Source organism: Phlebotomus argentipes, unplaced genomic scaffold (assembly GCF_947086385.1).
Source record: "Phlebotomus argentipes unplaced genomic scaffold, Phlebotomus argentipes genome assembly contig_5, whole genome shotgun sequence".
NCBI lineage: Eukaryota > Metazoa > Arthropoda > Insecta > Diptera > Psychodidae > Phlebotomus > Phlebotomus argentipes.
Window position 1 is genome coordinate 10,548,135 of NW_026776165.1, and position 72,089 is coordinate 10,620,223.

Here is a 72,089-nt window from a genome sequence, read left to right on the forward strand (position 1 = left end):
CCTACAATCGCAGTTCCTGAGACTGACGTCGCGATTAGCGAGCAAATCACCGGGAAAATGCTCATATTTCTGCCTCCAAGAAGATAATCGTCGACTGTCGAAGCGGTTTTACGGGATTTGAAGGCATAATAAAGTCCGATCGCGGCGGAAACAAAGAAAACAATCACGAAGAAGGAATAGTCCAAGAGAGTAAATCGACCTTTGTCCAAAACTGCCATGATCTTGATTCTCTCAACTTTTCAGACGCACTGTCAAGAAGCGACTGAAAAGCAACTCTTGAAGTCTTCATGAATATAAAACTGCTTTTTATCTTATTTTATGCAGGCGATAACCTTGTGTGAGTTAAAAAATATACATATTTACACTGTACTTTTGAAGCTCTTTACACAAAAAGAAATGAGAAGAAGTGTAAAATTAAACTACTCATAAAAGATAAAGTACAAAAAGATTGTGTGCAATAAATGTTAAGAGTTGTTTAGAGTGCAGCTTATAGAAAAAAGGGAGAGCGGGACAATTTAGTACGCAAAATAGGTGTATCCGGCCTGGATTGTCCCATTGGTTGGATTGTCCAATGATTGTCCCATGATTGTCCCATGATTGTCCCATGGATTGTCCTAATCTTCTTTTGTGGCTGAAAACCATCCGTGAACACATCTCGGAACGGGACTCGAGGTGATAAATTCACATCTCGCGATCTCTTCAAGATTCCGTGCGTTCAGAATCAAGAGTCCAACGCGATTCTCTTGGTCTGAACCCCAAAGAAGCACGGAAAGCAGCACTCCGTCGTCTTCTGACGTGGGATTTGGGGCTTCCAGGAAGACAGGCTCTCCGGGAAAGCAGTGCTCCTCGCTCCAAGTCGTCCTTGTTTTGCTGTGAACATCAACTTTGATGATCTGCGAGTGAGAAAGAGGAGAAATTCGGGGTTAAATCACCATTGCCAGGTGATTTTGGGTGAAACTCACCATTCCAGGGCACGCAAAGTCCGAACTGAGAGCGTAGAAGTAGCGATAAGGCTTTCCGGAGTGTCTCAAGTAATTGATTTGAGGCAAATCGCACGCCAAGTCTGTGAGTTTCTCCGGAATGCAGAGGTTTTTTTCGTCCTCAGTGTTCAATGGCAGGACAAATCTCTGCGGAATTGATTGGAAGCTTTTGGAATAGTTGGGATTTGTCTGCATATTCCTGATGTTCTCCATCAGCATTGCATTGATAATGTCTGCATTCTCATAGCAACAGATATCAATGATAATCTGACTGTCTTCCTCAAATGCATTGATCATGTGGAAGAAGAAAAATGCCTCAGCACAGAAGGTTTGCACGAGATTTCCCGTCGTCCGAGATAACACGTGAAATCTGGTGGTTTTGTCTCCATTCCAGCACAAAGTGTCAATCAGAGGATCATCATTCCATATCGCCTTGCTCATCTGTGTCACGGGCATGAAGAGTGGCTGCTCGACGAGGACGAAGAAGTTCTCTGTCATGCCGAAGGTGTGCATATAGCAAGGATTGAGCATGCTAGAAACGGGCATCGAGGCCACAATCTTTCCACTTTTCACACCATTTTCGCTGCGCGGAAAGCCGATGATGCAGTATTTGGGGCCGAATTTCGTCACAGCCGTTCCCAGATTGAAAGCACTGCCATTTTGACGGACATGAGGATGCGAAGTGTGATGAACAATGCCGAATTGTTGGCTCAAATTGATCCTCTCTTTGGTTTCCAGTGTCTCAACATCGATATTGAACATAATTGGTGACTCGGTAAAGGCGAAAAACTCATCACCAAATGGATAAATTGAGATCATTGCATTGTCAGACATTCCTTCGCCGTTGAAAATCGCGGAAATCTTCTCGAAGATCGATTTGCAGGGATCTCGAGTGGATTTCGTGCCGAATTCCGTCACAACAATGCGATTGGCAGCGGAATTTTCCTTGAAGCAATTCGTGCGAATGAATCGACACTGATAAGTCACTTTCCCGTCAGCAATTGCGAATCTGTGCAAAAGTGCTGATTTATCGAATAAATGATTGAACTTGTCCGGACCGAAGTGTCCTTTTCCTGGGCCATTTCTCAGGAGACTCCCTTTGATCCACTCCGGAATTGTGCCACTGACTTTCCCATCAATTGCCTGAAGGATTTCCTCTTCGCACGATCGCAACCAAACGCTGGAGTCACAATTTGGATACACTTTGGCACTCATTTTGGCACAATCGACTTGTCACTGTGAAAATCCGCGTGCGACTGATAGCAAAGGTGGGTCAATTGGCTAATTTAGTGACTAAACGCGCGCAACACTTCGCGATCGACAACTTTCTATGAATGTTGTGGTTTTCCCTATCATTTGAGTTCACGTTGACCGTGGAATCGTCGATCTGTTGCTCAAGCATTCATTTGAATGATTAATTTCCATTGATGATATATCATTATCAATTTGCGCTTTGTTTTTTTCTTCAGAGCAAATCATTTTATAAAGAATGATAATCGCCAATTGTTATCTTGCAGATTATACCATTATTGTGGTCAATATCAGATTAAAAGGCAGTAAAAGGAAAGAACATACAATGTAATAATGCCAATCTTAACCCTTCATTTCTGGGCTCCTTACTTTAGATTACATTAATAATTGATTAAATGGAGATGTTAAAGGTTGTATTTTGAGAAATATCAACAAACAAAACCCACAAATATTCACATATATCGATTTATAGCATTTATTTGCTCAATTTGGGCAAATTTAACACAATTTGAGCTTTTGTACATATTTCGAAGGTGTGTTTTCACAGATAAATGAAAATTGCGAGCAAAATTACTTTATTTACTTACCCAGAAAATTGTTCCTCGTGAAGAAAACGCCAAGAAGTTTAATTTCAGCATCAAAGAATTCTTAAAAGTTGCACTTCAAGTATCATATGAATGGCTCAAGTCAGGAAGAAGAAATACTTCTAAGAATAACTGGCAATTTTGAACAATTTGTACTCTTTATGGAGGAAAAGTATAGTTAAAATGAACAGTCTAAGCGCATTATCGAACTATAATTTTTGTCATGTTGAAGTGAAATAAGCGATCGACACTTATCAATACGAATTATGTTCAATTTCCTTTTGTCAACATAATTTTAGGAGAAAAAATGGGATTGATATAGACTTATTAGTCCTTAGGCTAATGATTTTTATCATAAAATCGTGTTGAAAAGAAAGAAAATTGCACGAAATTTGTATCGATAAGTATGTAAGTAAAGCAATAATTTACCAACATTTCAATGTAGTAATAATAATATTTTTTTTAAGGTTAAAATGCATCATTTGGAATTCATGTTTCTGGATTAAATGACGAGAAATCATAATTTTGAATAAACTATAAGATAATTTAAGGTTTTATGTGCAACTTTCCATCGCTTTGTTGTCGCACTAAAACGGTTAAACAATCAAATTCACATTATTGCTTAATTTTCCGCGGTTTTCATTGACAAACCCTTAAATAACACTCCTGGGCGATTGCACTGTGCAACCCTTTTGCAATATAACTCCAGTATTTGCTGGCAAAATGAGAACAAAAAGGGGGAGAAACATGAAAATGGAATGGCATTAATAATTACAGCAAAACGCTACACCCATTTTCAACTGCGCTCTCCGCATGATGAGTGGAATTTGCACCGCGACCCGGGCAAAAAGTTACATTTGCAGAGCCATTGGGAGCCCGGGCGCCGCCCAGAGGCCCCCGCCCGCCGCCAAATTGCAGTTATTAATGACCTTTGTGGCTATTTTCCGCTCCTCTCGCGGCCGGAATCAATTTGCTCGTATGTCGAGTGACATGCATTTTTGAATGCAAGCGCGCGCTGAGTTATTTACCATCGACCGAGGCGGAGTATTGTCGGGCACATTAAGTCATAATTGATCGTGTGTTTGGATAATTGATTCAGCTCCAGTTTTCACCCATCGGAAGTTCATAACACTTTTGCGCGCGAAATTGTCCGCGAAGACTTACCTTTTAAATCGCAGAAGCGAAACTGCAAAATCGATTGACTTCTTTTTTATTTCAAATCCCTGCATTTTGATACATTTTCAATTAACTTTTTACATTCAACATTGTCTATTTCTATTTTTTTTCTGAATGCGTCATGTCAATTTTTCTCCGTCACTTTATATATTTTGAATATTACGGGGGATGCGCGCAATTTTTTGTTCGTCACCATCCAGTGACGAACGGAAGGGAGAGAGAAAAGTGGACAAAAAGTGTCTGGAAATTTCAATTGTATTTTTCCACTATTATAATATTCATTTTTTTTTCCTTTCGTATATCTATATAATGTAGAGGTTAATAAAATCGAGGGTATTATAAAATTGAGCCATTTAGATTTTTTTATTCCTTTTTTTTTGGTTAAAAATGCATGATTTTTTTATACACAACTTTTTACACATGACACCAATTTCTGTCTTTATATTCCTCACATTTTTTTTTTTTGATTATGGAATGATTGAAGTAAATTTTTCATCAGTTTTATTGTTACAGAGACAATCTTTTCTCATTGTTAATACAAAACATTCTGCATCTAAATTTTTATTCTTTACCTACAATATTCTGAGTTATTTACAAATGTCTAGCAATTGTGTATATTCACCTCAAAATTTATTGTTTCAGCGGGCTGAGAATCACCGCGTTCATTTACTTGTGTCAGAAGCGTGTGGTGTAATTCGAGCTGCCATCATCTGGCGATGGCGATGAAATTGCCGATGATCTATCTAAGGTGGTTGTCTTGAGCATCTCCCCCTCTTGACACCCTCTCCGGGTGGGATTTATCTGCAAAGATCAGGAAAGTGACGTGGTCAGTGTAACGAAAAGGCGGGGCGTCCGAATGGGCGTGGTTTCTCCCAACTTATTGCTCATATTTCACTCTGTTTCTTGCTTATCCGTCTTCGATTAGTGATTTACGATAAATCTTTAATACATATTACTCAATAATTTTGGGAAATACGGAAGGCGTGGCATCAGAATGGGCGTGGCTTCTGCACATTTCGTATACGATTTTTAAACAAAACACAATCAAATTTGGCAATTCTTGTTCCTCGTATCTTTGTATAGCTTTTCACTTGGGTTTTCTTCCTGGAAGACCACAGAAATTGTATTTGAATTGCTATCAGAAGGCGTGACATTGATAGGGGCGTGGTCTCCGTGCAATTTGCACAGAAATTCAGAGGATAATTTTCTATGCTTGATCCTTTACTCAATTTTTCCGTCTTTCCTACTTGATATTTCCCATAAATTCACACAACCGATACCCTTCACGTGGCAAGGGAGGAGCTATCCCCCAAGGAAATACGTGTATACACAGTCTCGAGACGAGCAGGTGAGCGCCAGCGACACGTGGTGGCTCACCTTCGTTGGGCGCTAAACTCAATTTGCGCAAATATTGGGGCGAAAGATTGGCGGTGGGTGTGAGCATGTGCTATTTACATTAGAGGTGGCTTGCGAACGGGGTCAAATCATGGGTCAAATATGCAAGTAAATTTGATGTCTGGGCCGGATGGAATTTGCGGGCGGGCGGAGGGAAAGATGTGTCAGTGAACTTACCGCATTATTTGAGCATAGCCCATCTGTCATGTTGTTTGTTGTCACGAGTGTTTTATTCGCAAAGGGCGCCGGAGGTGGAAACGTTGTCATTTGTGATGGATGAGACATGACCGTTGTGGGCGGCAGCCGGGAAATTGTATTTGTGCCACCGCCAAACACGCCACGATGGCTGTAGCTCGGATTTCTGGCCAAATCAATCTGCAAAATCAACTTCGATTACTCATTTCTCATCTGCCAAACTAATGATACTCTGGGAAATTTTCCGCTGGACCAACGCAAATTTTGTGACACTCGCACAGATTTATATCGCTGAGGCACAGTTTCAAATTCGCTCTCATCAATTGATGAGTTGAAGATGTATGAAGGGTAGTTTCCACCCTCTAATTTAAAGCTTCATATCTCTGGTGTTTGTGAACCAATTTTGATGATCTTTGCTGCAAATGAAAGCTAATTTGATTCCCTACAAATCTTATTATTACACATTTTTTCCTTAGACAATCGCTTGTAGCGTCAGAGATGTTTGTAACAGATTCTGGTAAAAATGAGAATCAATTCAGAGTGTTTATGATTTTCGTCAAATATCTTCAAAAACAATAAGCCTACGAATTTCTGTGTAATAAGAAAAATTGGAGAGAATAAAAATATCTTTCATTTGCACTGAACATTGTCAAAATCGGCCCACAAACAGTAAAGATATATGAGCCTACTCTTCTCGCGTGCGGCAAGTTGAATCTGCACAGATGAGTTAATCTGATTTGCGGCCGAAGAGGCGGAATGGCGTGAAATTGAATTAATTAGCCAACCTGAGCGTAAATCGTCGGCTCCTGATGGCGCTTGAAGTCCATCTGGCGCGGCCTGCCCAGCGTGGCGGTGGTGTAGGGCTGTCGCTTGGGGCCCACGAGGGACAGGTCGGCGTACGTGAGGTCGCTCTGCAGCGACGAGATGCCCTGCTGTGCCATGCTCGTGACCACGGGCCGGAGTGTGCTGTAGCTCGTGGGCGGCAGGAAGTTCTGCCCGGGCAGCGCCTGGTAGGTCACCATGCGCTCGTAGCTGCCCAGGGAGTTGAGCCCGTTTTGCTCCGCCAGCGCCGCCGTCGCGTACAGCCGCGGATGGACGTTATTGATCCACTCGAAGCCCTTCTCCTCGTCGTCCCGGTCTGTCAGCGACGGCTGAGGACCTGCGGGAGAGAGAGAGTGAAGCCCCAGGATGCTCACCAATAGTCAAACTGGAGACTTTATGCACTTTGATAATGTGTATCTTTTCTTTGTGCGCTGCCAACAGGCGGAAAATGGCACTGTAACAGTTTCAGTTAAGAGATCAAAGGCATGCCTTTGCTCAATGCCCAGGGGCTTATCAGTGGGGAACTGCTATCACGCATCTTCCGGCGATTGACACAAATGAACACAAGACACTAGATCAAATTTGTGCAATTTAAAGTCTTTAAAGTCATATTTTACATTAAAAATATTTAGGGATTCGTAAGAACATGGATTAATCCCTTACCTTGGGGTATAATGTCGGGATTCTTTTCCATGCTTTCCAGGCTGTCTCGCAGTGAATCCCGCCCCGCATCGAGTCCGTCCATCTGGGAGGGATGCGTGGAGTTCCTCATGGTTGTTGTGGTTGTCGAGAGGCTGGGCGCCAGATGACTGGTGCAATTGTTGTGATCTCTGCCGCTGGAGCCTCGCAATCGCACGATGAACACAATCACGAAGGCAATGAACACGAGGCCGCCAACGACGCCCAGCAGAATGGCCAGGAAGGGCTTCATGTCCTCAATGACAGGCGCTCCCAGAGCCAAGTCGGTCTGCTTCTCCGGATTCTTGAGCGTGTACGCATTCACGCGTGTCGATTTGCTCGTCCCTTTGGCATTTGTGGCGGCGAAGAGCAGGATGAACTCAATGCCAGACTGCAAGCCGCGAATCTCGAAGTACGGAATTGTACTGAAATTGTCCAGAGAGAGAGAGAGAATCCTCATGCAAAAGATCCCAGTTTACGACTTCAATTTCCATTCCACTCTCAGCCAAAACGACCTATTAGCAGTGTGCAATAAAGTGCTTTTATATGGAAAAGAATCACCCACTGTGAGTTGTGGCGCGTGTAACAAGAGAAAAAAAAGCAACAATAGGGCCAATATTTCAGGGTTTAATTTAAAATATCAACCGTCGCAAGTGCGCTGCAAAAATTGTTTTCCCCTCATTTCAGGCCCACCATCATTGCCCCAATGATGAATCCAATGATTCACTTTACAGCCAACAACAGGACGGAATTCGATGCCCTCGAACTGGCGCTGTGCGATTTTCCCAGCACATTTCCACTCAGTGTAAACAAGGTTTTTTTTCTGGTGTTTCCCGTGTTGAGAGTGCGAGAGAAAATAATGAGAAAGAATGGCGATGGAAAAGTCACAAAGTGGAAGGATGTACGCATATTTTGTAATTGAAATTGGAATTCTAATTTACTTTAGGTCCAAATAAAGGGTCGTGAAAAAGTTTCTCAGTCATGTGGGTGTTTTTTTTTTTTGGGGGGAGAAAAGTTACCGAGACTTTGTTGTCGTCACCAGTTGACGAGCTTCTGATGAGTAAACTTCAGCGAAGAAGCTCTGCTGCAGGCCGCCGTTGAAACCCTCGATGCACTCCACTTGGATCATGTCGTACGTTATGTTGAGCACCGTGCAATTGCTGGGCGGATCCGGAGGACCTGCGAGTGCGTGGAGAGAGAGTAACAACCCGGAGAGTCTTGCAAATTGCTTTACTTTTAACATGGAGTCATTATGGGAAAAAGTTCCGCACGTTGTTTAAAAGCATATCATGTCGAAAGAGCAGTGCAAATTGAGATGAAAAATTAGAATTTTCTGAGAGAATTTTGTATTTTGTTCTCACATTCCTAATCAGGATAAGGATTTTCTCAAGGATTCTGCTCTTCATTTGCAGCAAAGATCGTGGAAATCAGGTTAGAGGAGCACGAGATATTGCAGAAAATACACTTGAAGCTCCGCCCAGCGACAAGCCACGCCTCTTTTGATACACACGGCAAAAATTATACCTTCGAAAGAGGAAATATGCTGTAATTTTCACGACTACATAATCGTTCTTGAACAATCTATTTGAAATTGCTATTTTACACTTCATAAAGTCCTGTGAACAGGATTTGGGCCGCAGGAAATTGAACAAAAGCGATAAAACGAATGCTAAAAGACACAAAAAGCAAATTGACAAGCCCAAATCAAGGCGTGTTTGTGGTGTAAATGTCTTCTAAACACGCCAAATTCATCATTCAATGAGATTTTCCAGCCATTATTATAGTTATACCATAGATTTAGAGCAAAATAAGGAAATACCAAAACGTCTTAGATGTTCTAAACTAATTTTCTCTACTGTAAGTGAATAATATACAATAATTTGCAAGTTTAGTATTTAGTTTCTCAAAGGAAATAAAATTTGAATGTGTTTTTTCTGCATCTTTTTTTGCCCAGTTTACGCAAAATGCTTCTGTTTTGTGTTTCACTTTCCACGTGGATAGTCTCAATTCCATGAATGTAATCCATGAAAATCTGCAAATTTGCCATGCAATAAAGTTGTTTAATTGAAAACCCGTAAGCAATTGAGTGCTTTTGCCATTCACGTGAGAATTATTGATGAGAATTGACTTGCAAATTGGATCACGTGTTGGAAGTTTCACGAAAGCCTGATGGCCAACAAGTGAAGCGCGGCGTCTTTTTAATTAATGAAAACGACTCTGTGGACTCAGCTCATTAAAAATTTACAAAAACAACATCGCTTCATAGATTAAAAACATCTCATTCCGCCCATTTCGCCATCTCGGCGAGTTCACCTTTTCCTGGGCGACAGGAATTGAGTGTCCTTGTGTGGGTTGGGGGTAATTTTGGGGGTGGTTGGATAAAGTTGCTTTTTTGCCGGGTGTTTTTTCGTCTTGAGGTTTTTGGGACGAAAATGAGAGCGGAATAAATTCAGCAATTCGGCGTCATGTGAAGTGTCAATAGCGAAATTGTTAATGAATAATTAAGAACGCTTTTTGAGACTCTCGGGACATTTTGTACTGCTTTTCCGTCACTCTTCTGACTAATCCAAGGGGAAGATAATATGGCTAAATTCTGTACACCACTTTCTGACATTTCCACAATTTTTTATGGAGAATATTCGACACTTCTTAGGACTTCAAACTTCATGGATTGTTTATAGCAAGTCTGATAACATGGAATCTAACTAAAAACTTTAAAATTCACGTTTTCATACGGTATTTTGTGATTTTCTTATTAATTTCTAACTGAAAATCGATACAGTGAATTTAAAAAATAATTAAGGTTATGTTTGCCTTGAAAATTTCTTCCTAAATTCACAATTTTCATTAAGTAAAAATACGCAATTCTACCAATAAAGTGAAAATACTTTCAGTTTAAGCACTATTTCTTTTTAGATGTTATTCAGTCTTAAATCAGTCACATAACCTAGAAAAAATCTCAAAATTACGACTTGAATATAAATCAATTACTGAGAGTAAAATAATTAACGGAAAATCAATACTGTGAACTGAATAATGCATAAATTGGAACATTTCAGCTTCCTAAAACTCCTTCTAATCTGTACACCACTTCTCACCATATTATCTCCCCCTTGAGCTAATCATATGTCGAATTTACCTGCTGGAATGATGTGGAAGATACAGGGATCCGTTTGGGCGCCAATCTCATTGCTGCCCCAGCACAAAAGGGTCCCGTAATCCTGCCAAAGGAGTCGCACTTGAGTCAATTGTCCCTCTCACGGGTCCTCAGACGCTCACTTGCCCACCTGACCCGCTCTCACTCCCCGTCCTGGGCGTCCATCTGACCCATTTTAATTAGCATTCCATTTAGCCGAGGGTCGAATGGAATGAAATTGCGATACAATGAAGTCTACGCATTGAATGCACGAGAAATAATACCATGAATGTGAATTTTTAAAGCCAACTGCTAGAGAGTTTATTGATTAGAGAAAGTAATCTTGTGGGCAAACTTTCTTTTTACCAAGAAAGTGCCTTAATACATTTCTGAGAAGCTTGTTTTGCAGCAAAATGCTCTTGAAGAGAGAAATTTTCTGCGAGATTTTCAAGGGTTTTTACCCCTTTTTTTTCAACTTAAAAGGAAGCTTTTGAAGTATTTTTCAGTTCAACATCACTGGGAGATTATTTTAAAGCCATATATTTAGAATTGTTAGAAATTTTATCGAAAAACCAGCAAATCGAGCGATTTACTGGGTGAAAAACTTGCCAATGGAATTTCATCTCCACAAGTTTGTCACGTTTCGCAGTCAATGTTGAAGTATACTTTTGATTACTCTTACTTTAAGAGATCTCTGGCGGCTATTCGACATTGGATTTCTTGGGTTTCCTGTTTGTGATTCGCCTCATAAATAATATCCCTGAATAATATTCAATAAATCCTTATTAAAATTCCGGAGAGAGATATTTTTTGCCGGGCTCCGCGCGCCTCTCACGGTCGTCCGGATATTGTGGGGCGCGCAAAAGGGGTTGTAAAATTATGATAATCACGTGATAAATATTCAGGCATCCGAAAAATGCTTTTCGGCTTAAAAATAACCCGTGTTCGGAATGGTAATTATGCTGCCGAGCTATTTTTGACATTCCAACCCACCGAAATGTGATGTGATCGCATATAATGGGGACTGAAGAATGTGTCACGCCGGTTGCAAGATGTGTGGCGGAATGTCCTGGCCGAGGAGCGATTAGTTCGCCTCTGTGAACAATGGCAAGAGGATGCAATGAAGTGTGAGTGGGAATCCTCGAAATTCAATGGAGGAGAGTGAATTTATGTTTGCCTGTGCAGCACAATTAAATTTGCAGGAAGCATGAAATCTGTCTCTCAATTTCCTCAAGTCCCTCAGGAATCAGGAGAGTGCGAGCGTCTGAGGGGGTGATTTAGATTAAGGGTTGCAGACATAATTACATGTTCTGTTCGTGGCAAATAGTGGGCGACACTCCTGGCATGATCGAATGCGATAACGGATGTCGGAATGTCCAGGAAGTCGAATTGGGTGCTGTTGAATTTCCATGTGAAATGCACGTTGTCCGGATTTGCCTCCACTTCGCAGGGCACCTTCACCAGCTCACTCCGCGCCGCACTGAAGCTCTCCTGCTGTCCCGGCCGGCAAATTGGCGGAACTGACGACACACCAAGTTCGCCGATTAATCAAAGACCGCCACCCAAAGATTTCCTCGCATCCCAAAGAGGCCATTCGTGCCACAGAAACACTCACAGAGCCTCGTGCTCGCCAATTAGTGTGCAAATTGATGCAAAATATTGCATTTAGTTCAGCATTAGTTTCATGATGGCGTTCTTGATTCTCAGCAATGATTGTTAATAGAATTAAATCATGAAATTGTGGAAGAATTTGCAATGAGATGTTTTTAAAAATTAAAATTGTATTCGATTTTAAATTTTAAGTAATTGTTTTTAATCAAAAAAAAAATGAAACGATTCCCATTAAAGCTGACAAACATGTTAATGTTTAACATTCCAAATGAATAATGAAAAAAAAAACAATCGTTGCAATTCACGATGAAACAGTTTGTAAATGAGTTTTAAGCGACTCCACATTGTGTATGGGAAGGAAAATAATGAAATTTGCTTAAATTGATAAAATACACGTAAATAAATAGTAAATCTGGTGATAAAAAGAATTTAATACGAACGTCTTTCATGTCCTTTCTTGAAAATTCAACCCAAAGTCACAGATTTATCGATTTTTGTAAATTATTCTGCAGTTTCTGACCTGTAGATCGTTTTAAAATAACACATTCAGGCGGCAAAGATTTTCAAAAAACAGAAATGATGAATTTTTGTGTGACTCAGATTAGCAAAGAACTCTGTTAAATTAAAGTAAAACAATTTTAACACTCCTCGTGTGTGTAGGAATCGCTGCATTTATTGTATTTTCCTTTGAAAACTGATTTGAAAGTGGAATTTACGTTGAAAGATTGAGAATATGATTGAAAAGTGAAGTAAAGAAGGTAATAATTGACTGATTTTGATACAAACATTCATAGAAAACTTATCTGTCTTGAAGGAATTGGTCAAGACTTATTGAGAATCACAGCGAAGCCGAAGAGAGTCTCTCAAGTGTGGCATGATTGGCCCCTCGCAATCCCGTTAGACTTACATTTGATGTCAAGGGTCACGGGGTTACTTTCGCCGTCGCCTTCGCTGTTGCTGCCGACGCAAGTATAAATTCCGCCACGGGCGCGGCTGACGTTCTGCAGGACGAGACTCTGGTTGGCCACGACGATGCCCTCGGCAACATTGTTGTCCAATATCTTGGCCTGCAATTAGAGGGCTTTCAGAGCGTCTTGCGGTGGGGAAGAATTTCGGGGGAAGGAGGCGAAATATTAAACATGACCGGGGAGATTAAAAGATGAAAAGCTTTCAGAAGGGACGAGCTTTCCAGCCATGCAGAAGGATTGCTTGTGATAATCCAACATTGATGTAGCAATAATTTTCATTAAAACTTTTTCCTTGTTTGAATTGTGTGCAAAAGTTGGGAGAAAAGTTACTTTAACACAATTCAATTGAGTAAAATTCTATGTCGCAACAATTCAATGTTTTGACACTCGCTGAGAATACATAGAAAAAGCACATACATATGTGTGCAACGAGTGGAGCTTTTGCGAATAAACATTCTGGAAGTTACGCCAGCAAGTTCCACCCTTAAGAGAATTATCTCATACACGAACTTATTCTGTAATTAAGTACACTGTGTGTGCTTTACAAAATAAGCACATACATTATGTAATTTATCTAATAGTAATTTTAGCAGCCAGAGCGGAAAACTTTCCATATGGACGGAAAGTTTAAGGTAAAGAATGGGGATTTTCTCCTGGAGAACGCGCACACTTGTCATAATTTTGAGTGGAAAGCTGCTTAGGGATTTTCCATGAGAATCATATAATGTGCTATTGTGGAAAGAAAAGGGTTATTTATGCAAACATTCTGTTTTGTGACATTTTTAACATCTTTGAAATCACTCAGACTGAAGTGTGTCTCACTCTGCAACTCATGAAAAACCTTCTTTGCGCAATACGATATCAAGTGAGATGCAAAACATTTGCGACACAGCATTCGATACATCAACAATAAGGAGATAAAATCTGTCAACAATGTTCTTAAACCCTTTCAAAAATTCCGAAAATAACCTCGGTGAAAGACAATTTGGAAGATTGTGACTTAAGAAATGAAGTTGGAAATTATTTTGCTGCTGAACAAATAGGAAAATTAGTGTCAAAAACTCAGTTCTTCCTTATTTTATCAAGTTGAAAACAAATTGGCAATTTTATTTGCAGATTCTGTTGCATTCTCAGTTGATTTTCTTGTAGTAATTAGCTTCAATTTACTGTTATGGCTATTTAAGGCTGAGGAACTCTTAATATAAGAGTAAAAATGTAAAAATCTGAACCGTTTCTTAAAGTGCAAATATTGCTAATTATTTTTGTGATTGTTTCAGTTGATTTTAAAGGCATTTTTGGATTTTTTTTTGACTGAAATATGACAAAGTTATTAGTAAAATTTGAAATATTACTTTCAAAAGTCGATTTTTAATATTCTTCTAGTGCATTTTATCCAAATGAGTACTAAAAATCAACTTTTCGTCCAAGTTTTCTACTGAAAGAATTTAAAGATATGACAAATATTATATTCATTTACAGTCTAAGAATATTTTCGGCAAATCTTAAAAAAAGATACGATAAAAAATCAATTTTTCATACTTTACGCCGCAAAACATTGAAATATTTTTTAATTATACTTTTTAAAGTTCTTGAAATGAACGTTTTATGATATAAAAAAAAAACACATTTTCGTGGTTATGTTTGACAAATTGATCAGCTGATAAATATTGTAGAATGATTGCACTAAATATTCCACTTCTGAGCGGAAACATGCTCCCCTTCGTGCTTATCTCTCTCTCTCTCTCTTTATAGAGTGCGAAAGGGTCATAACATAGCTTGCATTGCATTTGAATGGATGATGCGCCAAAATGAGTAAAGCTATCGTGCATGTGTAATTAATGCGAAGCATCAGAGCACTCAGCGTCTCATCTGCTGAATAAAAATTCCTTTCCACCCTCTGATTGCCACTTAATGGGAAATAATACTCCCTCCAGACGCGGGAAAGTCATTAAAATCTCTCCACTGCGGAGTGCAGTTCTTTCCGCCGCTGCCGAATGGCTGGAAGGGGATGGGATTTTGTGGTTGGAATCATTGGAAGCTGTGCTGTGACTTACATTGTGTCTCCAGCTGACACGATACACCCACGGGTTGGATTTAATGTTGCACTCGAAGTAGACGTCAGCTCCCTCGCGAATCGGTGTTGCGTTCAAGTTTGTCCCGTATTCCAGCTTAACAATGGGAATATCTATTCAAAATACAATTATGTACTTAGGAAATTGTTCTCTCGCAGCGATATCTGGGGCAATTCTGAACACTATTCGCATGGGAAGTGTTCGTACATGGGTGAATATGTATTTAAAATGTTTCAGGCTCTGCCTCTCTCTCTCTCTCTGTGCCAGAGCTAAAACCATAGACGGTGGGATTTTCTTAAAATAAGGATGAAATAGTTTTCTCCATCTTTTCCCACCATAGCTGTACAATCTAAGAATATAAATCACACTTAAATACAAATTTATCGTCACAAGCAACACATTTATACTTTAGTTTCATAGTCGTTCACACACTTTGCCTCTATATCGCCACCCTCCGTCCTCCGCACTCCGATCCATTGATATATTTTTTAAATGTGAAAGAAGATACAACAATAAAGTGGAAGAAGCACGTTCTGCCATGAGATAATAAATGCTTATAAACAGGGGGTGGCGAGAAATAGTGCGAAAAAGCAAGTTTCGGAGTATTTTGAAACATTCGCTTTTATTATTCAACGCTGCAAACACAATTTTTAATATGTTTTCCACTGTTTTTCTCTCTCTGCAGGGAGAAATGGGGCAGTGTTGTTTGTTGTGTTACTAAAATTGTGCCAAATTGAAACACTATTACGAGTTACTGAGGATTTAGGGTCGAGATAAGTCTTTTCATTCATCAAAAAAGTAATTGAAAGGCGGATTTTTAGGGAATTAAACAGTCTTATCGTATAAAAGAAAGATCGAATTGAATATTTGACGGCTATTTAACAATTCCACGATGTAATTTGTGGTGAATAAAAGGGTAAATCAATACTGCCCCACAGTGGGGCAGAGTTGTGATATTTCCAGAATATTTTCATTCTCCTTTAGAGACAAAACCATTAGTGTAAATGCAAAAGGTAAGGCGTTTTCTAAAGATCAACAGACGAGGAAACAATCCTTACGTTGGAACATAATTTTCAAAACAACACTGCCCCACTTTTCCCTATTGTCTTCTTTACTTCGTCCAAAATATTTCCACTCTGTTGGTATTGAGAAAGTGGGTCACAATTGTCAAAATTCGGTGTGTGTGTTATCTTTGAATTCAACGCCCTCAGAAAATGGACGTTCTGAAAGAGTCTCTCTTGCTCAAGAGAGGAAAAATCTAATGTTATATGTATATAATCACTTGTCAATAAAAATTCAATAAACGCAATTTGCATGGAAGTAGGAAAAAATTCAGCGAAGCGGAAATAAAATTTTCGACAATTCCTCCCTCAATTGTGTGTGGTTTTCTCACAACTTCTGCCACACTCTTGTGCTGAAAAATATCTTACTCGCCCCCGTCATGAACATTAACGAGGAAGGACTCTCAATTCCACATAGGTTCCCTTTTTTCCAGCGCCTCCCTCCGCCCCAACAGCACCGATAGGGTGGGTTGTAGGCTTGCTTTTTGCGTGAAAAGTGCCGAAACGGGGAGGCAAAAAGAAAAAAAAGTTGAAACTCATTCAGTGAATGTTTCAGTGCTACATTTTCCAACTCTCGAATTACCATGATGTGTATGAAAGGGGGCTGTGAAATATTGATATATTCCCTAACTGTTTAAACACAACCGAAATTTGGGAGTATTAATGCGGAGGCAGGAAAGAATGGTGAGTTCCTCTCGTGTGATTATAATGTGAATTAATTTTCAATTTAGACAAATGGTGAGAGATTTAAAATTCCGAGCGCAGCTCAGCCAGATAATCTCTGCCGAAATTCACCCGCGCACTTTCGCAATTGATTGGGAGAAATTAGAGAAAGCACTCACGATAGATGTCCAATTTCCAGCCATGCTCGATGCCAGACTCCATAATCAGAGGCTGCTCAGCGCGACACGAGAGATACTTGCCGCCATCATCGATGGTGGGCGTGAAGCTCAAGATGGACGTTGTGATATTGCCGTCCGGAGTTGTCTGCAATGAAGATTATTCACGTACTTTGGAAGATTTTTGTGCGGAAAAGCTCGAAGGATTCAGCTCGGCAAGGCTTTCATGCATTTCGAAAGGCTTGAGCGCGTTCAAATTTGCGCGAACTAGCGTTTGGGGATTTTTATCAAATTCGTTTGTATCTAAGTTTATATCACAGCAATTAGTCACTTACGAGCTCTGTTGCATGCTTAATCGACCCCTTTAAGGCATGTTTCATGTGATAAACGAAATCAATTTCACACAGAGAGAATGGCTTTGACCATCGCCATTATCGTTATAATCACTGAAGATCCGCATCTTAGTTTATAATGGAATTTAACCGCCCCTTTCTGGCGCTCAGATAAATTGCATTACTCCGTGCCAAATCTAATATGAATTATGCACTTTCCAGCGTAATCAGATTAGAAATCTGTAAGCCCCGATTGAGATCGTCGTCACTTTGGGTTGCATGCCGGAACTCGCTTGATTTGCGCTCGTCATTCTCTGGGATAATTCTATTTGCCCAACGATTCACACTTTATCGACTCTGGCGCCGTTTATTCGGGGTGCATTTTGAAACAATGCAAGACAGTGCAAAGCGTCAATCTCAATGGGATTTGCGCCCACAGTTTGCACTGCACCACACACTCTACAAATTTGCACATATAATACTCAACTCTCACATTTCCATGATGGAAAGTGGCAATAGATGCGTGGGATTAATATTGAAATTATTGGGCAGAGCGTTGACAGTTTTTCAGGAGTTCTCAAATTTACACTCCAAATGGTATCGATATCAAATGCTGAAATATTCAGTGAATGCTAAACCGGAGGCACAGATTATCATTGCAGTGTCAATGTGATGAATAAATACTGTGAAAGTTGTGAGGATTATAGAGACATTTGATGAATTCTGAATAAGATGAATTTCAGTCATTGGAAAGATAAATAAACAGTGAATGGAAATTTAAAACCACATTAAAAGAGGATCAATTCAATTTTACAGTCATATCTGATTTTTTTTTATTAATTTTAATGGGAAACAATTCTCAGTCACACACAGATACAGTAGCGAAAATTAGGTTAGGACACTTATGAAATTTAGGCCATTTTTCCTTTTGGTGCTAAAAATTCGATATTTCTTTCAATTTTCGAGACAACTACCTTAAGACAAAAAATAATGAGAATTTAATGATCTTTCAAAAGGCGTTGAGATCATGACGATATCTCAATTCGGGGCTGAGATATTGCAAAATGCAGAAAGATGTGCGTATAAGGATAGGGAAAATTAAGTTAGGACACTGCCTATTTTTCTCTAAATCCTTGTTATAATCATAAAACTGCCTCGGATAATCACATTAACTCATGAGTTTGGAGTGTCTAGAAAACATTTTCATCATAGAGCGCTTTGATTTGGACTTTTCAAATTGCTTTTGTATGTTTTAAGCTATCATTTAACGTTTTTTATGCATTTCTTAATTTCTTACCCACAACCGCGGCCCAAATCCTGTTCACAGGTTTTTTCTGAAGTGTAGAATAGGAGCCCAAGTCAATCGTCCAAGAACAATCATGTAGCCGTGAAAATTACAGCATTTTGCTCTTTAGAAAGGGTAATTTTTTAGTCAATGCCTTATTATAGGGTTCAGAAAATCGGTAATTTCTTATTGATGCATGGCAGGAAAATGGCTCTAATTGCGTTTGAATATTGTCTAGCATACAAGGGTTCCATAATGTGGTGAATGGTGCCCATGCCATGCCACAAAATCTAGTATTGTGGCGATTATTGCATGAAAAGATATTCCAAATAACTTAAATTCATTGATCAATCAAAATTGTCCAGAAATTTCATCCAACGATGCGCAATACGAACTTTACACAAAACCCAGGATAACTAATGTGTCATATAAGGCACGCATAGAAGCAAAGTTTTCAGTACTTCATTGATTAGTCCTTAATTTAGTGAAACATGTTAAAGTTTAATATTCGAAATGAATAAGGAAAAAAGCATTTGCTATTCATACTAAAACAATGTTTTAGAATTTTAAGCAATGCCACAATGTGTTAGTGAGAAAAAATGGTGAAATTTGCGTAAATTATTAAAATTCAAGTAAATATTTAGTAAATCTACGATAAAAAGAATTTACTGCAAACATCTTTCATGTTTATGCCTTAAAATGACAGTCACAATGACGGATTGATCCATTATTGCAAGATATTTGTAGATTTAGATCTATTATTCTGCTTTTTACACATTCAATGAAACAACTTCTACAGGTTGTGTTAATATTAACACATTCAGGCGAATGAAAATGATTTAATCTGCTTTATATAATTAATTTAAAAGGTTGCATAGTTGAGAAATTAAGAAAAATTAATAAATAAATTTTAAATAAATGTATTTTTATCAAATTTTCCATAAAAATAAATGATAGAACTCTTGAAGTTCCATAGTAATTTTTTTATATTTCAATTTTAGAATTCATATCTTATAAAAGTTCCATTTGTAGAAATATAAGACAAAAATTGCAAAGTTGCATAAAGCTGTCGATTTTTATAACGACTAACTTTATTCATTGATTGAGTGGAAATGCTCGATTAGTCATAAAAACGAGTGATATTTCTGCCATGGAAAACATCTAATAAATCTCCAGCAACTGAGCTGGAGAAAATCTCGCGAGATCTGTCAGCACGCGGGATTTGCCAGTGATGCAAAAATTGCAACATTGAGCAAAAAAGACGGGCAAAACTCGAAGAGTCTAAAGCTTGATTTACTGATGCCTGTGTTGCAGTGTTGAAAATCGATTTCTCTCTGATGCACAACATGGATTATGTGGCTTTGAGATGGGGAGATTCATTTCCGGCATTGAGCTGAGATTTTCTGCCCGATTGACATCCATCCGATCCTCTCCGGCAACACTTGCAATCTCATTTCAATGCTCCTTTCCCACTGGAGTGCATCACGAAATGAGGATGACAGAGGGAGATTATTTGCAATTCACACTCTGTTTTCTTTTTTGTTCTACTGGCGAATACAATAAAACTGGCGGAGCTTTAGGATCTCTCTCTTAGTGTGTAATGTCGTGTGTGGAAAACACGTAATAGATTGGAGATTGAGGAATTGCGGAACACCAAGTTTCACCCTTTCTGTGGCACAAGCGATATTGTTTCAAAAACTAAAACTTTTCGTGCTCTATCACATGTTTCGCGTGGAAGATCAACAGAATTTTTCAATTACTTCCCCGATGTTTTCCCAATACCTCACCAATTCTCCGCGTGCAGCGCCATGAAAGTGCAGAGAGGAAAATATGGGACAAGTTTGGATTGCAATGTGCTCGAGTGTATGGAGAGACAGGGTGAAAAAAAAAATAGATAGAAGTACAAACGATAGTTTGCTCTGCAACATGACTATTGCCGGTGTTACACGGCGACTGGGGCAAAAAGCAAGTGGGGTGTGAGGGTGGAAACAGATACTTCCGGTGGCATTCTCTTCCGTGTGCGATGTAATGAACACTACAAATTTTGGAGAATGAGCTTTTGTTGGGGAGACGCTTCCAATGATGACGGAGCTTCATAAAAGCGGAACGAACAACCACTTCACACACATAATGGGTGAGGAAAGATATCCTTTCTCGCCCATTTTCACCCCACAGTCATACATGGAGTATGTTTTCATTCTCACACACACTCTACGCAATAGATTTCCCATCTGATGGTCCCACGAGTGAGATTTTCTGGGGGGTTTTGACGCACAAAGGGCGACTCAATGCTGTGTTGCGTGCAATTTCTCAAAAGAGTGTGCAGGAATTCTTTGAATTCGCCCATTAGAGTGCCATGGAAGTCCTGCAATAATTGCTCTATCACTCACAATACGGCGCATTGTCATGCTGCGGTGCAGCAAGTGTGGCGCAGAGCAGCCACTGACGAGCCCTCTTTGCCATCCAACCTGAATGCCTGGCATCTCACAATAGTGTTAAGCAATAACAATGGATGAGATTGGGGTGTGTGCATGTAAGAGCCAGAAACCGGAGCTGAGTCCCCCACAGCTTTGCTCTATTATATGAAATTAATAATTACTAATTCTCTGGTATTCCTCATCGGCATACTCCCTTTCCACCATGTTATTGTCGGCGCCGGCTTCGCTCCCGCCACCTCGCACCACAGCTCGAATGTGTTATCTGCCGATAATGGTCGATTCTCACCTACCAACTTCACCCGCAACGGCCGCACTGGAATGAGAAGAACAGAAGCGAGTATTTAGCAAAACAATACATATATTTCGCAGGCACGAAAGGAGCACCTCAGCGGTGACAGTACGCAGAAGAGACGGCGTTTTTCCGGGTTAATGAATTGCAATTTAAAATTAATGAAAATGGTGCGAGAGAATGAGAAAAAAGGACGCAATATTGTTAATTAGTCAACTTTTCATAGTATAAAAATTCCATCAAACTCTATCGTATGTATTTTAATTGCTTGCATACGATGTTTTTTTTTCATGACATTTTTCCCATAATTGATATTTTTCATCATTTAGCTAGATAATGGATTTAAGCACGAGCGCTAAAAGTTTTGTCTGCGCTTCGAAAGAGTGTAATTTGAGGTTACTTCATAAGAAATTATCCTCAAAGCTCTCTGACGCTTATTTTCTTAAAGGCTTCTCACTATAAGATCTTTTTTAATGCTTTAAAATTGCTCTCTCTGTGATTTTTACCATTCACACTTCCCGGTTTTGGCTTCCTGATCAGCAGAAGCATTCCGGTTTTAGCTTCTCGGTTCTTATTCTTAGACTTTAGATCGTAAAATCTAGATTTTGTGCGAGTGAACGCGAAAGTTGGATTGGCGCGGGATTCTGTTTTGCACTAATAATTAACTTTGAAACTAAATTCTGGAAGAAATGTGCTCATTAGGGAAATATTTAATCGTTTTAGGCGAATTCTGTCATATCTTCTTCTAAGATTCATTAGAAATTGTTTCCTAAAGTCTTAAGTGTTGAATGGACGTTGCAATTCGATGAAGTCAGAGAAGATTGGACAAGTGGGAAGTTATTCTTCTGCGCATATTCATAATGTGCAGAATTAACACTTAAGATTTGCCATCGTCATGAGTTTATGGGAGTTGGTTTTCTGGATGGCGAAATTGCTGCGATGGTCTCAATGGGAAATTGATGATGTGAATGGCGAGAGTGGAACATTTATCGAATATTTCTGCGATCAATCTCCATTTATTCCACATGGTGACAATATTAGAGCGCCTAAGTTGCTCTCGGGTTCTCCCGATAAACCCCAGAGTCACACAAGAAAGGCCGAGAGTGAATGCAAATTGAATTGAGCTGCGAGTTTTGCTTGAGAATCAAAAGTGTCGCAAAAAAAAGTTTCCTTTCTGCCATTCCAGAGAGAGAAAAAGCGAGGAAAAAATCCAGTTTTCGGACAGTGTGAAGAAACTTTTGTGTACTTTGATTTATTCTAATTGCCGAATGATTCCAACATGAGAGAGAAGTTTCCGTTGAATGAAAAACAAAAAAAAATGGGTGAATGCAAATGATCGTTTATATTTGAATTCCGGAGCTGGTGAAAAATTGCGTGTCTCGGGCGGGAAAGTGAGCAAATCTCACAAGAGTGAAAGAGCATCTTGAAGACTGTCAAATCCATCAATCTGTCACACAATGAATATTCCGTGGAAGTGTTCTGCGAGGAGTAAAATTGTCGATGTTAGAGAAGATATTCAATTGAAAACAATTTTTCACCCAACCAATGGTGGAAATCAGATTTTCCGAGATGCAATTTTTGGCGCCCCCCACAAACCAATTTTCTTCCCCTTCAGCAGCAACACTTGCTGGCAATATTTTTCATACATAAATTCCATTTCTGTGGTCTAGCGACTGACATTCTATTAGGCATTCATGTGAAAAATTCAATCTGGCGATTAAGCACATTTCGTCTCTCGTCACGATGAATTATTCACCACAGGAGTGTCTGGGAAAACTGTCATGTCTGACGCTTTCCGGGGCGTCAAAGGGCGCACAAGAGGCTCCAATTCACCTTTGGCGAGTGAAGTGGTGCTTGGGATAAATTAATTTTCGATTAGATGCGACTTGTCGCAAGAATGTCGTGTGCTTTTTTTCCCGGCCGGAGAAAAAAAAAAGGTGGGAAAGGGAGGAAATGAAATATCTCGAATTACAGAAAATTGCCACAGAAAAATTGGTTTCTCCGTCGCTCCTTTAATACAAATATATGATGTACTTATTTCGCTGACGTTTCGCACTCCCTCATTTTTGCACCCGCCCAGAATGTATCTTTCCTTAAAATGAAATTCACTGCCGCAATGTCGCAGGATCCCTGCCACCCCAACCCCTCGGCATAGGCGCGAATGTGCCCCACGCCCACATATTTCACCGTCAAGTACACTAGGGGCGGCGGAGGAAATGGTTTTATTTGTGCCCTTGACACTGATCACCCAGTCTCACGCTGAGCGATCTAAATCCCTATAAATTTCCAATATTTCCCACTTCTTTTCCACACACTTCCGCCGCTGGAAGACACTCAATCGGATGCGGAAGTGTGGAGGATAATCCTGGCATGAGAAACTCTCCATGAGACTGCAAGATCAAGTTCATATGGACATAAACAAGGCTCAACATCCGGAAATGTTGTGGAATCACTTGAAACTTAATTGTCCTGTGTGTGTGTGTGTTTTTTTGTCGGTTTGAAGAGCTTTTGCTCATTCAAATCTAAACAGAAACAAAGAGATTTCAAAAAAGCTAAATTTATTATCTTGAATTTGTGTGTTCATAAACATTGACAGTGAGTAAATATGTTGAAATTTGTTGGCAAAGTATATTAAAAAACCAATTAAGATTTATTACGCATCCATAAGCAAGACTTCGTCGTTCTCTTCATGCGAATCAGCAGAAAAATATCGTGAAATCTCTTATTGCTCTTTGAGAAATCTGAGAATGCATAAGCGCAAGGGGGAGATAATACAGTCAGAAGCGGCGTACAGCTCAGAGAACTTTCTGGGCAATTTTGACTGAGAATCACTAATTTTAAGACCATTGGTAAGTTTTGAAGATCTCTTAGTGACGTTTTGGAATGGAAACTTAAGAGATTCATTATAATTCAAATTACAATTTTCATCTTCTAGAAGTGTCAGGCAAATTATGAAGTGTTTGGAAGTGGTGTACAGATTTAAAGCATAATATCTCCTCCTTGAATAAACATTCTTTCGGCAGACAAAATCTATAATCTCAACTTTTTGAATATGCAACAATCTATTGCTGATTGTATACGTGAAATTTTACTGGATATTTTTCCTTGAATTCTGTGCAAATTTGTCCTCAAAAATGTGATACAAACGGAAACAATCTATCTGAGAATCCCAGGATTACTCGCTGACTATCATACATGTCAAATCGTTTGCTTCCCATTTGATGCGGAAATCAGTGAGTGTTTGTGCAAAGGCGCCTCGCAAGCATTGACCGATGAATTGGTCGGAAGTGTATGAGGATTTTTTGCGCTCCTTTCTTCATGCCCAGAGCGAACAATTCCATACCACTGCATCTCAATCCCCGGAGCTTGCGAGGAAGGAAGCCCACAAAGCGCGCGAATCGAATCATTGTCGATGCTGCAACTGTGCAGTCGATGTCAATTTTTCTCCACACTTGCGACACTTTTTCCTCGCCCGCATTTTCACTCAATGCCAGCCGCAATTCAAGCATGTTCGGCACGATAGCGGCTGGCCTCCGACGAGCTTATTTGCAAGGGATTGACATCGACCACATGTGCCAGGCTCTCTCGCCATGTGGATAAACAGATGCTTATGCTGGAGTGTTGAGGGATTTTCCTGGTGAAGTTTCAGCGGACAGCGGATGTTGGGCGCGAAGGAAAGGCATTACGAATGCATATTTGTGACGATAGCGAGATCTCGCGAGACGATTCACCCCCTCGGGGGTGATTCTCCTGCAAATTGGCCCCTGAATAATGCACAGGGGCGCAGCTTGGGTACGTCTGGGCGGCAGAGCGTGAGAAATCAATAGTGACACCACATCAAGAGGTGAAACCACGTGACGCTCTGAGTTAATCCGGTGATCTTTCCACTTGGATTAGTTTATTGTAATCAATGAATATAGAAAGTATGCAAATGAGCGCCCCATTGAGTGGCGGAGGCGCATTACTTTCGATAGATTAACTGTGCAGTTTGGCTCCTCGAATGTGTGTGCGGCCGCAGAGCCACAACATCATCCAGTGCGCAAGTGAATTTATTTGAAAATTATGTTAGCAATTCCCGCATAATCAGAATTCGCAAATTTGCATACACCCCCAGTGTTACAAGACTTATGAGTATGCTCGGGGATGACGTTGGCTTGTGTGTGACATTTTTCCACTCACACACACACGCGCGCGCCCGAAGAGCTGGAGGAGAAAATGGGATAAATGAGATGGAGAGTGTGGGTTCGTGGGGAGGCGAAAGTCAGAAATGGAAAAATCAATACACTATGTATACTCTTTGGTGGTTTTCAACCTCTCCAAAGTCTCACATTCGCTGCGCATTTCTCAAACTTGCAGATGAATTCGTGGTTTCTCATCTAGCGCCACGAGAGCGCCAAATAGTTCAGTGGGAAGATGCTATTGAAATTAGGTGCAGACAGAGGCAACCACCAGCGGAAGTACCCGAGATTGAGGGTTTATTGAATACATAATCACCTGGATGGAGAAGCTAAAACTATCACGATTTGACAGAGATTGAAATCGACTTTGAGTCTATCATTATTCAATTGTCAAAAGAAACGTTAAATTGATTATATTAATGGTGAAAACACAGCATTTGTAATTTGTAATTTGTCCGCGATCATCTCTTTCTTCCCCTCGCGTTTCGTGTATTTTCCTTCCTACTTTGTCAGCGTCTGACTCTGACATGTCGAGACAGCCACTGTGCGAGTAGGAAGGAAAATACACGAAACGCGAGGGGAAGAAAGAGATGATCGTGGACAAATTACAAATTACAAATGCTGTGTTTTCACCATAAAAAACAAAATTACAGAAAAATATACAAATTGTTGTGTAATTTAGCTGTTATAAACTTTCTTTAACATTGTAATGTAGGGAAAGGCGGAGCAGAATTGCTCAGATGTTAATTCTAACATCCAATTCTTTATCCAGGCCATGAAGAGCTTAAAAATTAAATCATTGCGAAAATCAAAGATCTCTAAAGGCTATATTAGCACGGATATTAAAGTCTCCTTCACTACGAGTGGGGCAGCTTTGCACAGCACATGTTTCGAACAGAAAATTGAACTTATTTTACGGATTTTCAATCACATTCCGTGTATTGCGACAATAATGCTTATAAGCGTGATGTTTTTCATTTATTTCGTGGTGTTCTTACAAGTTTTTTGAAAAAAAATAGAATTTTTCGTCAAATGTGTCTCTGCTAATGTGTCTCTACTAGGAACTCAACGAGAATTCTAAAATTTTCTCTCTATTAGATAATCTATTAGCCATGAAAAAATGTTTTATAGTTATTTAAAGGCTTTCTTTATCATTGCTTTTGTATTTCAAAATACCCCAAAATGGGGCATTTTTGTAAAAAAAAAAAAACGCCCTTATATGAGAAATCCTTGGATTTACCGACCCTGAAATAAAGCGACCCCGTGAAGCTCATTAACAAGAAGATTCAAAAGGCTGAATAGAATTTCCCTCCAATGTTTTATCTTTCTGAAAAATGCATCGAAAGGTTATACTAGGATTTCTGTACCAAATTGATCCGCTTTTCGCTATTATTTATTCTGAGTTCAAACTTTGAAAAGGGTTAGAAGAGTTTCAATTTCCATTTAATTTGTGGGTGTAAAGTTAACATTTCATCTTCCAAAATTAACGAAATTTCTACGATAAATTAAATTTTTGAGGGGATTTTGAGGATTGAGCTTTAAAACTTACAGTTCAAATCCAGCGTAACTGATGAGCTGATGGGCGTCGTGACGTTATTGTTGGACGCCTGGCATGTTAACACCATGTGAAGATGACTTCTCTGCAATTTCTCCAGCTGCAGCACATTCTTAACGCGCTTATCGGACAACATCACCGAGTGGCTCTTCAACAGGGTGTTCTCGTGCCACCAGGACACATTTGGCAGCGGCCGACCTGCGAAGACACGAGAAAGTAGAGCAATTTCTTCAGCATATTGAGATGAAAAACCCTTCCATGGCAACATTCCGTCATTGCCGGGGAGGAATTTCTGCTGCTGTCCGACAAACAAGAGCGGAAGAGAATTACAAGGGAGTGCGCATTAATTTAATTTAGTATGGCTAATTAAACGAAATGCGAAATAAATTACTCTCTCATGGGAATATAATTTTTCCCCAACCACCAAATGTTCACTTTTTCCTCCCGCACACATTTTCCTCATCTTCCAAGTGAATGCACATCAGCCCCAAATTGTACTGGACGAAATTAATTGTCTCATGGCAAATTGGCTACTTTTTGCCTGATTTCACGCGCGCAAAATGCATTTGTATGAAATATTCCCACGCTGAAATTATACGCCACACTGCAATTCACTCGCGATGGTGTGACTTTAATTTTTATCACATCAATTCTTCTGTATATCGCGAAATGTACTCAAAACGCATCCAGATAGCATCGCATCGAAATATGGGAATGTTCCTGTCAATGAAAAATTTCTATACAAAACCCAGAGAATCACTATTATTTGTCGAACAATTGTATCAAATTCACAAAAGCACTGGCGTTAAAGCTATTGAAAGGATTATTGTATGGTCTGTGATGCCACGGAGAAGACATTGACACAAGGGGGAGACAATACAGTGAGAAGTGGTGTACAACTCAGCGGAAGTCTTGGGAAGTGAAAGTGTTCAAAAGCTTCCAATATTCCTTTCCTGAAAGCTTCCTTTACTGACAAATCGTTCCGATTCTGTCGATATCTTTTGATTTTCACGTAGAAACAATCAAACTGATCATTTTTTATAGGTTATGTGAAGAATTTCGGACAAATTTAGTGAATAATTCGCACTCTAGCTCAAGATTTCTTATGCTCAAGCCGGAAAGATTTTATATTAACAGCAGAATTCAGAGTTTGCATGCAAAAAACATTGATATTCTTTGTTAAGTTCAAACATAACCTCAAATATTGGTACTTAGACTTGAAGAATGTTTATTTTTGGATACTTTCTGGACGATTTTGACTCTAAATAAACAATTTGAGTTCATCTGCTAATCATAAGAGAGAATTTTGTGATCTAGAAAGCTTCCAAACCGAATTTTTAAAGATTTTCTAGTGATATTTTGAGGTTATGGTCGGAAAGATATCGGAAAAAAGCGGTTTTAAGTGCATTCTTAGAGCAATTTTGAATGCAAACTTAAGGAAATGATCATAATTTGGGAATTTGTGTGACAAAAACTTAAAAATTCAACTGCTAGAAGTGTTTGGAAATGGTGTACAGATGTAAGGTACATTATCTTCCCTTGCATTGATATAGTTTATTCTTCAATATGAGAAATGTGCCTGATGAAGATGAAATTCGGTGCAATTCTAAGAATTCAATTCTTATAACTTTCTTTCAATTTCAATCGGCTTAATGCTGTATTTTCTCAGCAAAAGTCTCTCTTTTGCCATCAATAAACTTGACTTATTCATTGTGGAAGCACTTTGTGTGTCTTCAAGTCGCAAAATTGCAGTGCCAAAGCGAAATAAATGCTCTTCTGGGGGTGCTTAAGAAAATAAATACGCTTCTCTTAACTCAGTTCAAGGATAATTTCTTGGTGAATTATTGCACCACAAAGGCAGCTCAATTTCATTTGAATATCGCTCTCTCTCTCTCTCTCTTCGAAATGCCAAAATTACCATTTAACATCGCAAACGTGGGCAGATTGAATCCCATTTGGTTGGTCACCAAAATTTCAAATACGGATTTCATGCGAAGCAAAAAAAAAAGCCGCTTCGCATGAAATTATTTACGTGCATTTGGTTTTAGACAAAGTTAGAAGCAATTTTTGCTGAATGAGAAATCCGATTCGTGTCCCATTTTTTCCACCAATCTTCCATGTGAAAAGCGCTTTCGCATGTTTTCACACGCAAGTGAATCCAGAATCACTGCAGGGCAACAGATTCCAATGTGAAATATTGATTGGAAATTGGAGGAGCACTTTTCAATCATGCCATGCAAATGATGGGGCGCAAAAGCTTTCCACGCTTTTCACTCGAGTCGTTGGGATTTCTGCACACAACTCGTTAGAATTACCATGAGAAAAGCAGATAAGCTAATTGGGTGGAGTGTTGAGTTGCATCAGTGGAAAAATAGTGTGAATAGCATGAATAGCAGGTATGAAAAATTAGTGTTTCTGTTTTCCATTACATTTGCTGAAGTTTTAATGAAATTCACACAAAAAAGGAGGTTTTATAAGAGGTAATTTCTGGGGAAAATTTCTTTTCTGATGAATTTCATAGTTGTTAAGCAGTTGATAAATAGTTATGAGACACGCCCACTTTGATGCCCCGCCCATTTTCCTATTATCCGCAGATATTAGGATTAAATCACAATGAAAAATGATGCTGCCTTTAATTAGATGCATATAATTTGCCAATAAAAGCTCTGAACAGACTGATGAGAGTAAATTCAGTGACACACTAAATCGCCTCATAATGCCAGTCGTAAATCAGACATTGTATTTCCCGATTATTTGCCATCTCTGGGGTGAGATTTATTGGCAAATGATCGGAATAATTGTTCACACGTGTCACAAGTTTCTGCCATTTTCCACTTGGACTCTCTTGAGACTTTCTCTGTGGCGATGAAAGGCAAAAGGCGGGTGCGGAAGCATCTGCAATTCATAGGGTTTTCTCTGGAGTTTTGCAGGCATTTTTCATGAGGAATTAAACTTTGGGGAGTTTCATTACAAAAGGCTCGAGAATATTTGTCTCTAAATACTCATTTCTCTCTCTCTCTCTCATGCAACACTTTCATGAATATTTCATTTGACACATGCAAGTGTGTGTGTGTGTGATTTCTTTGCTGAAAAAGCTTCCGCATTTCCCGAAAGCTGCGCGCGGAATGCGGAACAAAGTTCTGGGCTGAATTTGCAAGTGCAATTTTTGGGGAAAGGGGAAAAAGCGAGGAGTCTTCAATCACTTACCACCAATCGAGACACAAGTAATGTTGACGGAAGCACCTTCATTGTATGGTCCCAGAATGTAGTGCGGAATATGAGCACCCTTTTCATCCAGCATCAGCAGTTTCTCCGGTGGAACTGTAATTACACAGAGTGGTGGCGTATTAATAATCCAAGTACTTGACTGACATGACTGGGCTCAGCTCTGTGTGGGCTTCAGCATGACGAAAATGCCGGAGTTCGTGCTGTCGACACTATTTTCCGGCGCGGGAGTGCTTCGCCGCCCCAGCACTTCATAAAAGGCCTCCATGCTGAGACGCCTCCCCACGAAATATTCCATATACAGCCAGCTCAGATTCACGTATGCCACAAGAGTGGCCCATTCACATCCAACATTGTGGTGATTTTGCCAGAATTCCACCCTTAAAGCCTCCAGAGCTTCGCACGCTTCAGCGCTCGCCATGAGCTTAAATATTTCACGGATTTCCCATTCACGCATTTACAATGGTCTTTTTAGTATTTCGACAGTCGTGAACTTGCCCACCTTTCATTCCTACCAAATGCTTCAACCATGTCACGAATGCTTGATGTTTTCGCAAAGGGGCGAAATATCTAAAAATTTTTCACAATGATTGCTTTGCAAAGTTGAGAAAATTCAATTTAATTGCTTTTCTAGGTTATGTAATTGATTTTAAACATAATCTGACGGTTAAATAACCCTCAAAATCATCAAATTTGTGTTTCAACTCTGAATATTTGTGTTTCAAAAACTTCAGTCTGATCAAATTTTCAGTAATCGAAGGAGCTTTAAAGTCAATCATAACCCCAAAAACGTAATTTAAGTGTAGAAAAATACCTCTTTTCTTAGATTTTCACGGTTAATGCACTAAGAAGAGGCAAATTCAACCTTATTATATTGTAGAAACACTGAAATATTTGCTATATTTACTCATTTTCAGGGTTTAAAAGGATTAAAATGAGCCCAAAAAGATTTTTTCACTCATATTTTTAAATTCACAATTTTGGGACGATTTGAAATTTAAGCATTTGAAGATCTTCAACTCCTTGAGACGGAAAAATCAAGGTTAAATTGTGATTAAAGTTAGAAATGAGTGTAAGAACCAGTTGAAAGGGTCTAAAAAATGTTTTTCAACTCGTTTAGAAGTGTCTGGAATGGTGTACAAGTTGAAGGCATACTATCTCCCCCTTGATTTTCACTGACTTTTCCCCCGATTTCGCCAACTTTTGCATATTTATATGGTTTCTGTGCCTTTTTTTTTACCCCTTCACCGCGTTCTCTGTGAGAACAAAGATAGAAACCACCCCCAAACCATTGTCAGGGGATGAAATCTCCCTCTCTGGTCAGCACGAGACTTCCTTAAAACCGCCACAGAGGAGTATATCAGTGGCGAAGGAAGCAGACACGATGTTTCTTTTCGCAATTGCACACGGAGCGTCAGTAATTAATTAGGGTTTTCTGGGGGAGCATGTGACGCAAATGGGTGGCAGGATTGAGGGTGTGGTGCAATGGTAAAAGATGTGACGCAGTTTGTGTCCTTTCGGTTAGTGTCACACACATCCCAGCGCCATTACTGTGCCATCGAGCTCTTGTTTTGCTCACAGAGACACCCGGAGAGACACCGATAAATAAGATTGTTAATTAAGATAATCATTAGACTGAGCTTTTGTTCTCCCACCCCCAGAAAGCGAGCGGGTGGAAATCTCTGTGGCATTTTTCACACAATTGCAGCAATATGTAAATTCCTGGACAGGAGGTCTTATCGACTGTGTGGGGGGAAAATGTTAAATGGCCGAGGCAAAAGTTCCGGGCGAAACTTTATCATCGCACATGAAATTTGCAGAAAGGTCAAATTGGAGGTAAATTTGAGGAGTGGAAAATCAGAAAGTTACCTCCGAAGCTCACGATTTTATTTAGTCGCTGCCTTATCTCGAATCTCCCTCAGGTTCAACTTTGACCTCCGCCACTTTTTCCCCTTTCTCTCTCTCTCCTCTTGCGCCCCTTTTCCCCCAGCGACTGCGGGAAACTGTATCTCAGCGGAGGAAATCAACAATCCCGATTGCTAAACTGAGTGAGCAAAAGTGGAGCGAAGAGGAAAATTGCGCTGGCAAAAAGTTTATCACACTTCTTGCGCGCCTCCTTCCGCAAATATCCTTTCTTCGGCGTAAAAATTCCACTGAAACAACTGACTTCTCTCCTTTCAACATTCACATGCTTTTCCATCGCTTTCCAGCGCCCCGGAAGTGTGTGTGTGTTTGTGTGCGGAAAAGTGTTGAGGGCAATTTTGGACGAAATTTGTTTTCAGCTCACAATCCACTCAATATTTCCGCTGAATATCGCGTCTATTTAGCAAATTGGCACAACTGACATTTGATTGATTAACATTCTAAAAGGCAAAAGGGCGTGACACGCTATAAAATTAAATTACTTTCTGTCTTCACATCACTGGGTGGAAAATAGGAAAGGATTGAGGAGGAGATTTGCGTGAGGATGTTTTGGTCAAAATTAACTAGCAAAGTATTTTAAACTTCATAGTTTAACAGCTTGCGTTTGAAAACTTCTGTGCGATGACTTAATTATAGGAATTTTAGCAGAAAATTCATTCGCAAACACTGCTTTATCTGTTGACTATGCAAACGCAAACTGTTGATTATCAAGTCAACAGAATATTTAGATGTCTTTTTCAACGCTTTCTTCACAGCAAAGAAACGTCAAGGGGGAGATATTACGGCAAAAAGTACCGGAATAGTATATTTACTTTACAAAATAATATATTTTCCAAAAATAAACAAATGATTTGATGAGCAAATTCAAAATTCATCGTTATTATCGCTTCAAAATTTGTCAAATTCACTTCAAATCGATAATTAATGTGTTAATATTGGTCTATAAATTTATTTTGTGAGTTTTTCAGTTGATTTCATCGGTATTTTATTGAAATTTTAACTGAAACATTACGAAATTGGTAGAAAAAAGAAATTATTACTTTCCAATAGCAATTTTTTAATATACATTAAGTGCATTTTATCCAAACAAGTTCAAAAAAAATTAGCTTTTCCTTTGAGTTTTCAGTTGACAAAATTAATAGAACACTTTTGTAAAAATCCCGAAAATCTAGAGGCCGTTTTATGCGTTTGACTGCAATTTGGGGCAATTTTCTTAGAAAAAAATACAGAAAACATAAACTATGAAAAATCAACTCTACTGAAGACAATAAAATTTATTGTTATTCAAGGTTACGTGATTGATTGAAGACGGAAAAGTCTGCTTAAGTGATGAAAAACGCGGTTTTGAGATGTATTATCTCCTCCTTGGAGAAATATCATCAGTATAAAGTCACTTTGAACACTCCGAAATAATACAGTTTAAGCGTGGCTTTCAGCAGGGCGTCTTTAACTTGCGAGGCAGTGGAAAGTGCCGCTCTGGGTGAATCAGTTCCCGTGGAAAACCACCCCGAGAGGGATTCGCGCTAAAGAGTTAACGACGCCGCCCACGGCAATCACCTGAACGGCGAGAGAGAGAGAGCTGAAGATGGCCCGAGAGGGTGAAGAACAAATTATGTACTATGGGAAAATTGCTGGCCGGGGGTTTGGGCGAGTGGCGCGGATCCGAACGCCAGGTGCTCTTCCTGCCAGAGATTTATGACTGTGGATTGGCGTCTCGCACAACAAAGAATAAGACACACGGCGGAGCAGCGTAAATATGTGATTAGCTCAATTATTCACTCGAGAGCGAGTCCATCCGAGTTGGAGTAATCTTTAAGGTTTCACGGGTGTAATTTGAGGATGGTTTTCGGGGGTGGCGCTAATCCCGCCGGGAGAGCTGAAAGCTCTGAAGCTCTGTGATCCTCTGACGGCAGTTTTGCCGGATGAAATGCCATTCATTAAGCACAGAGCCGTCGAGACAAAGAACAGCGCGTATTTCGCGGGTTGTAAATACAGTTGATTAAGGATTGCTTGGTGAAAAAATATTGTCTGCCACATAAGTTTAAATTGTGCAATTTGTGAAGCGAAAAATGACATTTCATCGGTTGTCACATGGAAAATAATCATAACTTCCAATACGTTCACATCCTGTGCGCGGAAGGAGAGGCAACAAAAGGGAAACTTTCCGATATTTACGTTACTTTGAAAGTACATAGCATAGGAAAAATATATTTTCCAGTTTCACCGACTTTTCTCACTCCTCATGCCGTTGTATAGCATATTTCCAAGATGGAAAAACTTCCGTGGAAAATCTCTGAAGTTTAAAGAGCGATTGAAAGGGGGATGAAAGAAAGCCCTTGGCTTCGCCAAGTGTAAACAAAAATTGTGAATTTATTCTCTCACTACCAATTCTCATGCAACTTTAACCAACTCGGTTTGAATTTGACCCACTTTTGTGCCACCCAAAAACATCTTTCTCACTCACACCTGACGGCCAATTGTCCGTGTGGAATAAGAAGCAGAGAGAGAGAGAGAGAGATGCGATCAAAAGACATTCTTGCACTTTGCCTTTGAATTTATCGTCTTGTTGAATGGGGAAAATGGCAAAGCCCTTTCGACTAGCGCTCAAATGTTTGTGCTAAGATGGGTTTATTGATTTCTCCATAAAATACATCCTGCATTGTTGATGATCAATTTACTTAATAGTCCGATTTATTATCGTGTAGCAAAAGGCGGCAGCAAATGTTGGCAATAAGGCGGCTGTCTCACCATCCGTGTCGCCAGCACTAAACTGACTATTATGGACTGAAATGTGTTTAGATGATGTGCTTTATGAAAGTAGCCCGCAGAGGGAGAGAAAAACTGGAATAACTGGAGATGATTCACATTTGCATCATCAAAAACATGTGCATAAATTAAGGCAAAGACCACAAGTTTTACAGCTCATAGATTGACTTAAATATTGACTTTCTTATTAATTACTGACCAAAGTTAATATTTTATTCACCGAATTGAATTTATTGCTGACCCAAATTATTCGTTTACTGGCCAAGCAGTAAAAATACTGACCAAAGTGTGATTTTTTATATTCGATTTTTTACTGGCCAAAATGAACTATTTACCAGAAAAACTGACCAAAATGTCTTTTTTCAGGCCAAATGCATTCTTTTTACTTATGAAAATATTTTTTTACTGATCAAACTGTATAAAGTTTTTATTTCAAAGGAAATTTACTGGCCAAACTGAAGTTTAACTGGCAAATTTGAATGTTTACTGACCGAATTGAATTTTTACTGGCAAAACTGAATTTTAACTGCCAAAACTAGATGTTAATTGGCCAATTTTATGTAGCTCCATAGATTCAGCTTAAATTGTGGAAAGTATAGTGAATTTTTCAATAACTTCCCTTCACAGTGCTTTGATTCATTTGACTGCTGTTGCAATGCATTTTGCCAGTCAATTTCGAAACTCAGCAGACTGAATATTGAGCGTCAATAGACTCTGAATGCCAAAGGAAGCAAATTTCCATTGAACCAGATGGAATGTGAATGTGAAATATATAGCTTTCTGCATTTCCTCGAAACATCCAGATGAGAGAGATTCTTCAATACTCACTAATAACTTTTAATTGGACGCGGGCGTTCCTCGTGGGGCTCTTGTTGAAATCGACGCGGCATCGGTACGTCCCTGAGTCGCTGCTCTTTGTCGAGTCGATGGTTAATGAGGCCGGCTGGGCGGCAGCCTGGAAAAACGCCCTTCCGCCGAACGTGTTCTCATCCACCCAGTGCTTTCCCTTCTCGAACTGCGAGTGTCTCACGTCGAAGCTGCAAGCAAACAGAGAGTCCTCATCAGTGCAGTTGTCCTGCGCGACGTGTGCAGAAAAAGGGGTTTCTCTGCGGACTAAGTGTCCATTCAATTTAAATGATAAGGGCAATAGAGATGTGCAAAAGTCGACAAGTTTTTCGTGACGACTCGCAATCCGGCAGAGCGTAAATTGATCTATAAAATTCCATAGATGTTATCACGTGTCACACACGCACGGAGAAAGTGGGCGAGAAGGTAAAAAAGGTGTCTCCAGAGCATTTTGGCACACAGTAAATTTCACTCATACGCCCATTCGCCACTGTGTGTTGCCTTTTTTCGCCATTCTCCGTGTCACCTGGTCATGGGATGGCGCAATAATTGAAGGGAGAGAGGCCCAGAGATTTCGTCCTTTGTTCGCCACACAGCGCTGAGGCGCAAGAATAGCGAGATTCCTGAGGTAAACACCTTATTAAAGTTTCAGCAAGGCAAGAAGGACACAGGCGCAGGGAATAAGATAAAAGCTTTCGAAATACATTAGAAGACACTCTCCATGAGCTCAATTACACGGAGAGTGTATCACACTCTCGATTGTTGATCCGACGAGGGGTGGGAAATGCGAGGACGAGGAATTCCTTTTTGCTCAGGGAGAAAAAAAAGATAAACAGGAAGAGAGAGGAAAAATTATCCATCTTGTTGACATACAAAAATTTATGTTTTTATCATTTTTCCTTCGTCTCTTATCCACTGGATTAGTGTGACATTGTAACCCTTTCTTCCAGTGTTTATTGTCGTCGCTAAACTGCGACTTCTTTCTCACAAAACCCTCGTGAGCTTATCATTGGGAAAGTTGGGCAAATTGTAAATTTTGTCCAGCCCTTAAACTTTTACGGGGTTCAAGAAAAATAAGTGTCAGTTTTTATCACACATACTGTGAAGACATTTTACGCCCTTCTTGCACTGTTGATTGACTGTGTGAGTCTTATGCATAAGAATTGTGTCAAAATGATTTCTTAACATCTAATTTGCCCCACTCTTATCTAATCTGCAATGGCAAGAGCGCCAGAGAGAATTCTTTGTAATCCAGACAATTCTATTTGCCTTTATTGCCCAGTTGGAATCCTGATATTTGCACAGTGTGTTGAAATTCTTGTTGGTATTTTAATGAGAATTTTTTCTTCCTTTCTCTCTCACTTCCTCCACTTTTATGGCTGCACATTTTCACTCATGAATGTGTAGCATTTCCGCCCAAGGGCGGCGCGTGAGACAAAACAGATTGAAGTTTCTCATAATTTCTTCTTTTGCCAGTGAAATGACATCCGGGATTAGAGCTTTTATGTACTTTTCTTCAGCCTGGGCTTTTTTTGCCGTGCGCCTTTCAATGGGCGCCAACTGTTATTTCGACCACGAGCGCGACCTTTTGTCGCTTCGGTGCGAATAATAAAGTAAAAGATCAACAAAGCGCCAAAAAACACGGTCCTTAGTATGTGGGTGAATTTTTGAAAAAATGTTCTGCGCATGTTGGAAGGTTTTCGTTCAGGGTGGTGAAAAATTCTTAGGAATGTAAGAGAAAAACAGAATAGTTAACAGAACTACGAATACTACAATAAAAAAATGGAAGTAAAACAACAGAATAAAGAAAAGAAGGAAAAGAGCGACAAATGAATATAAAAAGAGAATAAAAAAAATTTAAGAATAGAACAACGAAAAGGAACAATAAAACAATGAGGAACAATGAACAGCGACAAGGAGAACATTGAAAACGAACAACAAGGTAACGAAAAGGAACAAAGAAACAACGAAGAAGAACAATAATATTACAAAGAGGAACAATGAAAAGCAACAATAAAGTAACGAAAAGGAATAACGACAGAAAGTAACAAGAAATCAGAAGAACGGCAGAATTTATGAAGGATAACACTTAATGACGGAAACAGTAACCAACACGTCTTACAAGCTATAAAATGAGAGATGAGCCTAAAGCTTTCGAAATAGTCAAACAAACATCCAGTCTTTAATACCAAAATCAGAGAATTTGAAGAAAATAAACTGATGAGAAATCGATAAAAGAAGTCTCAGAGTGATAACAAAAGTGAATCTCGGTGATTTCCTCAACCACAAAATGCGCCTCTCTGCACTATCATCTCGACAATGTGCATCGTTAAAAGTTCTCTCGTGATGCTTAGCGCTTTGCGAAAGCTCATCTCACGTCGTTTGGCAAAAATCGTTGTGCGCGCTCTCTTCCCATATTGCCTTTATTGCCCCAAAAGTGGTTTACTTTACGGTGGTGGTGAAAAGCTTGTGGCGCTCATAAAAACTCCATTACAACATAGTTTTCGCCCAGCGAAAGCTTTTCGGCAAACACAAGTGGCCATTAATTCATTTGAGAGCGCGCGCCGAAGAGCTTTGCTCATTATAATTCTGTTTAGTCGGGACTTTCGAGGGCGCGATTGACCAAAAGCCTCGCGCCGAGAAATCCTCGAGAATGTTTAACTGAAGTTGCGTAATTGAGGAAATAGAAAAGACACGCTTCGGCGGCCTTTGATGTCGCAAAGACAGTCGAGCGCTTGCTTCTGGGCTTGAAATAAACACACAGAAATGGCACTTGATGGCGCCATAGTAAATATGTTCTCACCTGTAGATCGGCGTCACGTAGCCATCCTTGTACCAAATTACCAGAGCGACTTTGTCATCGACAATGGGAGCTGTCACGTTGCATGGTAACCGTCCGATGGAGCCCTGCACAGCTTCTGACAGCACGAGCGGCACTGCGAAGCATAGAAAATGTTTATTTCAGTCGTGATGACAGGAAATTGTTCATCTTGCGAGCGCCAAAATGCGCCCAAGCTTTTTTCCTCCCTTTTTTTTCTTTCTCCGGGCGGCGAAATCTCCCTCGCATGAAGAATGGCTCTCTAATGACCAGTCGCTAATTTTTCTGTGGGCAAATTGAAATCTTAAATGGTTTTTAATGCTCCACCACTCTCAGTGTGTGGTCGCTCGATGAGGAATCCCTTAAGGCCCTCCGAAGGGTCAGTGACTAAGGAGATTTCGGGAGATTAAAGTGTGATTATGAGGTGTATCATTAAATCCGGGATTTGCTTCGCCCATTGTCTTTGTGAGGGCATAAAAAGCGATTCATGTGAATCGTAAAAAAAGCTGCTAAGAGAGCTTAAAGTGATTTCGACGCATACTTGGGAAGATGTCTGGTGTGTGTGTGAGCAGATTTTCATGAATTTTTAGTGCCAAACAGAGAGAATAATTCAGGAGAGAATTAAATAAGCTTTCATTTGCATCAGAGTGCATGAACATCCAAGAGGGAGATAATATGGGTGAAGAGTGTACATCACTTCCTGGCACTCCCACAATTTGTATGAAAAAAAAGCCTAAACACTTCTCCGAAACATTTATTCAATCAAACGATTAATAAGGGAAATATGCTGATAATTTTGATTTCACGTCTGAAAATCGACTGAAATCTAACTCATAACTTTAGAACTGAACTCTTCATTCATTGTTAAATGATTTTCTTCCTCTAATGGCTCTGTTGGATTTAATTTTTGAGTGTTCTTAAGGAATTCTGAACAAGGATCTTTTTAGTTTTAAATCGCGGCTGTTAATTAAAAAAAAAAGTTAGGTTATGTTGCACTTTAACACATAATATTCGCCATAAATTTGAATAATTCTAATATCTAAAATTCTAATACTTCTGCTGAATTGTACATCACCTCTGAGATTATCTGCCCCTTGTCAAAAATTACTCTAAACACTGGAGATTATAATCATCAACAAATGTGTAAGACTTTCAGTTGTAATTCCACGTTAACCCAATTGCCTCTTATTTTGATATTCTCTTTAATCAATTTCAACGTCACTCGGGAATGTTTGTAAGTAATTCATGTGATGTTCTAACTGGAATTCTCTGTATCATTCATTAATGGTTGCACTGTGAATTTGCGCAGCTACAATTGTATTATTTTGTCAGGGAGTTGCGAATGTAAACTCTGTCAGTGCAAATATTGCCACACTTGTCAGCAGTCGCGTGAGCTTTGCAGGAATGCCGGGAGATTTACCATTGGCCTGATGAATGTGTTGTTCTGTGAATTAATAAATACAAAACTATGTTCCAGCGCAAGCAGTTGCAATTACACTCCGCAGTGAAATTATGCGGAGTGCTTTTGAGGAATGTTCATGACCAAATTCCCCGAGTTGCGTTGCAGGGGTGAAAAAAGAAGCGTGAAGAAGCACTGCAAGAGTATTGCGGGAGCTTTTTCGCTGGTGCACAAGGAGAGGAAAAAAAACGCTGCAGAGCTTAAAAATGAAAATGATAAATATCTACTTAATGCGCATATCTCATAATTATATTAGACTTTTCTTGTCACAGACGCTCAGTGTTTGTGAGCTCAAAGAGCATGAAAGCGACACTATCGAGGATTTAGGTGGAAGTTATGCTGTTGGAGAGCTTTTGCACCCCTGATGGTGTGTTCTTGCCATGTTTTACCGCTTCAACAGACGTCACGACATGGTTTTATCGAATTCCTCTATATAGTGACAATTTTTATTTATAAAACGATTTACAGTGTCAATCACTGTCAGTCGCTTTTCAGACTTTTATTGACTCGTGTTCCAATTTTCGTGGATTTATTGGCACTTATTCATACATCATTACAGACACGCTTTGGAGCTTTAAATTTGAATATTTCATCATGAAATATTTAGCATATTAATCAACTAGGATTGATGACAAAATAACTGTGTCAAGTTATTGGATAGTGACACCGAGTGGCATGAAAAGTATTGCAAACACTCTCAATAACTCTTCCATGATTTCACATGGGTTGCGATATATATTTCTTTTTTAATTAAATCCCGTCTGAATGCTTCCTTGAAATTGCGATGGCAAACAGATTGAATAACCCAGTGAATTCTCATTAGGATGATCGATGACGCCAAGAGCCCTCATAATATAATCACACTGATGAAATCTGTGTCTCTGTGTGTGTTTGCAGATAATGGACTGCGATTCCACATGTCTTGTCCATGAATTTTACATATGTAGCTCCCCCACAAAAGCTCCAAAAGCTTCTGGGAAACACTAGAAAAGTGTAACTAGTCCGGGTGATAACGAGTTTTCTCTCCTTGCCTATTGTTTATGTGCACACGAGAGTGAAAAAGAATGTTTGAAGAATGAAAAGAGCCAAGAACATGAGGAAGAAGCCCACCCAAACCCTCATGGGATAGTCTCACTCATGTCCATCAAGACGGAAATCAAGGGGTGTCATCAGGGGTTCGCCAATCACGTATTTTCGAGTCGCTACGATGTGTAAAAAAAATCTGGTTTCACATGGGATTTGAACCCGCGTCTCTTCCATAATTGCGCCAGACAATTAGGAGAGTGCGAAGAGTCTCACTGCAGACCATCATGCTGTGCCTGAGAAACCCCTCGACATTTGATGAAGATGATGAAAACAGTTTCAAGGTTTTTGTGCCTCATCCTCGGGCTTTCTCTTCCGCCTCTTGTACACATTGTTTGTCGACAATCAATGGTGGTTGATGGTGTTCTCGTGTGTCTCCGTGCGGGTGGGATTATTGATTGTATTTGACCACGATAATGCCTGCCATCACGGCGCGCTCGAGTCACACAGAGAGATATTCTCTGGGCAACATGAATAGGAATGTGTGGCGACCCGGGGAGAAAGTGATAAAATTACATAAATCAACCCCAACTGCTGATGTTTTGCGCTCCAGCAGTTACACTTTAAATTCACTCTCCCCTCCCAAACATCGAAATTGCACCCCTCGCTCGAGTCATATATTTCATAATTGGGGCGCGCCGTGGGTGGAATCGAATAATTGTGATGTTTATCCAACTGTATTCTCCCTACCTGGGAATTATCTAGTACAGCTCACGGCAGAACTGCCACAATCACCCATTTTGCTTTTTCTCCACCCCGAGTGGATCCCTCTTCCGGTACATGTCGCTCGTTTGCGTCACCCCGATAATGCTAAATGACGCGTGAATTTGGCAAAATTCAAGAATTATGATCCAAAAAGGTGAACATGAGGTGAATGAAGGATTACGAGGGCGAGGGACAGCACGAGAAGTGAGGGGAGCGTCTTTAATTCCTTTAAAAGGAATATTCCAGATGGAAAACTTTGAAGATTCATGCATAGAACAGACTTCACCGAGAGCCTTCACATTTGCTTAAGCAATCATGTGAATGTGAATAAGATATAAGATTAACACAATGCAAGTTCCTCTGTCACTTTGATGTGCTCTGAATTTGCAAGTCTGTCTGTGAAATGAATTATCTGCCGAGATGAGATCAAGACAAAGCCTCAACTGGCAAATTAATCGCCGATCCCACGGGGTCATCACTGCATTAATTAACATCCCCTCTGGACTGTTGACTCTGGGCTCAGCTCCACTTTAGTGGCTTTTGATTTGATGGTGTGGCGCAACCATAAAATATTTCCTCGACAGACGGAAATGATTAATTATCATTCGCCGGAAGAGTCGGTGCTGGAGCTCGTCAGTGAGGGGATGAAAGATTAAAAAGGGGTTCACGAGCATTTTCGCGATTTGTACGGCCCAGTAAAAGTTGTCGTGACAAAGGAACAGCCGGAAAACCACGTCGCAAGCTGGTTGGAAAGTTTTTCAATTAAACACCCACCCAGGAGGCCTTCCGACCAGCCAAACGGTGTGCGGGCTGTAAAATCGAAATTTGCACGCATCGTAAAGTCCGCGACGCCCAGACAAGACGCTCACGGGACGTCTTGACGAGTGCTTAAGAAAAAAGTACACACGACAGGGTGTGGTTGATTATTCACTTTGGGGCGTTGGCGAGACTCTCGAGGGAATCTGCGAACATTATATGGATTTTCCTATGAGGCTTAATTTTAATTACACCCCCAAATGTTGCAAGTCTTAGACGAAGACGTGAATCTTCCCTGGCGGAAATGAGCCTGTCGTCTGGGTGTTTTCTGATAAAGCCCCTCTCTCTCTCTCTCTCTCTCAGTCTTGACGATTTATACTTTATTATTTACAAGCACTTTCCCAGCATTTTCCTCTCATTCACTGTATGAAATTTTCTTCTCAACTAAATCATCAACGCACATCTCCATTAAGCATGGCGTCATGAGACATTTCTCTGACTCAACTTCGGCATAAATTCATGCAGTTGCAAATTGCAAAGCACCGCTTGGAAGTTGTTCTGAAGAGTGCTTAAGAGGTCTTGCAATATTGCTGAAAATGCACAAATTGTTCACTTTTTCTTTTGCATTCATCACAGCATTGTTCAGGCGAGAGAATTAGAGAACTTTTCCCAAGAGCTTCAGACTTTTCTTTTTCGCATCTCCAGGTATTATTCTTACAGCTTTTTAGCATCAACGTGATATATTGTGTCCCCAAAGATCATTTCCACCGTCAACGTAGCGTTCTAGAAAAAGCATGAAATTCCGTTGAAAATTCGTGTTTTTCCCCTTTGCTTATTTATTCACTTCCCTCTTCCTCAAACCCACCCTCGAGTGTTGGGTGTGAAATAATTTCTGGCCGGGACAGCGCTCTATTCCCAATTGCAGACGCCGCAAGAGACAAGGGTGGAATAGTGACGAGAAGTGGTGTACAAAAGTGTTTCAGAAGTGATTTTATGGTATTCATTGGTTATGATTTAGAGGTTTTGAATGGCAGAACTTCCAAAGAATACTTAGAAATCATCTTTTTTCACCTTTCTTTCTATTTTTGATGCCTGGAAATTTATTTACTTGCCAAGAATCATTTATTTAGAGTCACATTCTTAGGCTAGACAAGATTTCTCTAGCAAAGTGTACAAATTCCCATCCATTTTTGCCACCCTTGAGAGTCGGCAGGACTGTGGAATTGATGCGAGTCTCTGGGTTTTTATGGTTGCGACATAGGAAGAAACCACACACAGAGGGACGAGAATTGAGTGGAGAAACTGCACGAGAAACTTCTCCACATTCTTTCGTACAAATAAATCTTTCAATGTTGTCTAGGGTTTTACATTTGTGTGCCGCATATAAAATTAACACATACTTCAGTGGTGGCGATCAAAAGGGGGGAGGAAAAGAAATTTTTCCCGTGCAACCCCTCGACTTTTTTTTCCCCCTCCTCTTTCAGCGCCTCCTTCGCCCCTCGGCGCACAAACGTGGGGTTTTTCCCAATGAGCCCGCGTCATGAATAGTTTCGTTAGCGCAGCGGCGAGGGGTAATTAGCTGAGACTAATTTCTTAATAAGCGGACACGTTTTAAAACTTAACCCTCATTGTGAGCGGCAAACACTGCGAGTGGGGGTGAGATTTATAGGTCACATAATTTTTCCGGACAAACCAGGGCTGCGCAATTGTAAACAGTCCGTCAATGGCTCGGCCAGGGATGTCTGTTGGGATTCTCTGGACGCCTGTGAAGTCTTCATCCTGTCGAAATTACCCTCATCTTCCCACAGCTAAGATCCTTGTCGAAGGACTTTATCCACTATAATCATTTTAACGACTCTGTTAAACTCCGCCTCACTTGTGTGTTTAGGTCCAAATTTCACTACATAGTGCAAATCTCGTCGGACTTTCAATTCGACGGGTGTCTCGAAAACAATCAAAAGCCTAATCGCAATTTTTCTGTAGAGCAAATTCAAAATTTTGCGTTAATAAAGTTGCGAAATTTGCGAAATTTACTTCAAAACCCTCAAAACACCTTCAAATCCGCAGCTAAAGTACAAATATTGCTGTGTATTTATTATTTTGTAAGTATTTTAGTTGACTTCATTGGTGTTTATTGAAATTTTTGATTAAATTAAGAGGAATATTTTTACTTTCTTTAGTCGATTTTTAATAGTCTTCGAGTCAATTTTATCAAAACTGATTCTAAAAAAATCAACTTTTCATTCTTTATTTGAATTTTTCCTTAAGGTTTTGAAGTGAAAAAAAAAATTAAAAAGATATGAGAAATATTCATTCAAAGTCTAAAAAACATCTTAGGATAATTCTGAAAATTGAAAAAAAATCTCAAAAGGTTTTTTATGCGTTTTATTGCAATTTTTAGACATTTTAATGGTAAAACAATGAATATTCGATTTTTCATACGTAAATTTTTGCTTTTAAGATAATTAAAATTTTTTGCTATTGTGTCACAAGATGCAAATTCTAAAATTTTTGTACAGGAAGAAGAAATAAAAAGCTTTTCAAAAATACATAAGACAAAAACTGTGATAAATCGACTTTTCATAGCTTTCAATTCACCCGTCGAATCACCTCAAATTTAAATTTCGACAGTTCGGGTGAAGTTTAATTACTCAGAAAACCAAGGAAAGCCAAGAGAAATCGACGTGCGGTTGCAGATCAATTGAGAAAATTAAGATTTACTCAAGGATTGAGCAAAGTGTAAACTTTATGCACTTTCACTCAATTCAAGCAGGTGTTTCACCGTCTCTCGTCCATTTCTCAGAAATCTGCGCAATTATTGCAATGTTCTTAAGCCCTACACTTGCTCTCCATGTGCCCATGATGGAAACATTCACTGCAATTTACAAAGTGTACTTAATAAACCAGCAGCAATTCATGGACAGGACTTCTCGCGTCCTTTCATTGGCAGCATAAACGCGGTTTAATTAAACACGCGCTCGAGTGATGCTTTTCCCATTTACTGTCGAATCAAACGTTTAGAGCTTTATGATCTCAACCAGTGAATTACATCCGAAGTTCAAAACATTCTATTAGCCTGTGACATAAAATAGCAAAGCGAAATTGTCGCTCATGCCAATTTGGCCAGCAATTCTCGCCCGAGAGACAATAAAGCTCCTAATCGTGATTCCCACTTTACTCTGCAGTGTCTGGGAATTTGTGTGAAGTTTCATATTGGCGATAAAAGGGCCGCACGAAGATGGACAATTCGTGTCACGTTTCATGACATTCTTTCTTCCTGTTTTGACCCTGATTCAATGAGGTGTGATTGTGGAAAAGCTTAATCAAATGCGAGAGTCTCTCAATGTGTGCAGTTTCGCTCAAAATCCCGGAATTCACTGACACCTGCCGCTCAATTTTCTCTTTTCAGCGAAACAAGATCCTTTCGGTGAACTTTCGTGAGTAACACAAGTGCCTCTCAACATTGTAAACAAGATGAATTTTTATTGCTTCCTCAATTAGAAGCCCAGGCTTTCTTCGCGCGACTCCTTTTCCAATTCCTGGCGGAAGTCACAAAAAAAGGTGCTCCACACTGAATTCCATTGCGAAAAGAGGGCGTCAAAGGAAGCAGAGAAATGGAATTTGGCTGTACATTTCCTCGGCTGAGACGCTTTAATGTCTGACTTTTGCAGTAAAGATGTGGGCTCTGAACGGCGGGAAGGAAAGATAAACAGCCACGCATTTCAACGGAAAAATGCGGAACTTTAGCGGGGGTTCAAAGGAAAGAGAGATTTAGCATATTGACTGTAAACGGAGAAGAATAAGGAATACTTTGCGATAGTTTAATGAAGAATAGAGTGCAAGATTTCACTGACTGAGAACTGTTTTTTCTTTCCAGTCAATTTCGGAAGTAATTTACATCTTTTACAGCTTCTTTCAATCCTTTCCCATTTTCTATCGAGGGGAAAAGCCAAGGAAATTTGCTCACAAATGAGAAACAGTAATTTATCACTTTGCGTCGTTTGATGTTTTAAGTTAGAAACTCTGAGATGCCGATGTCTTATTAAATTGCCACAAGTTTATGTGCAGTTATCAGCCTCTTCTTAACTGCCACGATAAACCGTGACAGACGAAAGCGCGCAAATGCTTTTGTCGCTGCGAAGAAGCTTTCAGTCTCAGGAAGCACTAATTAGCTTCAGCGAAGCGCTATGTTTAATTTGAAGCAATCTCGCATTTGAGATTCTCACGACAGCCAACAAAATCCTATTCACACAGCAAATTCAGAGATGCTCGAGAGTGAGAAGTTGATAGGCAAATGTTGAGGCCTCACAAAGGGTTGGAAAATCGATATTCATAATGTTGTGAATGTTGCAATTAGTGTGACCTTTTTGTGCAATTTGAAATTGACATATAATTTAATTGGCAAAATGCACTAATTTTTGCCACTAGAGTTTCAGTAATTAATCCACCTCTGTGGTGTTTTTCAAAGTGTTTTATAAAACTTTTCCATTACACAAATACACACACACAGACGTTTTTTTTCCCAAGAGTTGCGAGGAAGTGACAATTAAATTTTCCCAACCGCACCAAAGATTCCACGAAGAAGAAAAGCTTTCAGGAAAATTAAATACGCGATCATGGGAGTTTCCTCCGCCGCCCTTGGGCACTCTTTCTCCACATTCTTTCGCGCCCCCAGGGTGAGATAATTACCATTTTCATCCTCAATATTGCGACTGGTTGTGGTGCTGCTGCCACTGACTGAGATAATTCCAGTGAAGATTACAGTGTAAATCCATTGATTGAGCATTGCGCGGATGTGCTTATCACTGGGTCACTGTCTCAACACTCAAAATTCCGTCTGTCCTTAAGCGCTGCCGATAAGATACTCACAAAACACTCGCGGAGGGCTTTTCATAACTCTCAAGACGCGCACTATCTCTCCCTATTCGCCTCTGTAATTAACACTTTGCGGTGCGGCAAGTGGCAAAAGTGTGATCAAATTGATGAGAATAGGCAGTGTGACGTCAGTGTGTAGGCCCACTTGATGGCCTATCACGCATCTTCCATCTCCTGAGGGCACATCAGAGAATGATGAGGGGCTTTCGGCTTGACTAATACCAGGCCGAAGTGACTTGACATGACTTTAATAAGGAAAAATTCATGTCACGAAAGCCAAATGTTGCCCTCGAGCACTAAAATTCCACCCTTAGAAACACTCACAGCGATAAATCCAGCACATACACACCCTTAAGTCAAGGACTGGCGCGAGTCGAGCGACAATTCACGCCGCAGCGCAGTGAATCATGATCGCCACGGTGCAGCTTTGCACGCGAAAGCCCAAATGCAGGCTGTGTGCTGGCACAAGTCTCAGTGGGAAATCTCGCGAGAGCCGCCAGACGGTCGGACGAGGTGGATTTGTGCTGTGGAACGCGGTGTAACTCTTACTAAACGCCGCCGCCTGCGTTCATCTCACTTCAGCCCTGAGCATCTTCGTTCACAGCTCGGATGCTGTACTTTCCACACTGCCAGCGAGTCTGTGCAGACATTCTCCGCATTTTCCCGGCCCCCACTCCGGCACAGCGGCGGCCAGAGTGGGGGCGCCGCGGCTCATGCGCCGCGCCGCCGTGGAACTTGAGGAGAAGTCCACGAGGTGCGCCTCCGTGGGCAGCAAAACAGAATATGCGAATCTCATGTGCACCTGACAACACCAGCTGACGTAAATATTTGAATTGCCTGTTTGTGCTAATGTGTCCACTCACGGCAAATGCGCGGAAAATCCGCAGATATTGACAGTCGAGCGCGGGCCAGTGGATTATCCTCGAAGAGCTTTATTTTTCATGTCGGCTCAGTGGCGAGAAAAAAAAATCACGAGAGCTGCTTTGCGCCCATTGTTCATGTTTCAGACACACAACAAGCAATTGCACAATGACGCAAGACTGCAGAAAGTGTGCAGAGCGTCACTCCAGAGTGTGTCGAAAGTCTGAGATAGTGAAGTTTTTCCAGGTTCCTCACAATTGCAATGAATTAATTAAGTCACCGCAAGGCGCAGCTTCTCAAACTTCCTGGTGGCGATGAAATGAATTCTGCAAAATAGATGGAGTGCATGATATAATGCCAAAAATTGCTGATACGCCACAGTGAAAGGGAGGCAAAGACGTATTACTTAAGTGTTTAATTAAACTTTGCGCGCCAGACTCTTTTGCATTTCTCGCATGAGAAAATTACGGGCGAGAAATCTTGATTGAAATATAAATTCACGCAAGTTGTATGCAAAATGGAGAATTATTATTATTATTGCAGGTCATTTATTCCCGCCCAAAGGCAAAAAGGAGCACAAGAACGACAAGTGGTTTCATTCAAGTTGAAAGTCTTGTAGAGTTTAGCAAAAGTTTAACTATATTTAACGTGAATGAAAGCTGTTTAATAGTTTTCTTAGCTTATGTGACTAAATTAAAACAGAATGAGTAATTTAATAATACAAAAACTACTGAAAACATCTAATCTAATCGACTATGAAGAGAATTTGCGCTTCCAAAATCACTTAATTACGGAAGTTTAATAGTAGAAAGTGCTTTAATGCGAAATATAACCTCAGAAATATAAGTATGAATTTGAAAAATACCTATTTTGGAAATGTATTCAAAAGTTACGCTTCTCCCAAAGTGTTTCAGGGTGAAAAACATCAGTTCTGAGAATTTCATAAGCCAGAATTTGAGGAATATAAACTTTTGCTTTGCCTAAAAAATGAAGAAAGCTGAGAAAAAGACATTTTGAACGTCTTGTTGGAGTTCTTGACGTGCTGAAGATTCTTCAAAGATCTTAGGCTCGATATTTCGGTCTTGCTTTAATTTGGGCTCCGTTCTGGTCAATTTGGGAACACAGTGCGAAAAGGTGAAGAGATGCTGTCTCTGTACAAGGGAAATCGATAAGAAGCATCACGGCCAGAGATCGTGTCACCAAGTTGCCGTCCACAGAGTTCGCTGGAGTGTAAAAAGTTCACGAAACTTTCCCTCCCCAGATCCCGGAAAAGTCCCCCAACAATGGCGATTGCGAAGTTTCACAGCAAAGTCCGTTTTTGCTGTGAGCATTCTTCGTGGGCAAGAGTGTAAACAGATAATCCGGCATGAGATAGAGGCGGCAGGGATTCAAATCGCCGGTTACTCTGAGTGTCTGGTGGAAAAGGGGAAAGTCACTCGTTTTCCAAGACCAATAACTTTGTGATTATTGAATCATTTTACTGATTTTTCAAATTTACCAGAAGCTGGATCCAAACTCTTTAAAGTTGGTGTAAAAAGTGTATTTCTATTTGGGAAATACAATCAGAATTTCTGAATGGCTTTCAAAATTGATCAGCTGATAATAAAATTGACCTTTTCTTACGCGTAAATCCTCATTATCTCGCTCAAATTTCATTTTTTCCTTGCCAGGAAGTAACAAAGCGTGAGAATGCGTGGGAAGCGTCCCCCACGCCAACTTTGCTGCCCTCTGGTGGTCTAATATGAAGAAAATAATCAAATATTCATAAAATCAAATATATTCTTGCTAAAACAGTGTGTAACTAAAATAATGTGTTTTAAGCGCTACCACAATGTGTAAGAGAGGAAAAATGGTGAAATTTGTCAGAATTATTAAAATTCCAGTTCATAATTAGTAAAACCATGATAAAAAGAATTTACTGTAGACATAATTCGTGTTCTTGCTTGAAAATTTGAGCTATAATCATAGATTGATCCACATTTGCAAGATATTTACAGATTTATTAAAACAACATCTCTAGAAGTCGTGTTAAAATTACACATTACAAAATGGCGATACAAAATGGTTTAAAACAAATAGACCAGAACAGAAAATAACACAAGTGGAGGAATTTTGAACACAAGCGCCTTTTTGAGTCTTACATGTGTGACTCAGAATAGCAAAGGTGTGTGTTAAACCAATATAACACAATTTATACATTTTGTGTGTGGCTGAGAATTGCTCCAATAATTTTATTTATTTTTTAATTTTGCCGAAAATAATTTTTTGATATTTTTTTAAATTCAAATCTTGATTTTTTGAATTCTTTCTGTCAATGTAGAAATGATTGTTTGAATATTTGATTGAGACCACAGAGATTGCTCTAAAATCGGCCTGTGATTTGCCCCTTGCTGGCGGATGACTTGTGGGCGGTCTTCAGTAATCTGGTGAGTGGCCAGGCGAGAGGAAGGAGACGCACACACACATTCTGAGCGGAGCTTAAAAGTTCTGGCCGCCCTCGCAGCGGAAATCGAATGCAACGACACAAATCTCCGACGATAGGAATCTTTTGATCCCACTAACAAGTCGAATGGTGATCTCTCTTTCGTCCTGAGCTCAGGGTAACACTGATGCGGCACATAAAACTTCCACTGGTTACTTCCACACGACAGCGCAGGCGAAATCAATTTCAATCCCACGATTTATATATGCCATAGACATGAATGTCCTCTCGAGTGTGGTTCGTCAGTTGCAAAGGACTTTTCACGCTCTTTGGCGCTCATTTCATACTTCACCACTCTGTATATGTTTTGTGTGGGATTTGCAAGTGACTAATTTGGGCTTTAGCGTCCAATATCGTCACAGAGAATCGAACTTTTATGTAATGATTGAAAAACCACATAAAAAACGAGCAGATTTGTCCGATTTCAACGTATTTTTATCCTTTTCAGCTCTATCAATGCTCGTTTTGATTTCCTCTGAACTGAATGAACTTTTGAAGTGATTCAATTGCTTCCAATAAAGCGAGTGTTTTTGTCGATGTTTAGTGAACACAAAAAGAGCACTTTAAACATAACTTTATACTAATTGTGACCATGATGGAATTCCGCTGGTTTCCATGGAAAATTCGCTAAAGTTTTTAATGCACAACAATGGATTTTTTTCAATCAAACAATTTAGGATTTTCAGTGATTTTTCAAGGATGATTTTATCTAGAGCTTTCCTTAAGGAAACCCGCGAAGTATTTGTTGGGATTTTAGTGGAAATCTTGATTTTTAGGTTAGATTTGGATAGATATACGATGAACTTCAAGAGAACTTGGGCTTATTCTTAAGTTCCGGCCTTGTGTTTGCCGACTGAGAACTTGCGCAACAACCAGACGGTGAAAGTGTTGTCTTGCTGATGCCAGAGTAGATTTTTCGGGGGGGTCAAAGTGTTTGTTTTGCCCGCCACTTGAGCACTCCACTAAGCCTCGCAGATGATATGACCTTAATCGCTTCTTATGTGGTGAAGAGGGTGGCAAAAACACTGCCGGCGGCAAGAAATCTCTCCACGGAATCGAAGTCTCGGGAGAGCGAGTGCCAAAGACAGCAATCGGGAGTGATTTTTTCATCCTGAAAGTCCGCCGAGAAGAAATGTATAGAAATAATGCCACAAATTACTGAATGATTAGGGCTGAGAGATTAGAGAAAAAACAATAAAACGCACAATTTTTCGAGGCACAGTTTGGCCGCGTGTGGTTTGAATTATGTAAATTGCTCACATCCGGGTCACTTTTTGCAAGTCACTCAGATGGCCGCACTTTGTCAATAATAATAATAATAATGCGTGCTGAATAAACTCCATCAATTTGCCATTTCAATTTAAACTCATTGATGCGGTCGCAAAGCGCCCGTGAGAATTTCAATGCTGGCGCTTTGCAATCGACCCAAATTGACCAATGCTTGCAAATTGCTGCCCAGAGGCTGCGATGCAAGATTTCCGGTGCGGAAAAGTGAAAACACAGCGACTTATTGAGTTGTTATCACGACGGTAAAGTCTGGGTGATAAACGCCATCGTAAACGGAGTAGTTTAGCATTCTTCCATGGCGAGGTTGTAAAATTTATGTTGACACCTCGATGGAATTCTTCACAGTGCTCACGATTGTGGTAAACAGCATTTGATGACACCGATGGGAGTCGAGAAGATTCATTCTCTGGCTAAACTAGCAAATTTCTACATTATTTCGGCCACGAGATTTTATTGAACACAGAATTCCGGGCTGAATTCAACACAATTTCAGTTATTTTCTTCCTTGGAAATTGATATTCAAAAATGCTGTATTTTCTGCAGAAAATTCTGTAATATTCTCAGGCTTATTTTCATGTTATATTGTTTTTATTGGACAGAAAAGTTCTCACTATTGTATGTGCCCTTAGAAGGGTTTTCACTGAATTTTCAAGGAGCTCTTAAAGCCAAGACCAACAATTTGAGATCGTAAACTTTGTGAATATTCAATCATTTCATGATTATTTCTTGATTTTTATTCAAATTTTGAATTTTCATACTAAAATTTTGAATCATTTTTTAATTTCCTCAAAAATCGGCCTTGTTATTTGCCCCTTGGTCAAGACAGTTTTGAACAAGTTCTTTTGACAACAAACAAGTGATTTTTCTCAGTTTTCATCCAGAATTTCATGCGGTGTTTCGCTTCAAAATGCTCCGATTTCGTGTTACTTCAACAAGAAATTGCTGGAAAACTCTTTAAAATGATACTTTAACACGAGGAAACATTTGAGAATGCTTGAATTTTCATTTATCTTGCCGAGAGTTTGAGAAGAAAATTAACCTTTCGGTCTATGGCCATCATAAGACTGAGCAAATCACAAAATTGCTACTTTCCAAATCGTGGTTTCGCGCCTGAAAGGGTGGAAGTTTTGTTGGCACAGTCAAAATTAGCCATTGATTGTAAATCTCAATGATTTCACCCCTTGAATTTGGCACCTTTTCCTCGCACCCCTCCCAAAAAAAAGAAAGTCGAGAAAGGAGATTTCGGCCCCGTTTTGACCTTTTTCCTCCACTCCGCCCTTATCGCATTGTTTTCCCACATGGCGGATTTCTGTGCTCGCAATTGTTCACCCCCAACTGTGCTGTCTTCACACACTCGAAGACGCCTGGGCCTGCGGAGGAAATCCCAGAGAAGGAGTGAGAACATGAAAAGCGGAAAAACCTGATCCCATTTTCCACCCTCTCACTCACTGAGGAGGGAAGAGAGGAGAAAAAAAAATGTATGATGTGAACATTATTATTCTGCAACGGTTTATAAAACTGGCAATATCCCGAATTTAACAGCACAACATAATGTCTGTGCGTGTGTTGGGATTCCCAGAGTGGGTGAGACGCTTTCCTTCGTCTCTCCGGAGGAAGTGTAACAAATTGAAAGATCTGACACAATTTTGGGCGTGTGTGTGTGTGCGACTTCTGGCGTGCGGATGGGCGCCGAAAAGGGTGGCTTTTGTTGCTTGTGATCCGGAAAAATATGATGTAATTTCTCAAAAGCTTCTGCCGGAACCCCGGGCCATCACCCTCGACGCCGAGTGTCCAGAGTGTTAACAGGTAGTCAGTGAAATTCTATGACTCACAGAAGCCCTTTCGGCAATTCACATTCAGCCGGGGAGAATCTTCAGTGCTCAACCACGTCGAAAGACGACCTCCTCGGCAGCCTAATCGCCCGTTTCATGCGATTTTCTCGGGTCTCTTTTGAAGAATTAAACACTCACCGTGCTCTATCAACTGGCTTTTATGAGATTTTATTCGTGCAACGCCAACCCTTGAGCAATTATATCATTTTGAGGAAAATAGCAACATAGATTGCCGATAATATCTACACAGTTTGCGTCGAAAGGAAGATTTTTCGCCAGCCCCGCCCACCTGTATGCTCCGCCCCCTGAGAGCAACAGAGACTTTACGGAGATCTTGCTTGTTTAGACCTCAGAATCTCATCATGATTCGCAATATGGCACTTAATGTCCCGCAATTCTCAATGCGTATCTCAGGAATTCCGGATTAATTAATCTTACTCTTCAGCAGTGAAGCTGCGGAAGTCATTCTTCTCGCCGCTGACGAGCCGAGTCGTCATTGAGGAGCCGCACAAGATGTGGCGATGAAAAACAACACGCCGGCGGCAAGGGTTGCTCCGGGAGTGTTAACATGTTTGCTTAATGATGTGCGGTTTAGCTCCAAATCTAAAATGTCAACACGACTTTTTAATGAGTGAAGAGGTTTTTGCACCCGCATTCGCAATTTCTCTGCAACTCACTGGGAAATTAACTCCCTTTTCACTTCTCTTTCAAACATTATCTACCCTTCCATCGCTCGCGCGTGTGTGTGTGTGTTTAATGTGGGGGTTGGAAAGGGACGCCCAGAGAGGGAAAATAAAAAAAAAAACGGTTGGAGAGAGTTTGAGAGCCGCCACAGCTTCGCATTCAAATGAGAAAATTTCTAGAATAAACTTGAAGGATGTTTGAATATCGTTTTCATGCTGTGCGCCGTCATGCAGAAGGAATAATTTGTAAACACTGAAATGATGTGAATGTGAACTCAAAAAGGCTCACATTAATGAAATCAATGCCAGAACTTCTTCTATATATACATAGTTTTCTCGGGCATCTTCACATGACAGACAAAGTTGACGATAATTGTGAATTTATTTGAAAATATTCACGTCTGAAATAGAGTTTGGATTTGCATCAAGAAGTGAGATTGGAAAAAGAAAGAAATTTTAAACAATAATACAACATTGTAATGAGAAAACTTTTCCTTTCTTCAGGGATCTTTCCTTCCCTTTTTTTTCCCCCGCTCACACCCGCTTAATTTGTGCTGAAAAGGGAGAAATATCCAACACGGAGACTTTCTATGTTTCTTTTCGCCCTGTTTTCTTCTGTACGCCCCATCGGAAAGATGTTTGGAAATCGCGTCGCTCATCGTCGAGACGCACACCTGGAAGAAATTCCACTAAATTTCCACATTGATCGGCGCTCAAAGTCAATTGGTTTCGTGCATTATTTTGCCGTGAATGTATTTCACGACTGACTTAACGAATTTGAATTCATCGAAGGCAAATTGGATTCCATCGAGCCATTGTTTCGCGTTTGTCGCTTTCCCATGACTGGGAAATGCGAACTGAAGGAGCACTTCGTGAATTTCCACAACGCCTCGATGCCTTCACGAGTCCTCAGCGCACTCTGAGTGTAATTTTAGAACTAGATGAAGCGCCTTAATGGTGACAATTGACGGGAAAAAAAATTTTCTTCAGATCTCATCGAAGTTGTTCATTATTCAAATTGCACCGAAAAAGAGCTTTCGCGAGACGCAAGAAAACTGGAGCAGAGAGTTTTGGATTCACTCCACCCTGAACGGCTCATAGTCTACAATTTACATTTTGATTTGTTAAATAATTCATAATCTTTACGGCATATATAGCGAGATAGTTGTGTTGGGATTTTATACATATTTCAATAGCATGTCGTCGGCACAGCTGCAGTATCTCAGAATATTTATAACACATCAAACCATCTCCGGAACTGGATTGCGTTCGCCTTCATGACTGGGAATTCCGAGGATCCTCGCATGAGGAGCTTCAGCTTTTTGCCAGAATATTTAATCTTCTGAAAGCTTTCGATATTGGAAACACTGAGAGAGGAAAGAAGAAGAAGTTTGATCATTGGAAAAATAGCAGCAATTATGAAACTTTTCCGTTGTATCTTATAAGATAAGACGTCAAATTTTGTATAATAAGAAGGATACTTGCAAAATTGCAATTTATTAGTGGTGAATTCATTTCGATTAGACTTGAAAATGTTCAAAATGTTATCTGGGGACGTGGAAATCGTGGACAAGGAAAAGCTGGAAGAAATTGCTCAGAAGCTGTCAATAAAAGATACGAGTTTTGACAACTTTTGCAAAGTTGAATCAGAAATCTATAAAATTATGATTTTCATGAAAGGGAATTTAATTTATTCTGTTATTTCAATGAATTCCATTCATTGTCATTCTTACAAATTGAATCTTATGCTTCAGTCGCTATTTTTGCAGCGATAAAATTATTCATTGGCAACCTTTGATATGTCCCTGTTCAATCCCCTTTTCTTGCCACATTTTCCGTGCGAACACGCCTCGAATTATGTACGAAAAATGGATAATATATTGAAAGTCTCCTTTATTTTATTTATAGAACTGACTTTATGTGACGGATTTTTTGCTCTCGCCAGACTTTTCGTCCGTCTGAGGGCATCTGAGGGTGAAATTGCAGACATATTGAATTTTAATTTAAAAATTCTTGCTCCTCTCCAAGATGATGGCACATATTGATTGAATTTCTACCCCGCATCGGATTCCCGCCATGAGATTTATCGTGGGAGTTTTACATATTATTGCGTGTTAGCATTTTGGTGAACGCGCGGCAAAAGTTGACGGGCGGTGCTTTTGGGGGATGATAAACAAGAGATTGAGCTCTTATCTATCATCGAAGATTTGTTGTGCTGCAAAGTGATTTATTCGGGATGTGAATTGGCATCGTGATTAGGACAGAGAGGAGCAATTATTTGGCATGAATCAATGGGAATCGCACAAATCACACTCGGGATTGATTTAATTCCACGAAATTATGTCGATTAATACCATCGAGACGCTGCGGATGGCAAAATGAATGAATACTCGTTAAATGGTTGCTGATTTTGGGAGCATTTCGAGAGGAGTGTGTGTTATCAATCTCTCTGCTTTTGGTCGAGTTCCTCCTTTTATCCCACGATATTTATCCTCCTGGCTTTGATTAGATTTCCATTCACCCAGAGACACTTTGGCAACCGATGGACTTAAGTCTGTTGGGTCAAAAGAGGTCATTACACTGCGGGATTGTGAATTTTATCACCCGCCCCAGGAAAGGGACATTATATTAATCAGTGGAAATCTCCACTTTGTGTGCATTTCGAAGCTTTTCCTGTGGCGCAGGAAAATTTTCCACGACAGACGAGGAAGTTGTTAGATTTCTGAGGCTGGTGAAATTGAATAATAATTTATCAGTTTGAGTTAAACTTCGCCATTTGCAAAGTTTTCTATAGATGTGTGTGTGTGAGGAAATAATATTCAATTACTCGAATTTTCAACCCCTTCCTCTTCTCATCTACTGTCCATCACGCTACAAATACTTGGTTAGCACTTAGCAAAACTTATAAGAACTTGCACTCTTCCATTAAGTGAAATTCAAAGACGCACTGAAATAAAATCCGTTCAACTTTTATGCCTTCCTTCAGGGGTTTCAAGATCTTTCTGTAAATTTCTTAGTAAATTTGCTCGCACTCTGCGCACAAATCAAAGAGCAACGTTGGAAGTTTCTGCATTTTATGGCTTTCCTGGCAAACTTTAGACTGAAACGGACATCATTACATTATGTTCATAACATTTTAAATAAACTGTCAAAACAATGAATGTGGAAAAAGGTGTTGCAACATTGAGATTCATAACATTTACGAAAGTGCGGAATTTATCTTCTGCGAAACTTGAAATTTTTCAAACAAAAAGAGTCGAAAAATTCACGTGAGAACCGAGAAAATCAACAATAATGATATTTTTATAGATAAATACGGTCATTTGCGCACATTTCAATGCACCAAATTGAGGTTATGTTTTTTTTCGGACAAACTTCGACCCTTTCCGCGGAAACAAAATGGTTTTTCAGAGCATTTACTCTTTATTGCTAAAATGTCAACTAAAACATCTTCCCAGATATTCTCGTCAGCAGAATCCTTCGAAAATCCCATCGGAAACACGCTCAATGTCAGGAACAGTCGCAGATGAAGATGTCCTGTCACTACAATTCACTATTTCGCCCCGTTGAACTCATTCTTCGCGTTGAAAGCATCCTTTGATAAACACCAAAAACAGTGCTTCACTTGCACTGAATAACATTTCCCAACTTCCAAGTGCAGCAAATTGGGCAGAAACTGAGCAAAAGTTGAGATATTCTGCCCTAAAAACACTCCCACAGAGCAAATCTCCCACTTTACGGTAGTTCAAAAGTAGCCGCAAGGAAATTACTTTTTAACAGCTGAAATTCGTATTAAATAAACATCCAACTTTGCCTTGCAACGCCTTCTCGTTCGTATTTCACTTGTGCTTTACATTTACATAATATAAGCTATAGGAAAAGCGTTGAGATGTAACGCAATTTCGTAAATTCTACGAAATGAAATACGATATTCCTAATGTTGCAACGACCGATTGAGCTTTGCAAATGGGTTGAGCTTGTGAAAAACCATGAGAATCGCTTTTTCTCGGGCTTGAGAAGTTGCTCAAGATTATTTTAAGTCGCCATTAAGTCAGTCTCAGAGCCTCTCACGAGCCCAGGTTCTATCGAGTCTATAATTGATAGATTTCGCACAGCGTCGCAAAGCATGCAAAATTAATGCGAATTGACTATTAAATAGTTGTAAAGCGAGAATGGCTGTAATTCAATATAACACTCCAAGTGCTTAATTTTGCATGAAGTCACATTTGTAGCACGGCATTTGCCATAAAACTAAAATGCAATATTAATTTTCCCATATTGCATGTGTTGTAACTCAATTATGAGTCATGCTGAAATACAATTTTCGCAATTTACTAAATAAATAATTGTGCTTTCGATTAAGAATATGATATTTTTCAATTAACACACGAGAAATAAACGTTGATTATTGCGGACAGGAAATGTGAATGAGAGTTAATTTTTAATTTCAACCCATTTGTCCCATGTGAATGCAATTTATTTCGCATTATCACAAACCCCAGAGTTAATTTTTTAATTTATGCTGTGGCAGATGAAAATCTCCTTCAAAGTCTCTGACCCGAATGCAATATTAAGGGCACAAAGTCATCCTTGGAGTGTCGGAAAGTCACACAAATTGATGTAATTAATTTATTCCAATCAGACCTGTTCATTTATTATCAACAAGTTTAATGCCACGCCGGAGGCGCCCGGCCGCCGGCGGCCGAGAGCCAAGGCGGTGATTTTGCCTTGGATTTCGCAGAGAGAGAGAGAGAGGGAGAAAGCTCCCCAAAGGAGGCTGTGCGGCATTATGTGTACAATGGGAGTTACGTTGACAAGGGCGCGCCGGCACAATGTAGTTTGAGGCGAAGACGATGAGCAAATATTCCTCGGCCCATTGAAATTTGAAGAAGCTCTGCCATTCCCACCCAAAACGGCCTCTTCACGTCATCTCCATCTCGCACAGTGGCGTCTGAGGGGCCCCAATTGGGAGCCGTGCGGTGGGTCTTTATCTCTGTGACCCATTTAAACAGCGCCCAGCGCCAGATGGCGTATTCACCTTCCCACCCCCTGCCCAAGAGGGTGACTCAGTGCTCCTCATGACTTTGCATCTCTGCGGATTGACAGTGCCTTTTCAATTGTCTCGTCATTCACACTAATTCCACAGCTTTCCTCGGGCTCGTCATGTTGACGGACGCAAAATGACGCATCACTACTCGAAAGATTGACCAACTTGCCAATGACAAGATGCTTTTCTTGATTGTCTTCATGCCAAAAGTGGGCTAATGGACTTTTCACCAAGGCCGAGTGGGAATATCGAATGGTGTACGCAAGAGAAAGAGAAGAAGAGAAAACAGAGGCGGAGCATTTAAGTGGGCGGGACTTCGGCGAAATCACTCATATTACAAGATTTCCAAGCCAATTCAGGTGGATTTAAATCATCTGAGCTCTAGAGTATGAAGAGAATGTTGATTTAAAGTCTCTGTTAAATATTTTGTAAAATCTTTAGCAAAATTATTCCTTCTCACACGTTTTTCTCTCCGGAGAAGTTCTTCTAAATTGTACACCATCTGCAACTAATGACTCTCCCTTGGACGGATGCTGGGAAATGAGCGTGAATCTTGAATAAAGTGTCTCTTCGGACGCTACAATAGACATCCATTCGCCTGGCAAGGATTCTCCAAAATTCTCTCCCCTGGCAAAGTGACTAAGGATCACGGTAAATTATTCAATCCACTTAATTACTCTTTCGGAGCTGGGCAAAAAATGTGCCAAGCAATCAGTTCTCAGTCATTTGCCAACATTGTGCGCTGAAAGGTGGGCGTGAGGTTGGAAAAAGGGACATCATCCCGAGTGATGCTGCACCACACAAAACATCCCTTCTCACGTGAGCGAGCGCGTGTGTGGCAAAAAGGCACCTTTTTATCGTATTAAAAGCTCTCTCACTCTGGCTCGTCCACTAAAGCTTTTCTAAGTTTCCACCCAATTCAGATCCAATTAAGTCAAGTCACGATTGAGCTGGCTTCAATTATTTGTATATGCTGCTGTGTCGAGGCTCCTCATGGGTGGCTTTCTGTGGCTTCTCCTCTCGCCAAAGTGGATTATCCAATGGCATCCACTGGAGCGGAACGTTGCTGCAATTAGTCACACTCAAGGATCTTTCTCCGCATTTCTCCTGTGCGGACTCGTATAATCATATTCAGTCCCTGGACAGTTGTTAAACGATCTCATTCTCGATGTAGTCTCGGCCGTTCCGGCCCGCAGAATTGTGTTGGGGGGAGGGGAAGGGGGTGGAAATGAGATGGGGCATTTTCCGGGGGGACTGTGCAATTAGATTTTTACATCTGTCCAACAGGCACTTGCGTCCTCCTTCGCATGGCAATAATTTGCCTAAATAACCCCCAAGTGGGGCACTCTCAGTGTCTCCTACACATGTTTCCGTCTCCCGAGGCGGCCAGGACGAATCAAAAGGAGAATCGTTGATCAATGGCGCCCCTTCCAACAGGCCAACATGTCATGCTTGCCACATGAGTGAACAGACAGTCTCTGGGGGGGATGAAGAAGGGAGCTTTTTGTGCGCCCCGAAGTGTGTAAGCGCACAAAAACTTCACCAGCGCCTCATTACACGTGCATTTCTTGGCAAATCAGTAGTCAAAATCAGTGTTAACACTTCGATCTTGACGCAAATTTCTTAGGATAATTGTATTATGGAAATTAACGGTGCAAAAGTACTGAAAATCATGCATTTTCAGCTCATTTTGTGACTTACTTTCAGCAAGTCCAAATAAATACATAATTTCTTAATATTGATATAAGATGATAATTTAATTTATTTCCATTAGAAAAATTTGGATGTTTTTTTTTTCTCTCTATTTTGTTTTAATATAATAACAGCGAGTAAAAAATACAATTACTATAAAAAGAAATATCTAAATATACACTCAACAAAACAATTAACAGAGAATAAGGAAAATTGTCAAGACTCTTATAATAATACTGGATATTATGTGGTTTGAGGCTATGTTAAGATAGATTGGTTTTCCAGAAATCACAACTAATCAATACAAAATAAAAACTAACATAGAGAAAACTTGGCAAATAAGAGCAGAAAACAGTCTCAGCTGGAACAGCATAGAAGGAAAAATTACAAACATAACTAAGAAATTAAAGTTTTACAGTCTGTTTTCCCGGAAATGTTAAGAAATTTGCACCGATTCAGTGTTGAGTGAAATTGAGAAATCGGCATTAAAGTGAACTGTGATAATTCCTGGTGCAAATGAAGCTCATTTTGAGCCTAGAATGCGGTCAATTACTCAATAAAGAGACTTCCTTGCCTCGGTGATTTCGCTTTAATTGACATGTCAAGTGTATTTTTTTCCCGAGATTGCGTCCTCTTTCGTGGCTCAAGAGTGGCTGTGCAATAAATTACTTACACTCTGTTGCATCCCAAGGAATCCCACACACCCTCTCGGCAATATTTCGCAATCTTCCCCACTGAGAGCTTGCGATGCAGAAATGAGGCGAGCCGTGATAGATGAAATTATGTGCATTCTATTGCGCCTCGGGTGGGAAATTGAAACAATTTATAGTGTTTGAGCGGGGCGATTTGTACGGTCGTGTGAAAAACAATTCAGTCGCGTCGTCTCGCTGGCTTTGCGAGTGGAAATTCAACCGTCGCGGCGTCGTTATGCTGCTGGGGTTGTGGAGGGTGGGGGGAGGAAAAAGTGTAAGCATTCACATAAAGATCACACACTCGGATTCACCATTCGCATTGACAAGGACTTATGTAAGATAATATTTTTTATATCAGAAAGAGCTGAAAGCCATTCTGAAAATGTTGGCAGATTTATCAAAGTGGATATCGTGATGCCAGGCACGAGACAATGGCGCTGCTCCTGAGGGGTTGGCGAGGGGGTGAATGTGCGGGAAATGCGAGGTGGGAATGGAATACCTAGCAGGCGAGAGCAACATTTGATGGCAAATCTGGGACTCCCACCCTTCGGTGCCATCATAATAATAACTGTGACATGGGGATGAAGAGAAAAAGGACTCGTCACAATGTCGTCGACTTCATACCCAAGGCTGCCGGCGTCTTTTTCACTCAACACGGAACACTCCACTGTAATGCGAATCCTTGTCGGCTCGCACACTTCCTCGGGGGCGGGAAAGGCGAGGAGCATCTGCTTCGCTATGGTTTGCATAAGGACTCCAATCTGGCATCCATTCTGGGCTGTAATGTGAGGTTTTAAAGTGGATTTGAAGAGGTTTTGGCGCTCTTAAGGGCGCAAATTCACCAGAAATTGTAATTAAGAAGATGTTACAATATCCTTCAATACTCAGATCAGCATTTCCACGACACTTCTTGACTCATTTCTCTAAATTAAGTATCAAATACTGTGCTCTAATACGATATATTTCGGAGAAATCAATTTAGAACCGTTTATAGTTTCAAAGGTTTCAAGTTTCAAAGAATTAAATTAACAGATTTTCTCGAAAATTTCCGGTTGGAAAATTTGAGTTCAAAAGCTATGAAATGAGATGAACTCTTGCAACTTAATTCCAATCACAGAATGACAAATTAACTAAACTCTGGTCTGTCCTTTTGTTGCCATAAATGGAGATAATACTGAAAATGCAATTTGAAACTCAATGCATCACTCATTCTCTCGTCTTTCCGCTCATGTTGTGTGATAAAGCAATTTCTGTAATTGAGATCCCTGCACTTGAGGTTGCTTCTCCAGGTAGTTGACTAATTTCCCATGAATCCACAGTCGCACAGCGTCTCTTGTTTGCCACAAGGGGCAGATATTATGCTGGGATGTGGTGTACAGCTTTTGCGAAAGTGTTATGAACAGGAAGTGTCAATATATTTAGAATATTTGCATTGAAAAAGCTTCCGTTTCAATAAATTTGAGACGTTTTCTGTGTTATTTTGTCTAGAGATATCAATTTTATTGTTTTTCAAGGTTATGTTATTGATTTAAACAGTTTTTGGGTGATAAAAAAAATCCTTCAAAATCATCAAATTTGTTTTTAATAGCAAAGTTGAGAATTTGTACTCAAACATCTTCAGATTGATTAAATCTCAGTGGGGAAAATGAGTTTAAAAGTTAATCATAACCTCAAAAATGTCATTTCTGTCTAGAAGAATGTCTTAATGTTTATTTATATTCGCGGTTTAAGCTTTAAAGTGTCAAATTCAACATCATTATCTAGTAGAAACATTGTGATATTCATCAAATTTACGTATTTCCAGGTTTGAAAGGATTTAAATAAAGCCAAGAAGGTGTTAAAGTCGGTTTACCTCACAATTTGGTTAGAATTTTTCTAGGCATTTTCAGAAGACAAAACCAAGATATCAAGGCAAAAAATGTTCATGAACAAATGGTGAAACATTAAAATCAGTTCATATAATCTTAAATTCAAGTATTTTAAGAGCTTAAACCTCTTGAGACGGAAAAACCTAGGTTAAGTTGTGATAAAAGTGAGAAAAGCTTGTAAAAAACAGTTGAAGGAGTCTAGAAAGCGATAGAAATTACTTTTGAAGCTGTTCAAAAGCGTCTGAAGCGTTGAAGATTCTGCAGAGAAACAGTGGAATTGTCTGGAAGTGGTGTACAGATTTGAGGCGTATTGTCTCTCCCTTGGTCTGCCCGAAAGGGGGCGGCTGTGTGGGTGGGCGAAGGGGTGCAAAAAGGAATGTTGGGGATGCATTTGCATGGCTTGAATACAAAGGCGCCAAACAACGAAAAGTTACCCCAGCATCTACTGGTCCATGTAAACACTTTGCAGCGCAATGGAAAAGTTTTATTTGACTTCACTCAGATACTTAGTATTTGCTGGAGTTTTGGCGCGGGCGGCTATTTGCATATATCTCAATTAAACTATATCACACACACACACACATTCTGAGAAGTGGGAAAAGGGTGAAAATGTATTGACTTCACTTTGTGCGGAAGATTTTTGCGTGAAAGTTTCATCTTTCGCACCGCAAAATTCGAGTGAAAATCTCAATGAAATCTCATCACTGACTCACTTTTAGCACAAAAAAACATTCTCATGACCTTATTTGTTGCGCGATCACAACTTGACTGGCGATAAAAGTCATTATCACAGTCAAATCTTTGCGTCTTTACAGTGCAAATAAACTCCTTTCACACATGATCTTCAACTTGAAATGCCAAGAGATAACAATATGCATTGTGAATGGAGTTCAACGGGAGATCTTGGTCTAATTTCATCTCCTCAAGACACATTACACTTTAAGTGCTGCGCTCGGATTATTATTGTCAAAATCCCTGAACTTCTGACATCATGAAAGGAGCTCAATTAAGCCCTTTTGTACTGTATTGAGTACAAATCCCACCCGAATTCTCGATAAACCGATTAATATCATCTCCACAAATTGTCTTGCCAATCGCTTTGTTGGCTACCTTGCCAGATTTGGCAAACAATATTGTCGTGAAATTCCCTCCATTGAGCCCCAAGTCGGCAATTGTCATCAAAGAGATCCATCAATTCAACTGATGGCAAACATGGCATCATTTTAATGTGCATTATCCGACGTAGTTTGCAAATAAGGTCAAGAATTGAATATTGAATCTCTGGACGGTGATTGATCTGCCATGAAGAGACATTTTGCGCCTCTGGAAGGGACAAAGGGGTAAATAAATGTCTTTCACTGTGAATCTTAGATGAGAATTTGGTATTTTGAGTCTGAGAATAAGATTTACAACAAATGCTGAGGAAAATTTTGGACAAGAAGTGAATTGTGCTGAAATTAAGAGTCTCTTAATCTATATTCTTTAACATAAGGAATTGTTAAATCTGTTAAAGAAATGAACAATGATGAAACTTTATAGTATTCTAAGGATAATTTGATTCAGTGTCAAAATCTGCCATCTTGAGCATAAGAATTGATGTGGTCAAATGCAAATTAGTCACTAAATAAGTCCTTTCTTCGTTGCATAACTTAGAAAAGGACTATTTATACGTAAAAATTAACAGAAATCCAAAGAATCACTGAGCTTTCTAGTTAATTGAAGGCTCTAAAAGCACAGTTTCTATCATGGACTCCAAGGAAACTGTATTTGCCACTTATTTACCCCTTAAGAAATGGATTATTGCGTCTCTGATGGACGAGAAGAGAAGCATAAATGCAAATATTTGCTGAATGAATTGGCGTGAAAATTGAAATCCATCTCAGAGTGTCGCTGAAGGTGGGAAAACTTCACGATGTGTGTAATTGAAAAGTGTGAATACGCTCTGGGTGATCCATAATGGTATTGTGAAAAGTCCTCCCGAGGGAGAGACGGAAGTGACATATAAAACACATTTGAACAGCCGAAAGTCGGTGGAACCATTTGTTACAAATTGTTTAAAATAGTTGTCGCCTCGCCCACCCGCTCAGGGTGTGGACGCCATTTGGGGGGGTGGAAGGCAGTGTTGTAACATGAAAAACGGCATGTCCCTCCTTTTTGCATTTGATCCAAGAAGTCGCCTGAGAAGACCCACATTTCCCAAACCCCCATTTCCATATACAACACGCAGAGAGATTGTATGTCAAACCGAAGCTGCAAAAGCTTTTACAGTCATGTGAAAGCTCTGAGAGCTCCACGATGAATGACGAGGACGATGGTTAGCAAAACTAGCACTATTCGTGATAAATTGTGAACGCAGACACTTTAGTTTTCCGTTGGACTTTTGTGTCCTTTTCCCTAATTGTTCTCCCATTTCATCCGGCTGGGGATTCTCCTCTGGCTCTCAGCATTCTCGGGATTCATTTATGGCTTTCAGGAGTGTGGAGTCAATGGTCTCTCGGGAATTGCTTGGGGAGTGTCTTCACATCTCTTGAAGGAATTATACCCCCAAAACACACACACACACTGTGTCCATTGAGGCTCAAGAGCTCCATCATTCAGCTCACCCACTGTCACTGATATGCATTTGAATTTAATCACGCCACGATGTGTTATCGACAATCATTTAAGACGTGACATGAATACCACATCATCGTCATTGTGCTGCACTTTGTGTTAGACAGGGCGACACAATGATTGGGACATGCATTTGGTGGTTTGAATCAACCCCAACTTGTTCAACAGTCACTTTAACTGCCCGATATCATGCAATAATGCATCCTGGGCACTTTGCGAGCATGAGCACACATCATGAGTTTGTTGCATTGTGCAATTCAATGACCAAACTGCCAACAATTGCTGCATTTTATAACTATCAGTGATAATTTATGGGTGGGGAAAACCAGCCTCGATAGCACATTTCAGGCTAATAGCTATAAAAACTATAATTTGTACATAGTTTTCTTCTCGGGAATTCCATCGTGGGTTTGCGAGAGTGTATTTTGGAATTGAATATAAACTGCATTGGCAGAGAACGCATAATAAAGCTATATATTCCTATGAAATATCACCCCAAAGGCAGCAATACTTTTGCATTTCTGGCTCACCGTGGTGGTTTTTTCTGGTATTTCCCGCTGGAAAATTCATAGATGAGAAATTCCTTATGGCAAGTTCACTTCACCTGCAGATGAGAATTCAAAATTGACGCATCGTGCGACGTTTGTTAGAGGGTGAATTTGTAATATGTCATCTTTGCTCCCACCACGAAATCGTCATGCTTGGCGAGCGGCATCAGAAAATGCCTTTTGGGAAAATTGTCTCTCCAACCACTTTAATAATCCACTCACATGTCGGCACACACACACACACACACAGAGGAAAAACTTCAACTTTATATTGCGAAGCTTTGGCAACTTTCGAATTCCATCAGATGAATTTTTTACGTTGTCAAGCATTTTGCAAGTAGGTTCGGTCGCCGCTTCTTTCTCTCGATGCACACCAAAATGTGCACTTCTTTCTCATTGGAGTTATTTTAATATTTTATGGGCCAGAGTGTCTCTTCTGCATTTTCTGGCTGCTCACAGAGTCCCTTTTTCCCCACACTGTGTCGCAAAAACCCCACACACCCCATAAATGGGGGTGGGGCGACGATATTCCAGTGTGCAACTTTTGGGCAAAAGAGGATGAGAATTTATTCCACACTTGATTCTGGGCGAAATTCAACTTGTCATGCGACGAGAGTCAATCAAAAGCTTCCCACTTGAAAATTTGCATAATGTTGCTGCCTGTTTTTCCCCCAAATTCTATGCTGTGCTTTTTTGGGCGCCTCCAGAGTCCCTTTTTTGCCGAATATTTTAACATTTAAATCGCCCCTGGCGAGTTGAAAGGTGCGATTTCAAAGGAAGTGGATTATATGTCATTTTAAGGGGGGCGGGGCATGGGAATGGGCGTGGCTTCGGGCACATTCAGCGTCACACGTGAATTGCATGTGGAAAAGAGATTAAAAATCACTTTGATAAAACCACCAGCGAAATTAACTCAATGTTCCATTCATGCAGAAAGAGAGTAAATATAGTGAAATGCGCGTAGAGTAAATATTTTGCAATTTATTGCATTTTAATGAGCACGAAACGATGCGTGGAATGTTATGAAATGGAAGTAAAATAAGAAATGAATGCATATCTAATTTAATTAATTGTACTGAAATTAATATCATTGCACGAACTTTCCAACAAGCCATTCGTGATTGCAGGAAAATTACATTACTGGGGAATTTTTACTCCAACTCATGGAGATGTTTTCCGTGCAGGAAAACAGTGGAAGGCGTTAAAGCTGGGAATGAAATTGACTTTTTGCTGGAATTTCCTTTGGCATTATTATTGTTCTGTTCATGCACAACAAGCTGAGGAATATTCATCATGCAGTCGTCGCCGAAACTCAAGTTGAGTGTGCTCAAACAACAATAATCCCCGGCATTCCGGCGAAGGCACGTTTCTGTCTCGATAAATTGTCTTGTGTCACTTCGGATGAGTTATTCGGCGGTGCGACTGGGGGAAAGCCACCCACTCGCTTTCGGCAATTATGCTCATCGGCAGGTGGAATTAATTCCTCAAATAGCTTCTAATTGGCCCACTTATTGTCCTTGTCGCTCGGCAAGTCGACATTCGACTCTCTGTGTCCATTGATTGCTTGCTGAGCTTCTTTTGTGCGCTCTTGAATTTTTCGGGCGCTCTTTGCGCCGTACGCGAAAAAGTGTCCTCGAGCGATTGGCGCGATTCTATGCAAAGCGCACCGCAAAGAGTGAATAAATTAATATTCAGCTCTCGAAAATATTAGAATGTATGTCAAAAATATCTATGCTAACATACCAGATATTCCTAACTTTACACACGTGACTAGAGTTTTTACTCCATGTCCTCCACTTTGTCTGCCACAGTTGAAAATCCACCCTTCACTCGCCGCGCCCCAATCATCCCTCGGCAATGGGTGAACATTTGCGTATCTATACGGTCGTATGAAACATTTACGATATTGGACAACTTTGTGGAGAATGTAAATTAAGAGTCTGCTCGTGCTGCCAGGTATAATATTCATTTGAGTGAGATCCTCATAAGCTGAAGATGATCCAAGGATTGCTTCTCATTGATTTTTTGCCATTCCACCCCCAACCAGAGGTTAGCATCGCCACTAAACCCATTATGAGCCATCATTTTAAGCTCAGTACACTCCAGATAAACCGATTGTGTATAGTATTTTTGTCGCTCAAACTCCAGCAGAGTTCACTGGCCAAGGTTGATTATTGTCTAATGCATTCATTCTTCTCTCTAACTCTTATCACCAATGCTATACTCTTAAGTAAACACTGCGGGAAGAGTCTCGTGCTCTTCCACTATATAAACGTGCACGTTTTCCTCCAGTAAATCAGTGCAGAATCCAGTCAGCAAAGATGTACTACACAAAGTATGATAGTGAAGCCAAAGTGTGGGAAGGACCGGAGGATTATAGGTCCTTCTTCCATCCAAGCATCAGTGCAGGTCAGGCGATTCTGCACTTGCTGAGCATTAAGCCAGATCGCGTGAACTTAATCAGTGCTGATGACGGATCAAGCTTGACAAATGCGCAAGTTTACGCGGCCGCTCTTAAGATTGCCTGGAATCTCAGGACACGAGGATGTGCCAAAGGAGATGTCGTGGTCTTCATCATGAGAAACAGTCTCTACGTGACATCTGCCATCCTTGGATCGCTCTACATCGGGGCTCCGATCAGTGGACTCGATCCTGCTTTCTCCAAGAGTAAGTCTAACTAGTCTATAACTTTAAGATTATTGTCTGATAAATCAATACTAACATGTGAAATTCATAGATTCTATTAACGAATTCTGTATTGAACCTTTGATACCAAAAAAAAAACACTGCAAAATTATATTAAATTCAAACATAACCTCAAAAATAGTCATTTGAACGTGAAAAATGTTCATTTAGATAACTTTTTGGACAATTTTGACCGTGAATTAGCAGTTTTGAGTGATCTAGAAAGCTTCCAAACGGTGTTTTTGAAGATCTCTTAATGATATTTTGAGGTTATGGTTGGAAAAGATGTCCAAAAATGCGATTTTAAATGGATTCTTACAGAAATATGGGATGGAAACTTAAGTTGAGCTTCTAAGAGACAAAGTTTCAATAAATTAACAGCCGAAAATTTACAATCTTGTTATAACAAAATTTCTCATATTGTCTTATAAGATAAGATTACAAAGTTGCAAAGCATCGCAAAGAAAGGCACAAAATCTCTTTTTTCCCTTGCAGAGGAACTTCTTCACTCCTTCACAATGACGAAGCCGAAGTTTGTTTTCTGCGATGACACTGAAGTGAATTTGATTCAGGACGTCATCCTGGAATTGGGCACAGACACTCAAATCATCGTCGTGGGCAAGAAGATTCCCGAATTGCTTCACCTTGATGACTTTCTCTTGGGTGACTTGAAGGACGATGGCATTCAGTAAGTTCGCACAGCATCTTGTCAGATGACTCTGTAGTACCTTGGTGTCTTTCAGGAAGCTCATTTTCCACCCTCCAAGAGTGTCTGAGGCTGACGTTTCGGCCATTGTGTGCACTTCGGGAACAACTGGGTTCTCCAAAGGCATCATCATGTCTCACGAAGTCTACCTCACGACGTTTAATGTGCCCAGAATCGTGGACTTCATCAACGAAGGGGATGCGTTCATGAGCTACAGCACTGCTTACTGGTGCACATTTCACATCGCGCTCCTGAGCGGCGCTCTGAAGGGCGGCGTGAGGATCATCACCAGGGATCCGTTCACGCCGTCGGGCTTCCTGAAGATCGCCAAGCAGTACAACTTGTCCTACTTCATGTCCACGCCCATTCACGCCGGTCTGCTGCTCAAGCATCCGGACTTCCAGCCGAACTGTCTGCCCAATCTCAAGTACTACGGCTGCATGGGCAGCGCTTTGTCGCACGCGCTGGCCACTGATCTGCAGCAGCATCTGCCCAGCGCGAAGATAGCCAACTTCTACGGCATGAACGAAGTGGGCTCGATCACGACGCACGTCTTCGATCCCGCGATCACTGCCCTGGGCGTGCTGACAGAGGGCGTCACGGCAATGATCCTCGACGAGGATGGACAGCGGATGGACGTGGGCGAGCAGGGGGAGATCTGCGTGAAGACCATCAGCCAATTCACGGGCTACTGCGGCAATCCCGACGCCATGAAGGAGGTGATCGACGACGACGGCTGGGTGCACACCGGAGACGTGGGCTTCTTCGACCAGGACGGCTATCTGCACTACGTGGAGCGCAAGAAGGAGAGCATCAAGTACAAGCTGTACCACGTGGCGCCCGGCGATGTGGAGCAGGTGATCGAGAAGCACCCGGCCGTCTTCCAAGTCGCCCTGGTCGGCATTCCCGATCCGCTGTGCATCGATCTGCCGGCGGCGGCGGTGGTGAAGAAGGACGGCTGCCACGTCACCGAACAGGAGATCATCGAGCTCGTCGACAGCAACGTGATGGACGCAATGAGGCTGCGCGGCGGCGTCTTCTTCATGGACAATCTGCCAATGACGCCATCCGGAAAGGTGAAGAAGAACGTGATCAGGAACAGAGTCACTGAGTTGTACAACGAGAGGAAGACAACTAGGAATTGAGGTGTTTCCACTCACTGTTAATTTATGCGATTGATCAGTAAAATAAATTATTAATTGCCACCAGAGGGAAGCACTTTAAACCTTAAAGTTCCGGTTTTATTTCCCAACGGCAAGTTTGGCTTTGTAGTTCGAACGCCAGCGTCTTACTTTTTGGTGTTTGAGTACAGCTTATGGCTAATTTTGTGACTTTGAAAATCTCAGATACAGTCGGAACTTCTACATGCTTTTCACACTTGATCAACTGATGATGAAACCGGCCTTTTTCCACGGGGAAAGCTTCATTTTTCCACTCAAATTTCACGCCAGGAAGTCATAAAGTGTGAGAATGCGTGAGAAGAGAGAGAAAATAATGCGAAAAATGCGATTTTAATTACGTTCTCAACGCCAACTTTGCTGCCCTTTGACGGTTTTATGAAGAGAAAATAATCAAATATTTTATTATATTTAAATTTTAATTAAATATTCAGGATATATTGAAATATATAATTAGATTTTTTTATATTTTGTGTCGAAAACATTCAATTTTTAATTATTTTGCAATTATTCTTGGAAAATAGTCGTTTTTTTTTTTAATTGTGACTATTTGATTGACTTTTCCCTTGGATTTTACCAAAGTTTATATTATATTCCCGTTGATGAGCATTGAA

At 40.3% G+C, this 72,089-nt stretch overlaps 3 protein-coding genes across 3 annotated transcripts; 1 reads left to right on the plus strand and 2 right to left on the minus strand.

Annotated features, from left to right (window-relative positions):
- Positions 1-303: 303 nt before the first annotated feature.
- On the minus strand, positions 304-2,240 carry LOC132266062 (carotenoid isomerooxygenase-like). The gene is made up of 2 exons (XM_059766892.1): positions 963-2,240; positions 304-893 (listed from the first exon to the last, which is right to left on the minus strand). The coding sequence occupies exons 1-2, from the start codon at positions 2,193-2,195 to the stop codon at positions 615-617; spliced, it is 1,512 nt and encodes a 503-aa protein (XP_059622875.1). The 5' UTR covers positions 2,196-2,240; the 3' UTR covers positions 304-614.
- Positions 2,241-3,775: 1,535 nt separating this feature from the next.
- On the minus strand, positions 3,776-47,479 carry LOC132255686 (nephrin-like). The gene is made up of 16 exons (XM_059751803.1): positions 47,116-47,479; positions 38,409-38,541; positions 35,588-35,796; positions 30,053-30,166; positions 26,840-27,043; positions 20,985-21,136; positions 16,772-16,916; positions 14,851-14,981; positions 12,736-12,895; positions 11,523-11,737; positions 10,221-10,302; positions 8,101-8,260; positions 7,067-7,506; positions 6,367-6,740; positions 5,564-5,761; positions 3,776-4,792 (listed from the first exon to the last, which is right to left on the minus strand). The coding sequence occupies exons 1-16, from the start codon at positions 47,210-47,212 to the stop codon at positions 4,667-4,669; spliced, it is 2,940 nt and encodes a 979-aa protein (XP_059607786.1). The 5' UTR covers positions 47,213-47,479; the 3' UTR covers positions 3,776-4,666.
- A 21,748-nt stretch (positions 47,480-69,227) lies between these two features.
- On the plus strand, positions 69,228-71,498 carry LOC132255990 (uncharacterized). The gene is made up of 3 exons (XM_059752166.1): positions 69,228-69,573; positions 70,087-70,279; positions 70,335-71,498. Exons 1-3 carry the CDS (start codon positions 69,228-69,230, stop codon positions 71,440-71,442), a joined length of 1,647 nt encoding a protein of 548 aa, XP_059608149.1. The 3' UTR covers positions 71,443-71,498.
- Positions 71,499-72,089: the final 591 nt, after the last annotated feature.

Coding starts and splice junctions, on each gene's coding strand:
- LOC132266062 (XM_059766892.1), bottom strand. CDS start 2,195: ATGAGTGCCAAAGTGTATCCAAATTGTGACTCCAGCGTTTGGTTGCGA. Junction 894..962: donor ACTTTGCGTGCCCTGGAATG/GTGAGTTTCACC, acceptor TCTCACTCGCAG/ATCATCAAAGTTGATGTTCA.
- LOC132255686 (XM_059751803.1), bottom strand. CDS start 47,212: ATGCTCAATCAATGGATTTACACTGTAATCTTCACTGGAATTATCTCA. Junction 6,741..7,066: donor TCCCGACATTATACCCCAAG/GTAAGGGATTAA, acceptor TCTCTCCCGCAG/GTCCTCAGCCGTCGCTGACA. Junction 4,793..5,563: donor GGCTATGCTCAAATAATGCG/GTAAGTTCACTG, acceptor TGATCTTTGCAG/ATAAATCCCACCCGGAGAGG.
- LOC132255990 (XM_059752166.1), top strand. CDS start 69,228: ATGTACTACACAAAGTATGATAGTGAAGCCAAAGTGTGGGAAGGACCG. Junction 69,574..70,086: donor CGATCCTGCTTTCTCCAAGA/GTAAGTCTAACT, acceptor TTTCCCTTGCAG/AGGAACTTCTTCACTCCTTC. Junction 70,280..70,334: donor TTGAAGGACGATGGCATTCA/GTAAGTTCGCAC, acceptor GGTGTCTTTCAG/GAAGCTCATTTTCCACCCTC.